This window comes from Lactuca virosa, chromosome 9, assembly GCF_052849685.1.
Source record: "Lactuca virosa cultivar CGN04683 chromosome 9, Lactuca_virosa_CGN04683_v6, whole genome shotgun sequence".
Taxonomy (NCBI): Eukaryota; Viridiplantae; Streptophyta; class Magnoliopsida; order Asterales; family Asteraceae; genus Lactuca; species Lactuca virosa.
The window spans coordinates 159723072-159795160 of record NC_136434.1 but is presented as its reverse complement, the minus strand read 5'-3'; the positions used below and the strand labels follow the sequence as shown (position 1 = coordinate 159795160).

At 38.2% G+C, this 72089-nt stretch overlaps 2 protein-coding genes across 3 annotated transcripts; one reads left to right on the top strand and one right to left on the bottom strand.

Annotated features, from left to right (window-relative positions):
• Positions 1 to 28607: 28607 nt before the first annotated feature.
• QWRF2 (QWRF motif protein (DUF566)) lies at positions 28608 to 32325 on the top strand. The gene is made up of 6 exons (XM_079072654.1): positions 28608 to 30366; positions 30455 to 30574; positions 30685 to 30798; positions 30862 to 30951; positions 31077 to 31184; positions 31868 to 32325. The coding sequence occupies exons 1-6, from the start codon at positions 29032 to 29034 to the stop codon at positions 31931 to 31933; spliced, it is 1833 nt and encodes a 610-aa protein (XP_078928780.1). The 5' UTR covers positions 28608 to 29031; the 3' UTR covers positions 31934 to 32325.
• Positions 32326 to 32417: 92 nt separating this feature from the next.
• Positions 32418 to 37240, bottom strand: LOC145138597 (phototropic-responsive NPH3 family protein NPY2-like). Of its 2 annotated transcripts, XM_079072652.1 has the most exons (6): positions 37140 to 37240; positions 36566 to 36901; positions 36281 to 36416; positions 36042 to 36111; positions 33670 to 34824; positions 32418 to 33249 (listed from the first exon to the last, which is right to left on the bottom strand). In XM_079072652.1, the coding sequence occupies exons 3-6, from the start codon at positions 36340 to 36342 to the stop codon at positions 32713 to 32715; spliced, it is 1824 nt and encodes a 607-aa protein (XP_078928778.1). In that variant the 5' UTR covers positions 36343 to 36416; positions 36566 to 36901; positions 37140 to 37240; the 3' UTR covers positions 32418 to 32712. The 2 variants fall into 2 exon arrangements, with proteins under 2 accessions (XP_078928778.1, XP_078928779.1); XM_079072653.1 differs by having other exon boundaries at positions 36281 to 36901.
• Positions 37241 to 72089: the final 34849 nt, after the last annotated feature.

The following is a 72089-nucleotide window of genomic DNA, read 5'->3' as shown; positions in this document are numbered from 1 at the left end:
CAGTCTGTTTCCACTGCAATCAGACCGGCCATCGGAAGGCCGAGTGCCCTCAGCTTGTTAAGGGATCAACCCAGGTTTCCACTCCTGCTGCATTGCGTGTTACTGATGTTAGGCCGGTGAAGGCCGAGGTTCCGAAGGCTCGTGGGAGAGCTTTCCAGCTGACAGCGGAGGAGGTCCGCGCAGCACCGGATGTTGTGGCTGGTATGTATTTCTCTATTTATGCATTTATTTACTCTGCGCTTCTTTTTATGATTATCCTGTGCTATATTTAGGTACATTTCTTGTGACTTCTGTACCTGCTTTAGTGTTATTTGATTCGGGTGCGATTCGATCCTTCGGGTCCATAGCCTTTAGTCGTCACATTGGCAACTATCGTGAGGCATTGAGTCGACCTCTGGGGGTTTCTATAGCGGATGAGCATGCAGTTTTTGCTACCGAGGTGTTCCGAGGATGCGTGTTGGAGATTTTTGGCGTCAAGTTTCCGATCGACATGGTACCGATCGTGATGGGTGATGTCTGTGTCCTCGTAGGCATGTATTGGTTGAGCCGTTTTGGAGCAGTGATCGACTGCGAGCGCCAGTTGGTGACTATACGAGACCCTAGTGGGGGAGTGCTTACAGTATATGGCGAGGGTACCAGATCTGGGTCAGCTTTCTGCTCTGCCGCCAAGGCAAGGCAGAGTTTACAGCAGGGTTGTATGGGATTCCTGGCGTATGTGATGGATTCGCGGACCGTATCAGAGAGGCCGAGATCTGTATCCGAGGTTCCGATAGTATGCGAGTTCCCTGATGTTTTCCCCGAGGAGTTACCGGGTGTGCCTCCCGAGAGGCAAGTGGAGTTTCGGATTGATTTGATTCTGGGGGATTTTTCAATCTTGTATACTCTATTGGGGTATTTGGCATCCACAAAACCTTATGGCTGACACATGTAAACATCTTCAGCCAGTTTCCCTATAACGCCTGGTTCCTGGTATGCATTTAACTTATTTATTTATTCATTTTAAGAGAGGAACTCGACGAGCTGGTGCCCTAACTCGTCGAGTAGAAGGCAGATTATGCGCGGGGTGTGAGCCATCTACTCGACGAGTCAAGAGCCCTCGACTCGACGAGTACCTCGGCCAGGATGAAACCCTAATTTCGGGGTTTTGCACCCTATTTAAGCTCCTTAACCCCCACCCCTTGGCCTCATTTACAGCCTCCTTGTCCCAAACCCTAATATACAAAACCCTAGAGCTTTCTTTGAGTGTGTGAGCCATTTTGAGTGATCTTGTGTGCTTTTAAAGCTTGTGGAAGAAGTAGAAGATCAAGGGCTCAAGAAGGAAAGAGTAGATCCAGAAGCTACACTCCAGTTGCTACATTTTCTGGTAATCAAGTTTCTATCTTGGCCATTAGTTCATTAGATCTATTTATGTCCTCTTTATGTGGGTTTTTGGTCCAAGATTGGTAGCTTTTGGGAAATGGTCGAACCAAGAGGGTATTCTTCCAGATCTAGTGCTTAGAGAGGCTGTTATGACATAAAGGTGCAAACTTTACGCCATTGGAGCCCCCATGCAATCTTTAGATATTCATATTGGCCTTTTTAGCCCCAAAAGGCCATGCATGTGGGAAAAGTGTGAACTTTACGTGTCCAAGTAGTGTTAGGGGTTTAGATCTGAGGTTGTAAGCTTGAGTTTGGTGTAAGGAAGGCTTAAGGACCAAGTTCTAGGTCCCACGGAATTAGGGTTTGAGCTAAACCCTTTAAGAAGTGGTATTAATGGGTAAAGTCAGAAACTTTACCCTTAAAAGAACATTTTCAGGTTTTATGTGAAGTATGAAGCTTGGATCTGAAGTGTAGGGGCTTAATCCATTAAGATAGCCAAACAGACAGGGGAACTCGGCGAGTCCAGTAAGGGACTCGACGAGTTGAATCCGGGATGTCCCGATTGTATGCCAGGAAGAACTCGACGAGTCTGTGAAGGGACTCAACGAGTTGACTCGGTTGACCATGAGTCTGAGTAGTACAGGAACTCGCCGAGTTGGGAGATAACTCGACGAGTTGGGTTGAGTTGGAGTTGACCTTGACCAGGATGTTGACTTTGACCAGGGGTAAAATGGTCATTTTACCCTAAGAAGGATTATCAGATTTTGATTAAGTGTTATTGTGAAATTGATAGCCGGGGAGTCGTTGGAGCAGCCGTCAGAGATTCCTCACACGAAATTTCACAGCTAGCATTCGAGGTGAGTTTCCTCTAGTAGGAACGGGTCTAAGGCACCAAGGTCGGCCCGTTTAGTTAGTAGTAGTTCCCGACTACGATTTGATGTCGGGCGGGGCCCGCTCTAGGTTTATATGCTTTTCCGTATTTTGATCAGATGCTTGGGCGGTCCCGAGGAATGCTTGTATTCTTGATGTCTTTGTGATTCTTTTATGAATTTGTATTATATGTTTCCGGACTTCGGTTCGATGCCGGGGCGGTCCCGAGGAATGTTAGTATGCTACCGGATTACGGTCTGATGTCGGGCGAGGCCCGAGGAATGTTTAAGTGTTAATATTATGTGCTAGGGTTTATGTGTATTACTGATTATACTCTTATGTATTCCGAGATTTGCACAATGTCGAGCGAGGCTCGATGTCGGGCGGGACCCGATGTCGAATAGGGTTTGATGCCAGGCGGGGCCCGATGTCGGGCGGGGTCCGATGCTGGGAAAGCCGATGACGAGTTTGACTCGATGTAGCAGGGGCGGAGCCCAATATATGTTTATGTGCTATGTGTATGGTATGTGGTAGTTGGGGAGACTCACTAAGCTTCGTGCTTACAGTTTTCCGTTTTGGTTTCAGGTACTTCCGCTAGTAAAGGGAAGAGCTCGGGATGACTGCATGGCACACACCACTGCTTTTAGCCTTGGAGGATTCACTATGATTTATGATATATTATTTTGATACATTGACAGATTTGATGATGTTTTTGAGATACATGACTTTGATTTTATGTGATTGGTGATATTGATGGTTTTTATTACTGAATTAAAACGAAATTTTTGGTCTATATTTTTGGGATGCTTCAAGTGGGTATCATAGCCTTGGTTTGAGGGATTCGGGCACACTCTCGGGTGTGTTTGAACTCAAACTAAGGACTTAGTATGAAAATTTTTCAAAAGAAAATCATTTTTACAAAAAGAATTTTGAAAAGAGAAAAAGAACTTTGAAAAGAGAAAAAGGGTGTGGTGCATGCAATCAGCCGAGCTCAAGTAAGTACTCCCAAATTACCCATACAAGTTTATGTTATGATATGTTTATGAGAACTGCATGCTAGATTAGGACTAAGGATCTAGGAAAGATGCCTTATGTGCCTATTATATGTGTATCAACTTTATGAGAATTACATGCTAGTTTAGGACTAAGGATCTAGGGAGGATACCTTATGTGTCTGTTATATGTATCTTAACTTTATGAAATGCATGCTAGTAAATATTAGTCAATGATGGCCTGAATGTGATATGTTTGATTATGTTTACTCGATGCTCGAATGCTGCTTGCTTTGTGCTTTTAGGAGTTCTAGTTATCTTTTACTAACTAGTAAATGAATTTGTTAAGTACATATTGCAAGGATTAAATAATTTCAGAAGGTTAGGTCTAGCTTTATTGTGCAGCTCTCGTTTGAGTCCAACCGTTGTAGGGTACGATCTGTCATTCGAAGAATTATCTAGTCTTAGTGATATGTAATAGTATTCACGAGCTAGTTTGGGGGAGATAGCAGGGACATCTTATGCAGCTGATGGCAGAGAGTGGGATGGAGAGTACCCTAGGGCAAGCCTAGGATGAGATTAACATGAGATCAACAGTAGTAGTAGAAGGGACTTAGTGGAGTCGAGGCAGTTTTTGAGGAATGTACGGATAGATGTGGAAGGTAGTATGGGCCCGTACTACTAAAAGCAGAGGATCCGTACTCTAATCAAGGAAGGCTGAGATGAACCTAGGAAACTTGTAGTATGTGAGATCCCTCGAGATATGATGAGTATACTGATGTTTATTATGGTGTATTTTCAGTATGGTGACGCTACGCACTAGGTCGGTTGGCACTTCAGGCACTGGTGAGGGATCAGGCTCGGGCTCTGGAGCCGAGCAGATGGATAAGCAAACGAGGGAGTTTATCTCGTCTGAGATCACGCGTAACATTTTAGATCAGGCTCCTATGATCTTTGGTTCGGTCAAGGAGGGTATTTTGGAGCTTCTGGATGAGAAGTTGAGCGCTTTCCGCACTGAGGTGGCGGCCATGATGGGGTCGCGCACACTGACTTTCTGGGAGTTCAGGGCTTGTGGAGCTCCCGACTATCATGGGGCTCGGGACCCCATTGCTAGCAGCAGATGGTTGGCTGATGTCGCCAACACGTTCCATACGAGCAGATGTCCTGAGGGGGACATGGTCTGACTGGCATCCTGTCTTCTGAAGGACAGGGTACAAGATTGGTGGGAGGAGGTCGGACTAGCCATTGGGGATGATACAGTTTTAGATGCTATGACCTGGAGTGATTTTTCGGCCAGGTTCAGGGCCGAGTTTGCACATGTGATTGAGGTGCAACAGCTAGAGAGGGAGTTCCAATATCTTGAGCAGACGACATAGACTGTGGCGGAGATCACCGCCAAGTTTAGGGGCCCTTCTCGTTCCACAGTACGTGGCGGACGAGGAGATGAAGAAGGCCCGATATCATGAGATGTTGCGGAGTTATATCCACCAGTTTGTGAGCCGCTCCAGCTGCAATACATTGGAGGATATGATTGTTAGGGCACGAGAGAGGGAGTTGGATTTAGAGATAGAGAGGAAGAGGAAACCAGATGGGGTTCAGACAGGCAGTTCAGGCAAGAAGCCCAAGGTATCAGATCACAGATCAAGGAGCCAGCAGGGCCGCAGCCGGTGTGTCAAGTGCGGCAAGATGCACGAGGGGGCGTGCATGGCAGGGAGTTCGGGCTGCTTAAAGTGCGGCCAAACTGGTCATATGAGCAGGGATTGCACAACTACTACCACCACCACAGCAGTTTTAGATTTGATTTGCTTTTAGTGCAATCAGAGGGGACACAAGAAGGCCCAATGTCCGCGTTTGGCAGCAGCAGGACAGGAGGCGGCACCCGCTCCTGCCACGTTGAGGATTACAGATGGCCGTCAGGGCCGGGCAGAGGCGCCTACGGCGAGGAGCAGGGCTTTCCAGCTTACTGCAGAGGAGGCATGTGCGGCTCCCGATGTTGTGACGGATATGTATTATCTCCTTATATCTTTATTCGTTATGATTATTGCTTATGTTTATGTGTTTATTATAAGATCGTTCTTAGTGAACGACATATCAGCCTTGGTACTGTTTTATTCGGGTGCAACCCGATCTTTTGCGTCCCTCGCGCTCAGCAAGCAATTTGTAGGAGCTCCGGGGGAGCTGGATTGCCCACTAGATGTGGAGATAGCAGATGACAGGACCGTTAGGGTTGCGAGGGTTCACAGAGGTTGCACACTACAACTATTTGATGAGCAGTTTTCAGTGGACCTGGTTCCTATTCCCCTGCGAGGGAATAAGGTTATAGTGGGTATGGATTGGTTGAGCCCCAATGGGATAGTGATCTACTGTGAGCAGCAACTAGTGAGGGTTCGGACCCTTAGTGGGTGAGGGTTAGTGATCCAGGGTGAGAGGCCGCAGCGCAGACCGGTTTTATGTTCAACAGCGAGGGCGAGGTGTTACCTTCAGCAGGGTTGCGCAGGTTATGTCGCTTATGTGATGGATACCCGGGATAAGGGTAAGGCGACAGTGGATGATGTACCGGTCGTGCGAGAGTACTCAGACGAATTACCGAAGGATTTACCTGGGATACCTCCAAAAAGACAGGTCGAGTTCAAGATTGACCTAGTCCCTGGTGCGGCTCTGATAGCCAAGGCACCATATCGGTTGGCTCCTGTGGAGACGCATGAGTTGTCTACGTAGCTGCAGGAGCTGCTAGACAAGGGATTTATCAGGCCGAGTAGTTCACCATGGGGAACCTCGATCCTATTTGTGAAGAAGAAGGATGGGTCGCATCGGATGTGCATAGACTACCGGGAGCTGAACAAGGTAACAGTGAAGAACCGTTATCCCATCCCAAGGATTGATGATTTGTTTGATCAGCTACAAGGTGCATCTTGGTTTTCCAAGATTGATCTGCGATCGGGTTATCACCAGATGTGAGTCAGAGAGGAGGATGTGCAGAAGAAGACTTTTAGGACTCGCTATGGTCATTATGAGTTTGTGGTGATGCCGTTTGGGGTCACCAATGCTCCGGCCGCGTTCATGGATCTCATGAACCGAGTGTGCAGACCGATATTGGATCGGTCTGTGATCGTTTTCATTGATGACATCTTGGTTTACTCCAAGACTCAGGAGCAGCATGAGGAGCACCTGAAGGAGGTGCTGGAGACATTGAGGAGGGATAGACGTTTTGCGAAGTTCTCTAAGTGTGAGTTCTGTTTGCGCGAGGAGCAGTTTGTTGGGCATCTCGTCAACTAGAAGGGTATTTTGGTCGATCCGGAAAAGATAGAGGCTGTGATGCAGTGGGAGGTTCCGAGGTATCCAACTGAGATTCAGACTTTTCTTGGTCTAGCGGGTTACTACCGGAGATTTATCCAAGATTTCTCCAAGATCGTTGTACCCCTCACCCGACTGACCAAGAAGTCGGTGACATTCCGTTGGGGGCCTGAGCAGCAGGCCGCCTTCGAGACTCTTAGATAGCGATTATGCAAGGCACCGATTTTGATTCTGTCCGAGGGAGGTGATGACTTCGTAGTTTACTGTGACGCATCAATTACGGGCATGGGTGCGGTTTTGATGTAGAGGGGTCATGTGATAGCTTACGCGTCGACGCAGCTGAAGCCTCACGAGGCTAACTATCCGACACATGATTTAGAGCTGGGGGTTGTTGTTTCGCCCTCAAGATTTCACGAAATTACCTCTACGGAGTCCGTTGTACCATTCACACGGACCACAAGAGTTTGAGGTACCTCATGGATCAGTCGAATCTGAACATGAGGCAGCATCGGTGGTTAGATGTGGTGAATGATTGTGATTGTGAGATCCTCTACCACCCAGGCAAGGCCAATGTGGTGGTCGATGCCCTGAGCCGCAAGGCGGTGTCGGATCCGATTAGAGATAAATGTTTGAGGTTGACAGTGACTACTCCATTGCTGGAGCAGATGGGAGAGGCGCAGGTTGAGGGCCTGAAGGAAGAGCGCCAGAAGTGCGAGCGGATTGTAGTCCGGGTGGCCTTCTTTGATTATGACAGTCGAGGGTTATTGGCCCTGCATGGGAGGGTCTGGGTTCCGTACTGGGGCGGAGTACGACAAGTTCTGATGGATGAGGCCCATAAGTCAAGGTTTTCCATCGATCATGGGGCAAAGAAGATGTATCGGGATCTTCGTCCTGATTACTGGTGGCCGTGCATGAAGCGGGACGTAGCGTGGTATGTGGAGAGGTGATTGACCTGCAGAAAGGTCAAGGCGGAGCACCAGAGGCCACACGACAAGATATAGTAGTTGGATATTCTCGTGTGGAAATGGGAAGATATCACTATGCATTTCATTACCAAGCTTCCCAGGACCGCACGTGGGGTAGATTCAATATGGGTCATCATGGATCGGTTGACCAAGAGCGCTCATTTTATCCCGATCCAGGAGAGCATATCAGCCGAGAAGCTATCCTTGATATATGTACGTGAGGTAGTGGCACGACATGGAGTGCATGTCTCGGTGGTGTCACACCGAGATGTCCGTTTCGCTTCCAGATTTCGGAAGCGGTTTCATAAGGAGATGGGTACTCGTCTCCACTTCAGCACCGCTTTCCACCCTCAGACAGATGGACAGAGCGAGATGACGATACAGACTCTTGAGGACATGCTACGAGTATGTGTTTTGGATTCCGGTGGCAGTTGGGATACGTATCTTTCGTTAGCGGAATTTTCGTATAACAACAGTTACCACGCCAGCATAGACCGACCTCCCTTCGAGATGCTCTACGGGAGGAAATATAGGACCCCAATCTGTTGGGGCGAGGTCGGTCAGAGAGTCATGGGGAGTACTGAGGTAGTACTCAAGACTACAGAGCGGATCAGGCAGGTTCGGAGCAGGCTCCAGACTGCTCAGAGTCGGCAGAAGAGCTACGCCGACAAGCGGCGATCAGATTTAGAGTTTCAGGTGGGCGATATGGTCCTCCTGAAGGTGTCACCTTGGAAAGGTGTCATCCGGTTCTAAAAACGGGGAAAGCTGGGCCCCAGGTACATTGGTCTTTCAGGGTTACAGCGCGGGTGGGCAATGTTGTTGGATTAGGTGTCTAAGCCCATAACTATATTTGGTATGTACTTGACCCGGTTGTAGCATGGTCCTTTTGGGTTGCCTTCACCAGAGCAACTTGACTGGATGAATAATGGAGAAAGAGGTTATTATGGTTTATTAATATATTATTTGAATAATATATTAAAGGAGAACTCATATTTGTTTAATATTGGTCAAGAATTAATTTAGAATTAATTTTGTGATCAAAAGATATTAATTAAACCTAGGGGACTGATATTGTAATTATTGGATAGTTACAAAGTAGGCTGAGGAAACCCTAAAGATAGGGTGGACGAAATCTTGTGGATAAGGCCTTAAGATTTCGTCCAAGGAAGGATTCCAGAAGGATCTTATGGGCTGCTTAGAGCCTAAGCAACCGGATAAGTGTTTGACTGAAACCCTAACTCCTCACCTATAAAAGGAACCCCTAGGCATGTAATTTTCGGCTACCACAACCCTAAGAAGAGTTCAAGAGCCGACAATTACCTCTCCCATCTCTCTAATATTCTCCAATTGCTTTTGGTGTTTGTGGTCTATTAGAGGCACACCATTTGAGGTGCTAAGGTTCTCAAAAGCTTAAGATCTTCAAGCAACAATCAAAGGTAACATTCTTACTAGTTTATTTATGTTGATTTAGTTTTTGTTGTATGCTAGATTAGGGTTTGCAAGTCTTGGACAAATATTGCATGTACAATTAGAAAAACTAGATCCAAGCATTAGGGTTTGCATGAACACCATAGGAATGTTGTTTTGCTCATAACCCAACAGTGGTATCAGAGCCTAGATCGTTTCTCTTTTGTATTTGATGCATAGCTAATTTGTTCAAGCTCAAAATTCGAAAAATCCAGCCTCTGACCGATGGACTCGTCGAGTCAACAGATGAACTCGACGAGCCAGGGCTACTCGACGAGTCCAGTTCTGTGACTCGGCGAGTCGGCTCGTCTGGTGGCTGATTTTTCGGGATTTTGACTAAAGTTGAATTGGGATAATTACCAAAAACGATTTTGACTGATAAAACTCGATTTTTTCAATATGGTATTGATTATCCTAATTCAATTGAAGGATAATTGTCATAAATAAGATAACTACTTGTTTTATATGATAAAATTAATTATTTGTATTTTTGATTTGAATTATCTTGTGAGGAAAATAGATTAGGTCAAATTATGTGAAAAATATTAATAATATGATTAATTAATTACTTTTCAAATTTGATCTAAAAGATGTTTTGAAAAGTTTCAAAACTTGCCCTCAAGTTTTTGGAATTTAAAATTTTGATTAATAGTTTTAATTATGAAATATTTAAATTCTAAACCCTAGAGTTTTAAAAGTTAAAATTCAACCCTTATACTATTATAATATTAAAAGATTAATATATATATATATATATATATATATATATATATATATATATATATATGTATATATGTATGTATAAGATAAATCTAGTCTTGTCGTTAGTAGGCTTCATTCATGAAGCCGATCTATAAGGGGGGTATAATGTTGCTGCCTATAAAACGGCAGTTTAATGGGTGTCCACTCTCACCCACCGATTCCTTGATTGGTGGAGGTCGTTAGCCGAACGGGTAGGATAGGGCAATCAATTCCTCATTAATAAGTATAATGATTATAATAAAGTAACTAAATGTTTTTATAAAATCCCAATCTTAGTTACTTTAGGAAAAATGTGAAAATGTATCCTATTCCATGAAATTACACTTTGTACCTTGCCAAGTCGTTAGTGGAGCGCGTGTGGTTAACCGGCACACTAATTTGGAACTAGAAAAGGTAGCAAAGGGTAGCTCGATGTTTATCATAGATTGATGGAGCGTGTGTGGCTAACCGGCCAAGTATATTTGCATGGTTATTCACACCTTGTTTGTGATCCTCGGTATCCCAGTCACAAACTTGAAGGGCATCATCGAGATTTAAACATGCCATTGAAAAGTTCAATGAATCTCAAAAGAATCTAGGAATTTCAATTCATTTAAAACTTAAAGTCCTTTTTCCGTTTTTCATGGTGGAAATTGGTAAATCGTCATTTACCTACCTTCATATTATTTGCAATTAGATTACGACATCCCTCTTCTGAATTGTAAATAATTATGTTGGGTCCTAGCCCTAATTTCTCATTTGGGTGTTTAGTTGGGGATTATTATCTAATCTAAACTTTGCTCCTTTTCTATTTCAGATGTCTACTCAAAACAACGCTTCTGGCTCGACCCCTTCTGGCTCATTCTCACTCATGAACTTGTGTGGGAGGGTGATCTTTGATGGAACCAACTTCAATGATTGGATCCGCAACATACACATGGTCACCCACTACAAGGACAAAGAGTATGTTCTCGACAAGGAGCTAAAAGAGGTTAACCCAAACACTGCTACTCCTGAAGAAATTGTTGCGTTCGAGACTCATGAAAGGGATGCAACAAAGGTACATTGAATCATGCTCGCAACAATGACTGTTGAACTCCAAAATTCCTACGAGGACTACTATCCCTACGATATGCATCAAGATTTGATGGATAGGTATCATGAAAGTGCTAGGCAGGAAAGGTACGAGATCATCGTCTCGATGATCACTACCAAAATGAAGGACGGAGAGTCCCTCACGGGCCACTTGTAGAAAATGCAAAGGTTTGTGGACCGTCTGTTGAAGTTAAATGTGAAATTTGACGAGGAGCTGGCCATATATATCATTCTTCATTCATTGCCTCCTTGTTACGACCAGTTTCGTATGACCTATCATATGAACAAGGAGGAAGTCACTCTGAGCAAGCTTCAAGGCCTGCTAAGGACTGCTGAGAGTAGTCCTAAAGGCAAATCTACTGCATCAACTCCTACTGTTGCTGCCCCTGTCTTGGCAATTGGGCAAGGAAAAAGAAAGAAGAGGAAGGCTCCTTCTAAGAGCCACAAGGGTAAACCCCGTGATGGATCCTCTTCTAGTGGGACCAAAGCTGGTTCTGTTACCCCCTCTTCCAACCCAAAAGAATCAGAGTGCTTCTACTGTCACGACAGAGGGCATTGGAAACGAAGCTGCCCGAAGTATCTGCAGGACATCAAGGATGGGAAGATAAAACCATCCTTCACAGGTATTTATAATATTCAATATAACAACTCATCACATGCTATTTCTTGGGTCCTTGATACAAGATGTGGTTTTCACATTTGTTATGATTTGCAGGGTCTAAGAAGAAGTAGGGATGTGGAGCATGGGAAGATGAACCTGATCATGGGGAATAAGAAAGCGTCGCCTGTCACCAAGATTGGAGTTTACTCTTTAGTGCTTAGTAGTGGGTTAGGATTAGATTTAAATGATTGTTGCTACTCGTCAGAAATGGCGAGAAACATTATTTCTTTTCATGGTTTGTACAGAAAAGGTTTTAGATTTTCGTTTAATAATGAAATTGGTTCTATTAATGCTTTCTTGAATGATACTTTCTATTTTGAAGCATTGCCTTGTAATGGAGTATATGAAACTGTGAATATTGTTGATAACCTAGGAAATAATGTGTTGCATATTGATTTGTCCAATGGTTTGGACAAAGCATGCTTGTGGCATTGTCGTCTTAGACATGTCAACAAGAAACGCATAGCCCAACTCCAAAAGGATGGAGTGTTGGAGTCATTCGACCTTAGGGACGATGACACGTGCGAGTCTTGTTTGCTTGGAAAGATGAACAGGTCACCATTCACTGGTACTTGTGAAAGGGGTGAGGGGACCTTTTAGATCCACTACAAGGGATGCGACCCGCTTCTATGTGACTTTTACTGATGATTATAGCAGATATGGGTATATCTACTTAATCAAGCACAAGTCAGAAACTTTTGAAAAGTTCAAAGAGTTTAAGCAAGAAGTGGAAAATCAAATGGGCAGGAAAATTAAGATACTCCGATCCGATCGAGGTGATGAGTACCTTAGTGTTGAATTCCACGACTACCTCAAGGAATGTGGAATCGTTTCGCAATTGACGCCGCCTAGGACACCGCAGTTGAATGGTGTGGCTGAGAGGCACAATCAAACCTTGTTGGACATGGTGCGTTCCATGATGAGTTGAGCTTTGTTACCTATCTCATTCTAAGGGTATGCCTTAGAGACTGCCACCCATATCCTTAATCTGGTCCCAACTAAGAAGGTTGCCAAAACACCTCACGAGATGTGGACAGGGAAAGCTCCCTCGTTGGTACATATCAAGGTTTGGGGTTGCGAGACTTTCGTAATATGAGAGACTCACGACAAACTCGAGCCTCATAGTGAGCGGTGTATTTTCATCGGCTATCCGCAGAAGTCCTTTGGATATCTCTTCTATAGACCGAGTGACAATGTTATCTTCATTGCGAGGAGAGGGGTTTTCCGAGAGCGAGAACTCATATGCCAAAAGGATAGTGGGAGGCAAATTGATCTTGAAGAGCTTCAAGAATCAAGCGATGAAGGAACCTCTAACACTGGCGCTCAACCTGAGGAGGAAACTCCTGTTGAACCGATTGACGCGTCCCTACCTCTTAGACGTTCCAGTAGAGTTAGTGTTCCACCTGTTTTGTATGGTTTCCATATAACTGTTGAGGGTGATACGTTTATTAGTGATAGTACACTAGTAAATTTGGATGAACCTAACACCTACAAGGAAGCCATAGCAGGCCTGGAGTCTGCAAAATGGAAAGAGGCTATGAACAGCGAGATTCAGTCCATGTATGATAATCAAGTTTGGAACTTGGTTGACAATGTTCCAGGTCGTAAGACGGTCGGGTGCAAATGGATCTTCAAGAAGAAGACCAACATGGATGGGAAAGTACACATGTATAAGGCGCGATTGGTTGCAAAGGGCTTTACTCAAACTCCTGGAGTTGACTATGATGAGACCTTCTCACCAGTGGCGAAGATTAAGTCTATAAGGGTTATGCTAGCCATAGTTGCGTTTCATGATTATGAAATATCGCAGATGGATGTCAAAACCGCTTTCCTCAATGGGAAGTTGGCTGAAGATGTTTACATGAGTCAGCCAAAGGGTTTTGTCAATGCAAAGCCCCCTAATAGAGTGTGTAAGCTTGAGAAATCCATCTATGGATTGAAACAAGCATCTCGTAGATGGAATCTTTGTTTCGATGAGAAAGTCAAAGAGTTTGGTTTTTCGAGAAGCGAGGATGAGTCCTGTGTATATGTCAAATCCAGTAGGAGTATATTTAGCTTTCTCGTACTGTATGTGGATGACATACTACTCATAGGAAACGACGTCCCAACCTTGCAGGAGGTTAAGTCCTGGCTTGGGAAGTGCTTCGCTATGAAGGACCTCGGAGAAGCTGCCTATATTCTAGGGATAAGGATATTGAGAAATAGGAGTAAGAGGCTAATAGGACTTAGTCAAAGTACTTACTTGGACAAAGTGTTGAAACGTTTCAGCATGGAGAATTCCAAAAAAGGGGAGTTACCAATCCAAAGCAATACCAAGTTGAGTAAGACTCAGAGCCCGAGTACTGATGTCGAGATAGCAGAGATGAGCCGAGTACCTTATGCTTCAGCAGTTGGCTCAATCATGTATGATATGACATGTACTCGCCCTGATGTGGCCTTCGCTTTGAGCATGGTCAACAGATATCAAGGGAACCCTGGTAGAGCACATTGGATCGCAGTAAAGAATATTCTTAAGTACCTTCGGAGAACTAAGGAATGGTTTCTTATCCTCGGTGGGAGCAATAACTTAAGAGTGCGAGGGTATAGTGACGCTAGTTTTCAGACTGACCGGGATAATTTCCGCTCGCAGTCTGGCTGGGTCTTTACCCTAAATGGAGGAGCAGTGACATGAAAAAGTTCCAAGCAGGAGACCGTAGCTGATTCAACGTGCAAATCAGAGTACATAGCAGTGAGCGAAGCGGCGAAGGAGGCAATATGGCTAAAGAACTTTATCGGAGACCTTGGAGTTGTCCCGGCCATAAAGGAGCCTATGGAGATTTTCTGCGATAACGAAGGCGCGGTTGCCTTGACCAAGGAACCGAGGGATCATGGCAGATCCAGGCATATCAACATGAAATATCATTTTATTAGACATCGGGTAGAAGAGGGACTCCTCGTAGTAAAGAGGGTATCGTCAGAGGATAACCTAGCGGATCCCCTTACAAAGGGACTGAGTAGGGTTAAGCACTTGCAGCACGCTAGGAGCATTGGGCTGAAGGACGATATTAGTTTTAGTGATTAGATAGCTTTTAGAAACTTGTAATAGATAAATTGTAGTTGACATTTTGATGATTAAATAAATGTGTTTTATTTATAAGTAATGTTACTGTCTTGTGTCAATTATTTACTATTGTTTCGCTTTGCATGTTTTGACTTCCTAAATAATAAGATTATTTAAACTATCCACATTCGATCATACGTTGGAAGTAAGTATGAATCAATACTGTCATGAATTGGCTTGTAGATTGTCTAAGCATTTAGACATAGCAAAAGTTTGTTGCAACGTTTATGAGTGCTTATGAAATATGATTTGAGTATTGGATTAGACTCGCACTCACATGAATCACTTCATGGAATTTAATCATGAGTGATTGTGAGATGATAATATCATATAGTATTTAAACCTAGATATATGAGTTGTTGTTTACAAGTCGGTTGTGCATTGATAATGCGTAAACGCATCAGTAACTTGATGTTATAAAACGCATTGTTGTGTATGATTTGATGAGTAAATAGTACAAGCATATAAGTCAAAGTTTATCTGTTCCTTTTATCCTACGAGGTTAAAATCGATATTTGGTCCCCTCGATGATTTTGTTTTGACTTATGTGTCGGGCCCGGTCAGGACTAAATTGATGTGTTCAATTAAGTTCTATGTCAGACAAATCAGAGATAGAGAAACAAACTGCTGGACAATAAGTATGACTATGTTCCATGTGATTGTCCACACGATATCTTGATAACGGAGGACTATATGATCCCTTATCTAAAGGACGTGTCAGTGTTCGACAGCAGCTTTTGAGAGCTACGATTGCTAATCGGATTTTGAAGTCGTACTTGCATCTATAGTTATTTGACTTATCCAAGTGGGAGACTGTTGGATTAGGTGTCTAAGCCGATAACTATATTTGATATGTACTTGACCCGGTTGTAGCATGGTCCTTTTGGGTTGCCTTCACCAGAGCAACTTGACTGGATGAATAATGGAGAAAGAGGTTATTATGGTTTATTAATATATTATTTGAATAATATATTAAAGGAGAAATCATATTTGTTTAATATTGGTCAAGAATTAATTTTGTGATCAAAAGATATTAATTAAACCTAGGGGACTGATATTGTAATTATTGGATAGTTGCAAAGTAGGCTGAGGAAACCCTAAAGATAGGGTGGACGAAATCTTGTGGATAAGGCCTTAAGATTTCGTCCAAGGAAGGATTCCAGAAGGATCTTATGGGCTGCTTAGAGCCTAAGCAACCGGATAAGTGTTTGACTGAAACCCTAACTCCTCACCTATAAAAGGAACCCCTAGGCATGTAACTTTCGGCTACCACAACCCTAAGAAGAGTTCAAGAGCCGAAAATTACCTCTCCCATCTCTCTAATATTCTCCAATTGCTTTTGGTGTTTGTGGTCTATTAGAGGCACACCATTTGAGGTGCTAAGGTTCTCAAAAGCTTAAGATCTTCAAGCAACAATCAAAGGTAACATTCTTACTAGTTTATTTATGTTGATTTAGTTTTTGTTGTATGCTAAATTAGGGTTTGCAAGTCTTGGACAAATATTGCATGTGCAATTAGAAAAACTAGATCCAAGCATTAGGGTTTGCATGAGCACCATAGGAATGTTGTTTTGCTCTTAACCCAACAAATGTGGCTTATCAGTTGGATCTACCGGCAGAGCTCAGTCAGATCCACAACACTTTCCATGTTTCTTAGTTGCGGAAGTGCTTAGTGGATGATTCAGCGATTGTGCCCTTGAAGGATATTCAGGTTGACGACAGCCTAAACTACATCGAGAGACCGGTGGCGATTCTGGATCGCAAGACGAAAACCTTGAGGAACAAGGTTGTTTAGTTAGTGAAGGTGCAGTGGCAACACCGCAAGGGTTCATAGTGGACATGGGAGCCCAAGGAGGACATGAAGGAGCACTACCCAGAGTTGTTTTCAGATGCAGCAGACTTCGAGGACGAAGTCTAAGACAAGTGGGGGAGAATTGTAACGCCTGGTTCCTGGTATGCATTTAACTTATTTATTTATTCATTTTAAGAGAGGAACTCGACGAGTTGGTGGCCCTAACTCGTCAAGTAGAAGGCAGATTATGCGCGGGGTTTGAGCCATCTACTCGACGAGTACCTCGGCTAGGATGAAACCCTAATTTCAGGGTTTTGCACCCTATTTAAGCTCCTTAACCCCCACCCATTGGCTTCATTTACAGCCTCTTTGTCCCAAACCCTAATCCACGAAACCCTAGAGCTTTCTTTGAGTGTGTGAGCCATTTTGAGGATCTTGTGTGCTTTTGAAGCTTGTGGAAGAAGAAGAAGATAAAGGGCTCAAGAGGGAAAGAGTAGATCCAGAAGCTACACTCCAGTTTCTACATTTTCTGGTAATCAAGTTTCTATCTTGGCCATTAGTTCATTAGATCTATTTATGTCCTCTTTATGTGGGTTTTTGGTCCAAGATTTGTAGCTTTTGGGAAATGGTCGACCCAAGAGGGTATTCTTCTAGATCTAGTGCTTAGAGGGGCTGTTATTACATAAAGGTGCAAACTTTATGCCATTGGAGCCCCCATGCAAGCTTTAGAGAGTCATATTGGCCTTTTTAGCCCCAAAAGGCCATGCATGTGGGAAAGGTGGGAACTTTACGTGTCCAAGTAGTGTTAGGGGTTTAAATCTGAGGTTGTAAGCTTGAGTTTGGTGTAATGAAGGATTAAGGACCAAGTTCTATGTCCCAAGGAATTAGGGTTTGAGCTAAACCCTTTAAGAAGTGGTATTAATGGGTAAAGTCAGAAACTTTACCCTTCAAAGGACATTTTCAGGGTTTATGTGAAGTATGAAGCTTGGATCTGAAGTGTAGGGGCTTAATCCATTAAGATAGCCAAACAGACATGGGAACTCGGCAAGTCCAGTAAGGGAGTCGACGAGTTGAAGCCGGGATGTCCCGATTGTATGCCAGGAAGAACTCGACGAATATGTGAAGGGACTCGACGAGTTAACTCGGTTGACCACGAGTCTGAGTAGTACAAGAACTCGTCGAGTTGGGTTGAGTTGGAGTTGACCTTGAATTTGACCTTGACCAGGATGTTGACTTTGACCAGGGGTGAAATGATCATTTTACCCTAAGAAGGATTATCAGATTTTGATGAAGTGTTATTGTGAAATTGATAGTCGGGGATTCGTTGGAGCAGCCGTCAGAGATTCCTCACACGAGATTTCACAGCTATCATTCGAGGCGAGTTTCCTCTAGTAGGAACGGGTCTAAGGCACCAAGGCCGGCTCGTTTACTTAGTAGTAGTTCCGGACTACGGTTCGATGTCGGGCGGGGCCCGATGTAGTTTTATATGCTTTTCTGGATTTTGATCCGATGTCGGGCGGGGCCCGAGGAATGTTTAAGTGTTAATGTTATGTGCTAGGGTTTATGTGTATTACTAATTATACTCTTATGTATTCCGATATCTGCTCGATGCTGGGCGGGGCCCGATGCTGAATAGGGTTCGATGCCGGGCGGGGTCCGATGCCGGGAAAGCCGATGCTGAGCTTGACTCGATGTAGCAGGGGCGGGGCCCAAGATATGTTTATGTGTTATGTGTATGGTATGTGGTAGTTGAGGAGACTCACTAAGCTTCGTGCTTACAGTTTTCAGTTTTGGTTTAGGTACTTCCGCTAGTAAGGGGAAGAGCTCGGGATGATTGCATGACACACACCACTGTTTTTAGCCTGGGAGGATTCACTATGATTTATGATATATGATTTTGATACATTGACAGATTTGATGATGTTTTTGAGATACATGACTATGATTTTATGTGATTGGTGATATTGATGGTTTTTATTACTGAATTAAAACGAAATTTTTGGTCTATATTTTTGCGATGTTTCATTCCCGTTAATGAAAGCAGTTTTGACATCCATCTGCCAAATTTCATAATCATAAAATGCAGCGATGGCCAACATAACCCTAATAGACTTGATCTTGGCCACTGATGAGAAGGTCTCATCATAGTCAACCCTAGGGGTTTGAGTAAAGCCCTTCGCAACCAATCGTGCCTTGAACGTATGCACTTTCCCATCCATGTCGGTCTTCTTCTTGAAGATCCACTTGCACCCGATTGTGTTGCGACCCGGTACATTGTCAACCAAGTTCCAAACTTGATTGTCATACATGGACTGAATCTCGCTGTCCATATCCTTTTTCCATTTTGCAGACTCGGGACCTGTCATGGCTTCCTTGTAGTTGTTAGGTTCATCCAAATTTATCAATGTACTATCGCTGATTAACGTATCACCTTCAACTGTTATATGGAAACCATACAACACAGGTGGAACACTAACTCTATTGGAACGTCTTAGAGGTAAGGACTCGTCACCTGGTTCAACATGAATCTCTTCCTCATGTTGAGCGCTAGTGTTAGAGGTTCCTTCATCGCTTGACTCTTGAAGCTCTTCAAGATCAATTTGTCTCCCACTGTCCTCTTGGCATATGAGTTCTCTCTCGTGGAAAAACCCTATCCTCGCAATGAAGACAACATTGCCACTCGGTCTGTAGAAGAGATATCTAAAAGATTTATGTGGATATCCGATGAAAATACACCGCTCACTACGAGGTTCAAGCTTGTCGTGAGTCTCTCGTCTTACGAAAGTCTCGCAACCCCAAACCTTGATATGTGCCAACGAGGGAACCTTCCATGTCCACATCTCGTGAGGTGTTTTGGCAACCTTCTTATTTGGGACTAGATTAAGGATATGGGCAGCAATATCTAAGGCATACTCCCAGAATGAGATAGGTAACGAAGCTCGACTCATCATGGAACGAACCATGTACAACAAGGTTCGATTGCGCCTCTCAACTACACCATTGAGCTGTGGTGTCCTAGGTGGCGTCAATTGTGAAACAATTCCAAATTCCTTAAGATAATCGTGGAACTCGATACTAAGATACTCACCACCCATATTGGATCTGAGCATCTTTATCTTCCTGCCCAATTGATTCTCCACTTCTTGTTTAAATTCTTTGAACTTTTCAAAGGTTTCCGACTTATGCTTGATTAAGTAGACATACCCATATCTGCTATAATCGTCGGTGAATGTAACATAGAAGCAGTTAGCATCCCTTGTGGTGGATCTGAAGGGCCCACACACACCGGTGTGTATGAGATCCAACAATCCCTCACCTATTTCACAAGTACCAGTGAAATGTGACTTAGTCATCTTTCCAAGCAAACAAGATTCGCACGTGTCATCCGACTTTAGGTCAAATGACTCCAACACTCCATCCTTTTGGAGTTGGGCTATGCAGTTCTTGTTGACATGTCCAAGACGACAATGCCACAAGCATGCTTTGTCCAAACCATTGGACGAATCAATATGCAACACATTATTTCGTAAGTTGTCTACAACCATCACAGTTTCATATATACCATTACAAGGCAATGCTTCAAAATAAAAAGTACCATTATAGAAAGCATTAATAGAACCAATTTCATTATTGAATGAAAATCTAAAACCTTGTCTATACAAACCATGAGAGGAAATAATATTCCTCGTCATTTCTGACGAGTAGCAACAATCGTTCAAATCGAATCCTAACCCTCTACTAAGCACTAAAGAATAAACTTCAATCTTAGTGACAGGTGACGCTCTCGTATTCCCCATGATCAAGTTCATCTTCCCATGATCCACATCCTTACTTCTTTTTAGCCCTTGCAAATCAGAACAAATGTGAAAACCACATCCTGTATCAAGGCCCCCAGAACTAGCATGCGATGAGTTATTAGATTGAATAGTATAAATACCTGCGAAGGTGAGCTTTATTTTCCTATCCTTGATATCTTGAAGATACTTCGGGAAGCTTCATTTCCAATGTATTTTGTCGTGACAGTGAAAGCACTCTGCATCTTTTGGATCGGATGAAGGAGCAGCAGAACCACATTTTCCTTTGGTCCCATTAGAAGAGGATCCATCCTGAGACTTTCCCTTGTGATTCTTAGAGGGAGCTTTCCTCTTCTTCCTCTTCCCATGTCCAATAGCCAAGACTGGGGCAACAACAGTAGGAGTGGTTGCGACAACTTTGCCTTTCAACCCACTTTCAACAGTTCTTAACAACCCTTGAAGCTTGCTCAAGGTGACTTCCCCCTTGTTCATATGATAAGTCATCTTGAAGTGATCATAACAAGGAGGCAAAGAGTGGAGAATGATATCAATCGCCAACTCTTCGTCAAAGTTGACATTCAACTTGAGCAAACGATCCACATACCTTTGCATTCTTTGCAAGTGGCTCGTGATGGACTTTCCATCTTTCATCTTGGTCGTTATTAACGAGGCGACAATCCTGTACCTTTCTTGACGCGCACTTTGATGGTACTTTTCCATCAAGTCTTGGCACATCTCGTAAGGCCAATAGTCCTCGTAGAACCACTGCAGCTCAGGAGTCATAGTGGTTACCATTATACACGACACCTTTGTCGCGTCCTTTTCGTGAGCTCTATACTCAGCAATTTCTTCAGCGGAAGCTTTAGTTTCGTCTATCTCTTTCAGCTTTTCATCGAGGACGTACTATTTTTCCTCGTATCGGAGGGCCATGCAGATGTTGCGGATCCAATCATTGAAGTTGGACCCATCGAAGGTGACCCTCCCACAGATGTTCAAAAGAGAAAGAAGCTTGAGGGGTTCGAGCTTGAAGCGTTGTTTGAGCCAGACATCTGAAAAAGAAAAGGAACAAAGTTTAGATTTGATAAGCAATCCTTAATATAACACCCAAATGAAATATTAAGGCTATGACCCAACACTATAATTCACAATTCGGAAGAGGGATGCCGTAATCCAATTGCAAATTACATGAAGGCAGGTAAATGGCGATTTACCAATTTCCACCATGAAAAACGAAATGAACACTTAGGTTTTAAATGAATTAAAATTCCTAGATTCTTTTGAGATTCATTGAACTCTTCAATGGCATGTTTAATCTTGATTATGCCCTTCAAGTTTGCGATTGGGATACCGATGATCACAAACAATGTGTGAATAACCATGCAAATTAGCTTGGTACTCTCGAGTCATTTACCACCTAATCAATGTGCCAGTTAACCATACACGCTCCATTGATCTATGATAATTCTCGAGCTACCCTTTGCCACCCTTGTTAGTCCAAGTTAGTGTGCCGGTTAACCACACGCGCTCCACTAACGACTTTGACAAGGTGCAAAGTGCAATTTCATGGAATAGCATCATTTTCACATTTTTCTCAAAGTAACTAAGATTGAGAATTTATAAAAACATTTAGTTACTTTATAATAATCATTATACTTATTAATGAGGAATTAATGTCATATCCTACCCGTTCGACTAACGATCCTCCACTAGTCAAGAGTACGGTGGGTAAGAGTGGATACCCAATGACAATCATTTTATAGGCTGATTCCTTAAACACCCCTTATAGACCAGCTTCGTGAATGAGGCCTACTAACGGTAAGACTGACTCATCTTATACATATATATAATCATTAAGCTCTTAATATTATAATAGTATAAGGGTTGTATTTTAAACTTTTAAAACACTAAGGTTTTAGAATTTAATATTTCAAAATTAAAACTTTTTAATAAAATTTAAATTCCAAAACTTAAGAGAAAGTATTGAAAGTTTTCAAAACTTCTAGATCAAATTTAAAACAATTAAATTATTCAAATAATTTTATCTTTATCTAAATTTGGCCTAATCCAATTTTATTTGGTAAGATAAATGCAAATCAAATTTTACAAATAATTAATTTATCACATTATCTAATAATTATCTTAAAATTTGACCATTATCTTTTAATTAGATGAGGATATCCATTACCATATCAGAAAAATCGATTTTAATCAGTTAAAAACAACTTATGGTAATTATCCTTATCTAATTTAGGCTTAAAATCCGAAAATTATGCAGTCAGACAAGTCAACTTGTCGAGTCAGGCTTTGAACTCGTCGAGTTGCCTCAACTCGTCGGGTCCCATAATGGATTCGTCGAGTTCATCTAGCAGAGTCCAGATTTCGACTTCTTTAAGCTTTGGACAATTAACCATGGCATCAAATATAACAAAAAAAACACCCTAAGTTCTGATACCACTGATGGGTTTTGAGCACTACATCAATCCTATGGTGCACATGCAACCCTAATGCTTTGGATCTAGGTTTTTCTCAAGTTATACATGCAATTCTAATCATCCAAAGCATGAACCCTAACTAGCATACAATTTTCGAGATTGATGACATAAAACAAAGTTAGATGAATACATTTTCCTTGTAGCTTGTAGATCTTGACCTTCAAGAGCTTAGTGCCTCAATTGTTGCACCTATAGTGAGTCACAAACACCTAGTAGCAATTGGAAGAATATGAGAGAGGTTAGGAGGCTCTAAAAATCGGCTAGGGTTCTTTGCTTGGAAGCATTGGCCGATTTCAGGGATCCAAGGGGTTCCTTATATAGCTGATGTCACACCCCCAAACCAAGGATGGCGGAAACGTCCGGGGGTGGAGGACTTCATGTATAGTATCATAACAACAATTTCAATAGTGATCAAAGTAAACACAACCAACATAAATATAATTGAAAAAGTTACACCATAGTATATGTTTACATGTTTCCAAATCAATTACATTATGTTGACAAAAATGAAATGTTTGACGCCTTAACGTCCCATCCTCAAAAGCGCTTGTTTACCTGTTTATTTATTCCCTGAGAATACAAGTAGTTTGAAAGAGTGTCAACAATTAAGTTGGTGAGTTCATAAGCTTTTGAATGTAGTGATGAAAACCTTTTCCTTTGTAAAAGTAATGTTTATTCCAGAAAAATCCAATATTTTCTTTAGAGTGTGAATTGCAGCCTTAAATCCAAAGACCAAAATGTACAAGTAATTTCCATACTTATAGTAAAACAATGCATGTTTAAATTGACATAAACTCGTTTGATTTAATGAAATTCTCGTAATTCCTATGAGTTGTTAATACTTTATGTGAGTTATTATAACCATACTATGACTTAGATGGCCTGAAACAACGTTCTTCAGGCGTCGGAAATGTTATGACATTTGTCACCCGTAGACCTCGAGGTCCTACTGTAGCTAGCAGCAAGGTGTGGGGTGTCAATCCCAATATAGATCTATACACAACTATCACGCTCTCCCTCAAAGAGACTCTGGTTACAATACAGGACTTATAGTGCATTACTTGAAAAGTAACATGAAGCGAATGTCTCACAATTTAGTCATTAACGGATTTACGTGAAGTGAATGAAAAACCTTTTTCGTGTAAATGAAACCTTTAGTAGTGAACTTGTTGTGTAGTGCATCATAAACTATACCTATTATAGTTTATCAAATGATAGTAGTAGTAGTGAACATAAACTATACTTACAATGGTTTATCAAAATGTTTGAGTGCAATGGATATAAACTTTGTTTATTTTAAATAAATTACCATCTTTGTGAAGGTAAAAATCTATTTGTTTTATGTTGTATGTCTATTTACCAAGACAAAATGACATATAATATAACACATATATGCACATAATGATACACACCTTGCTCAACAAGTTACAAGGTGTGAATGAATAGATAACATTTTTCTAGTGTTAACATTTCTATTCCTGTTCTTAGAAGATTTATAGAAAAATCATCAAGAGTCCAAATCAGAATCTGTAAATTCTGAGAGTTTGGAAAATGTGTCTAGTTTGTTCAGAAATTTTATTATGATTTTTAATGACTTCACACTTGTGTGAAAAAACCCATATTCACAGACTGGTCCGAATTTGTTCTTGAAATGATAGACAGTTTTGTAAAAATCACCATAAATTGTAGAAAAACCTGAACTATTTGCACCTAATACAGTTTTGAAAACAAAAATGTTTAAGTTGACCAAAACAGTTCGTGAATGGAGTTAAACTTTTCTGATGAAAGCTGTTGGGTGAGTTTAGTTGTGTTCTTGGTGTTTTAACTTGTATTCCCCCACCCCTTAAAACTTAAGAAAAACATGAAAAGATAAGGGTATGAACTCACCTTGTGTGATTTCAGTGGGTGGATGTTGAAGAAATGTAGTGTTCAACTCAAGAACACTTAGAAGGTTGCTTGAAGATTCGAAGAACTAACACAAATATGATGAAGTTTGTGTAAGCAACCTATGATTTGAGTAGAAAGAGGTGGAATAATCATATGAAGGATAATATTACTTACCAAAAGTAGATGGAGAACTTGAAAATCAGCCTTGAAATCTCGAAATTTAGAGAGAGAAGTGAGAGAGAATGGAGTTTGTTCTTTGGTGGAGAATAAGAGAAATGAGAGAAATGTGAGGAGGGGTAAGGGTTTCTAGCCTTTGACCAAGAGTGTGGCTGGAAAAATGGTGGGAAAGGACAATGAAATGACCAGGTATGGTGGAAGGACAAGGGCTGGTCATTAAGTGGGCATAGGTGGTTGCTTGTGTCATACACTAAGACAAAGTCAACACTCCACCACAAGTATCTCACCCACTATATTTTTAATCTTAGACAATGATTATCCTCAAAATGTGATTAGATTATGGAAATATGGGGTCTTATATGTCAAAATATAAGTTTGGGTGAAAATCCCCTGTTAAAATCACGAAAAACGGGCTCAAAACGCTAAAAATATTGAAAACCGGGCAAAAATTGCCAATTTCCGAAATTCTGGGCCGGAGGTTCGGTCCCAGCCCTTAGAACCGAATGTTGATGGGGGAACCGAGAGTAGGGTTCGTCTCCTTAAGCTGCGCATCTCGGACCGAAGGTGAAGGCTTGGACCGAAGGTAGTCCTCTCGGACCGAAGGTGGCCTCTCAGACCGTAGGTTACTTTCGGTTCCTTAGTAGTTTCGGTTCAGGAGGTGGTTTCGGTTCTCAGGAGGTTCGGTTCCTAAGAAGGTTCGGTTCCTAAGAAGGTTCGGCTCCTTAAGAGGATTTTTCGCGTAAACTTCCGTTTTCGAGCGGTTTTCGATTAAATTAAGGGTCGGGATGCCCCGAGTGATTATAAGAAGTTGAGAGACATTTTGAGAGAGATTTGACATATTTGGAGAGATTTGACATACTTAGAGAGATTTGGGAGAGATTTGACATACTTTGAGAGATTTGGCATACTTAGAGAGATTTGGGAGAGATTTGACATACTTGGAGAGATTTGGCATACTTAGAGAGATTTGGGAGAGATTTCACATATTTGAAGAGATTTGGGAGAGATTTCACATGCTTGGAGAGATTTGGGAGAGACTTCTTTTGTGACCTTTTTTAGTGTTTGGCTTTGAAACGCAAGGTCCGCAAACCCCGTTTAGCCATGTTTAAGAGTCTTACACACCCCCGAAGGGTATGTAATAGTGTTTTATCGCTTTGCTACCTCACTTACCCCGATTAGGGTTCAAGAAATCTAAAAATACAAAATTTTCAAGTGATGATTTCTTATTAAAATAGTGAGTTGTACGGTAATTACATAAAGTGAACCCTAGTATACAAGAGTTAGTAGAGTTGATCAGTTTGACTTGTTGACTTTATTTGACTTTGACTTGACCAGAATTTGACGGTTGTCACAGCTGAGCTGCTATGGTTTCAGGTAAAACCCTAATCTGATTGCTTAAGCCTTAAGCAGTCCAGTAGATCCTTCCAGAAGGCCCCCTTGGACGAAATCTATGTGGGCTACACATAGAATTTCGTCCACCCCTTCTTAGGGATCCATAAGCCCAACTTGCAACTATCATATAATTGCAATATCAGTCCTCGTAATTTAATCAGTCTCTTTTGATCACCAAATTAATTCCAAATTAATTTATGATCAATACTAATTAAATAATATGATTTCTCCATTAATATATTAATCTTATAATATATTAATAAATCACAATTAACCTCTTTCTTCATAATTCATCCTATCAAATTGCTATGGTGAAGGCAACCCAAAAGGACCATGCTACTATCGGGTCAAGTACATACCAATTATAGTTATGGGCTTAGACACCTAATCCAACATAAACACACTAGGCGATGTACCTAATCGTGCAATAGTATAGTTGTAGTAAGACCAGGTGTCGAACACAAGGGGAACGGTGATGAATTAATTTTGAGTTTTTGATTATAGGTTACACTAAACACACAAAAACAGTAAAGAGGGGTTTTATGGAATTAAATCTCAAATAAACAGCTAAACAACAAATCTCGATAAACTGACTGAAGACAAATCTCTTTAGGTACTTTGGTTTAGACTGGATTTCATCTCAAAATACTGGCTAACTACTAAGTACAAAGGATATCTATTCATTATTCACTGATTCCTAATATGACTAGGATCATGATAATACTATTAATCTTTTGATTTTAACACAACTATTAATTCAACGACCAAGTAAACAAACAATCATGTAAATCAGTGTTTAGTTCGTATTAAGAAAGATTTGATCTTTATTAATCCTAATGATCATAGGAATTAAATCATCCATAGAATGATCATCTACTTATGCACATACATTAAAGTTCATCACTTTATTTCCTAACCTTAGGTTATGATCTAACTCTAGTCATAATTACCAATGATCATGGGCAATTATGATTCAAATTAACACAATCAGAATGATCATCTAAACTCTATTAATTCAACAATTAGGAATAAAGTAACAATCTTTAACACTGGATCTTGCAATCAAACTTGACAAAATAATTTAAACAAGAATAAACAATCCAAATAGCAATCCATAATCTTAAAGATTCATCTAATTATAAACACAAAGAAAAAGGTTTTAACACCCAAATTAGAAAATAAACGTATATGGAATCACATTGGAATGCTAATCATGATTAGAACAGAAAACCAAATGATTTCAGACATGAATCCACTCTCTATCCTTCAGCTATTTGCTCCTATCAGTTTAACAGCCATCCGACCGCCTTTTAGACCCTCAAAACGGTAGAAGAACTGTTTCTTGTCGACCAAGGATGGATAAAAATCGTAATCTCCCTTTAGGTTAACTAAAAAACACAATATATAATATTTTCTGCCGACTAAGTACTTTGGGTGTACATGGACTTACTCTGGGCGTTAGGTGTAAAATTCACGTCAGGACCCAACCCAGTATGTTGGGCGTACTCCCATTACGTTGGGCGTAATGGGCTTCTTCAACCATTTCTTCACTTTTGCAATCCAACTCCAATTTACAGCCTTTTCGCTTCCTTTCCATTCTAGCAACAACTTATACCTGTAAAATATAAATTAAAGCATTATATGTACCTTTTAGTTCTAAATGGAATAAAAACATTATATAAAATAATAAGAAAACGCTATAAATATATGTATAAAATTGACGTTATCAAACTACCCCACACTAGTCTTTTGCTTGCCCCCAAGCAAAACTGATTTAATTATCATATTATCACATCAAAACCCTAGTCACCATAATCATACAAGACAATCCATTTTGAACCCATCAATACATCATGACCGCAATGCATGTATTTGTATCTAAATTTCCTAAGAACTTCCCAGTCCTAAATATTTACAATCCTCATAAACATTCCCCCACTTATTTTGAACAACATTCATTTTATGCATTCCTCCAAATCCATCCCCATAAAACTTTCTTAACCTCAAGTTATTTTTGGTTAAACTCTCAAATATACATATGGAAAAATAACCTAGAAAGAAAAATTACAATAAATAACTTGACAAATTGTCTTATTCTTGAGTCTTCAATTTTTGGATTTCTTGAGCTTTTCTTCACATTTCTTGATCTTCATAACTTTGTAGACTCTTAGTCTCTCAAACTTTTTTTTTCCGGACTTGTTGTTATTTTATAATTTTTTTTTTCACTTAAACTAATTTGGTTAGTTTAGTTAATAAACCAACATAAAATGTTGTAATTTGAATGGAAAAATAGATAAATTAAAACTTCACTTAAAAATGTTAAACTTGTTGAACAAGTTAAAGTACAAACATTATGAATGTTTGATTTCTAAGAAACATTATAAAGTATAAACTATAAAGAATAAATTAAATCATCAAAATTTTATTTGTGTAAATACAAATAAAATTTAATAATTTAAAGGGTAAACGGACAGAGTAGACTCCCATAGTTTTTGTTTTGTTGCAACATTTAAAAGATAAATTTAATTTGTTTAGCGTAAGGTTTCTCCAAGATTCACAGATACCAAAACACCCCCTTCCCCCACCCCACTCACCATATCAACTGTTCTTCTTTCTATCCCCACTTTTTTTTTTCCAAATCTCACCACCACTCCCTCTTCCCTCTCCCTCACTGTAACACAGCCAAAAAGCTTCTGCCTTCCTTCTGAATCTTCAATTCCATCACTGTACTATCAATACTACTGTGTGTCTGGTGTTGCAGAACCATCGCCATTGTTGGAAATTTCAAAGAACCATTCGCGGATTTCATGAGTTTATGGTAGTTGTTGATCTTTGTCTTTGCAGGGGTTTGGATTTCTTAAGGATAAATGGGAGTTTGGTGATCTTTTGTTTGGTGTAAATCGACAATGTGAGGTGAGTTTTGAAGATTTTCCATTTGGGTTTTTCATTTTGTGATGATGGTGGCTGCGATTTCTGAAACAACAAACCAATCAAGACCACCGTTGTTACCTTCCGAGAAAGATAATGGAATCATCGGCCCTAATAAACCAACAAGACCTAAATCGAGACAAGTTTCTTCAAGATACTTATCTCCTTCCCCTTCACCTTCCCCTTCAACTTCTTCGAATTCCTCGTCGTTACCGACACCAACGCCTTCACGACGCTTCCCATCTCCTCTCGTTTCGAGAAATTCGACTACTCCGGCAGCAAAACGGTCTGTTTCCGCCGACCGGAGACGATCCACTCGACCGGATCTTAACTTGAAATCCAACAATGCCGGCGGTGCCGGCGAGGTGTCGGCGGCCACTAAACTTTTAGTAACATCCACACGAAGTTTATCCGTTTCCTTTCAAGGCGAAGCGTTTTCATTACCGATTAGCAAAACTAAAGCAACCCCCACTTCCCCTAACTCAACTACTTTCCGAAAGGGTACCCCTGAAAGAAAAAGAACCGGTACCCCTTTAAGAGTCGGAGATCACGCCGAGAATACAAAACCCGGAGATCAACACCGGTGGCCGGCGAGAACTCGTCAATCAAATCAAACCGTTTTATCAAAAAGTCTAAGTTTAGATTGTGGGGTTGAAAAGAGTAACATAATCGGATCTGGGAATGTAATCAGAGCTTTACATCAATCCATGAACATGGATTCCAGAAGGGCATCAGTCGATGGTGTTCATGGTGGGAGATTATCACTGGATTTGGGTAATTCCATACTTTCAAACCCAATTCAACAAAACCCAAATGGGAATTCTTCCGATACCGATAGTGTCTCATCTGGTAGCACATCTGGAATCCAAGAAACGAACCGGAATGGAACCAGAGGGGTAGTTATGTCCGCTAAATTTTGGCAAGAAACAAGTAGTCGAATGAGAAGATTACAAGATTCAAGTAGTGGAACTAGTCCAGGATCAAAACTAGTGACACCATCAAAATTAGCAAAGAAATTTTCAAATGATGGGCCATTATTATCACCAAGAACAATGGCTTCTTCACCAAATAGAATGAGACCTTCATCACCGAGTAAGTTGATGACATCATCAGTGTCATCATCGCCATGTAGGGGTATGACTAGTCCAAGAAGGAATTCGGTTTCTGGGATTGTTAGTAGTGGATTTGGTGAAACCCCTTCTGTTCTAAGTTTTGCAGTTGATGTTAGAAGAGGGAAAGTTGGTGAAAATCGGATTGTGGATGCACATTTGTTGAGGCTTTTTTATAATCGACAGCTACAATGGAGGTTTGTTAATGCTAGGAATGAAGATACATTATTAAAACAAAGATGTGGATCAGAGGTAAATGATTAAATCTTTGTATTTAATTTTTGTTTATGTTAATTGTTAAGATTCAAAGCAAATATTTGAATCTTTGCTTTGTGTTCAGAAAAATCTATGGAATGCATGGATTACAATCTCTGATTTACGTGATTCAGTCACTAAAAAAAGACATAGATTGCAGTTACTGAAGCAAAAACTTAAGTTAGCCTCCATTCTCAAGGAACAAGTAAGTTATTTATTTATTTTTTATTTCAATTTCATGGATACGAATGAAAAATAATATGGTTTATTTGATTTAAAAAAAAAAACTGAAAGTCTTGTTATTTGAAAACATAGATAGCTTTTTTGGAAGATTGGGCTTCTTTAGATAAAGATCATTCGATATCATTACTTGGAGCAATTGAAGCTTTAAAGGCCAGCACTCTTCGCCTCCCTGTTGGTGGAGCAATAGTACGTGATTTTACCATTTTACCCTTCTCATTTCAAAGTTGACATTGGTGTTGATTTTTTCAGGCTGATCTTCAGAGCATGAAAGATGTTATAAGTTCAGCACTTGAAGTGATGCAGACATTGTGTTTGTCGATATGCTCACTTTGTGTGAAGGTGATTAAATCTATCTCACTTATTATGTTTTATACCTTTTCTGTAAATAGGTCGAAAATATAAGGGCTTTTATGTCAATTTAAAAAATAAAAGATTTCTAAAAAAAGGTATTTGAAAATTGTTAGGTGGAGGAAGCGAATTCAATGGTCACTGAGCTTGCAAATGTGTGTGCAAAAGAGCAAGCTTTGCTTAGGATTTGCAAAGGCTTATTGTCAATGTTAGCAGCCCTCAAGGTAAATTTTGGTTTCTTTTTAGAGTAAATTACATTTCTGGTCCCTCAGTATAGTTGATTTTTGCAATTTTGGTCCTTATTTTGACGTTTTGTAGTTATTGTGGTTCGTATCATGTCTAACTTTACAGCCTAGAGATTAAAATTGAAAAAATCAGCATACCACATGGACCAAAGTTGTTCTTTTCGTTTATTTTGGTCCAAGGGCAAAATGGTCTTTTGTAAAAGTTTTAAGAGCTAAGCTGAGGAAACTTGAAAATAATGAACAAATTTGCAAGAGAACTTTTTGTAATAAAAAATTGCAAAAATCAGCTTATACTTGAGGACTAAAAATGTAATGTACTCTTCTTATTACATTATTGTATCTTCTCTTTTTTCTTTTTAAGAAAATATACTTCTATAACTCTACCAATTATAGCATTGTTCTATTTTTTTTATTATTAAGACAGTATACTTATAAATATACTTATTTTAGCATTGTACGTTTTATTGCATTATTGTATTTCCACTTTTTTTCTTCTTAAAACAATCTACTTTGATAACTCTCCCAATTATGCAATTGTGGAAAATTAAACTTCTAATCTTTTTTCTTATTATATAATTGGGTAGATTTTTCAAAGTACAATTATAAATTATAACCCTCTTTTTCTTTTATAATAATAATAAATTTGTTAACGAATCCAACAGGTGAAAGATTGTAGTTTGAGAACGCATATGTTACAAACAAAGTGTGTGAAGAAATCACATTTGTAGAATTGATCTTTTAATTCAAGAAATTGCTAACATTACATCAAGTGAAGAATGGAGTTTCCGAAGGTAATAAAGTAAAGTAGATGACTTTTTGGCTTGTGGCTTTCGGGTTTTCTTTTTTTCTTTTTTGTTTGGGGAATTTGCTGTGTATTTTCTTGAGATTTGCAAGTGAAAGAAAATGTAGTTTGATTCTAACTAATGTAGTTTTTTTTTTTACACTCTTATGTATATATATAGGGATATGTAATTTCACTTATTTAATTCTCATGTAATTTGGTAAAGTTTGAACATTGAGCATTAAGAGCCTTTAGTGCTTTTTGGGTTGTGCTTTGCTGCAATTTAATGGTACCATTTTTGAAGCTACCACCATTAATGAAACACAGACTACTTGCACATTTGCAATCTAAGAGAATTTTGATTTCAGTCGAATTCATCAATTTCTAGGGTTCTTATCCAATTCGTCTAAATTGATTACATAATTTGATAATACACCAAAAGACTATTACATGCTTTGTATCATTCTTTTTGCTCACAAATGTAAAGATGTCTGCTAAGTGTCTGATGAAATGCTTAATCCTCCTAAGACACAGAATATCCCCACCAGGGGTCTTAACCCCATTTGTCTAAATTGATTACATAATTTGATAATAAACCCCCCAAAGCCCAAAAGACTACTACATTTTGCTTTTCCTGTATTTAATACTACATACATGCTTAAAGTTCTTGTTGCTCAAAAGTATAAAAGATGCCCACCAAGTGTTCGATAAAATGCCAAAGCCATCTTAAGACACTGAATATCTCCCTTTTCTTGAAGGGGTTGACTTAGATTCATCAGGATTAGCAGAACCAAGACTCTCAGATGAATCAGACCCACTATTCTCCTTAATTCCACTTTTACTTGACCAAATCTTTGACAGTATTTTCTTAGTTGAAAGCAGCCCTTTGACTCTAGGAACCGAAGCTTTATCAGATACACTACTCTTATGGCCATGGTGGCTCATTCTTAAGGCTGCAAGTTCCTCTTTCAAAGCTTTGAGTTCTTCAGCTGTTGCAACACCATCCCAATCATCTTCTTGATTTGTTGCAGATCTTCCATGGGAGGAAACATTGAGAGCTTTTATTGATTTGGGAAGATCCGGAGTGCTGCTGCCTGATGAGGTGGCGGCTCGAGCTTGCTCGAAGAAAAGGACTTGAACTGTGACACGTAACGGAAGCCTCTCGTTTTGAACCGCGTGCATACATGCATCTACCGAAAGCTTCTTGCAGTCCATTAGTCTGCATATTCTCTTTCTTTCACTCTTAGTGATCCCTTGATGTGTCTGCATAACATGACACTATTAGTACCGAGTAGCATCGTGTGAGACGTAAATCAAGTATACTTCTGGCATAAAGGCCAGATGCCCAAAAAGAAGCTTAATCCACATTAGAATTAGAATTCTAACGGATTAAGCTCCTTTTATAGCCAATGGGCCCTTATGTCGGCCACCTGCTGACATAATGGCCCACTGGCCACGAGGAGCCTAATTCATAGTGGAATTAGATCTCCAACATTAAGATGTAAATCAAGTATACAACTAGGTGGCTGAGGCCTAATCCACAGTGGAATTAGAATTCCAACATTGAGGTGCTAAGACTCGAACCCTAGACCTTTTGTGCAAATAAAATATATCCTAGAACAAATTGTACAAATTCTAATGCATAGATTACAAGTTGAAAGAAGAGGGATCAATTTTTTTTACCTTGAGATACATATCAATGGCGCGATACAACCCATCATGAGAAGGTCTAGAGAAACCATTCACCATCTCTGCAAGATCAACAAACATCCCTAAAGGCAAATTCGGATCTTTTGCTATTTCAGTCAAATAAGAGTCAACCAATTTAACCACCATCAACTTTGAAGCTTCCGATAAAATCCCTCCCATTTCTCGACCTCCATCTTCAAATTCACCATTATGATCTTGAACAATAAACTCTTTAACTATTTCTTGAACTATATTCACATCATAAATCATACTTTCGGATTCGTCTTCTTTCATTTTAATCAAAAGATCTTCAACACTCGCCTCCTCCAATTGTTGACCGATCCGTTTGACCAATTCCCTTTTCGCCATTTCACCCGAATCAACCACAATCCCCATTTTCAACAATTTTACCAAAAAACCACACGAAACACTCCCTTTTTCGGATGGCAATAACCAAGAAATAATCTCAATAACAGACCGAGCTTTTATAACATCATTATCATGTACAACACCATGATTAAAACCCGGTAATCTTCTTAAAGCAAACGCTTTTAACCCTTCACCAATCACTTCATTACATATCAAACCCTTACTTTTTATACTCACAAGAACCCGTTTATATAAACCGATTTCCAACTCAGCCAAATCCTCAACCCACCAATCTTTTGGAACCATTCGTGTTCTAACCCCGAATTCGTTCGCGTTTTCTTCCGGAAGCTTCTTACGGTTATAAGTATATGACCAGTCAACCTTTGACAGATCAACCGAAGCCTTGGAGGCTATGGAGTTGATGCAAAGGTTGACTAGTTTTGGTTCTTCTGACAATGAGGTCATGTTTTTTGTGGTTTGAAGTACTATGATTGAATCTTTCCAACTTCTAAAGATACTTGTGTTGAGGAAAACACTTAGTTTGTATACGAGGTTTCCTTTTTCAACTGTTTCGTGCATTTCGAGGTAATCGGCTGCACAATATGTGGAGATAACATTGTACGCGTTTAAGGTAACCGTCATACCATAACAGAATTTGGCGCATATTTCGAATGCAGTGGGCCCACCCGGGATTTCGTTAATGTCGATTTCGCCCCCTTCACTTTCGGTTGTGCCTCTGATTAGTTTTTGTAAGCGACCACTTTTTGATAAAAGGGGGAACTGAAAATGAAAATGGAAATCAATGTTATGGAATGTACAAAAAAAAAATGTGATTTTGTAATCTTTTTCTTGATAGCAATGGAATTTTATTCTGTTGCTAAAAGATTTATGGTTGCAAGATATGTTGATAAAAGATTTGTTATATGGTATTTTGTTTGTGTACAAGTATTTTGCCAAAGTAGTTGTACTTTTGAAAAATGTAAAATTGCATAAACGGACATAAAACTTAAAACTGAAGCATTAAAGCTAAAAGCTGAAACTCTTAAAACTTGCTTGAAATAACAACTTTTGGATTATGATATTTTTGTTTTAAAGTTAAAAGTTAAGATCTTCTAAAAGCTCTTAAAAACCAAACACAAGTACCAATTTCTTGTACCAAAAAATTAATACGTTGATAGAAGATTGTTATATGATATTAAATGTAAAACCATCACCAACTAATTACCCAATTTCCAGCACCAAAATTAGTGTGATTTTTTGTGCAAAACAATTGAAACCGTTATATACTATTTTTAGCATAAAAAATAGTAATATTTTTTTCTGACTAAAATAGATTTAAAAAAAGCCCTTATGTTTATTGGATTTTTACAAATTTGAATATTTTTTTATTATAAAATCTCACATCTTGTTAGTTGCGTTTTATCATTAGATTACAAGTATTATAATACGGGAAAATGTCATGAATAGCCACCAATAACATTATATATGCTTTTAAGTTACTAAAAAGCAAATAAAATGTTATTGATAGTCATCTTATGACCTTTTCCTATAATATATGTTTTATTAAGATAAGCTTTGTTTTTTTTTTAAATGTTAGAAAGCATTAAAATTTTAATGAGTTTGATACATGAAAATAAAATTTAATATATATCATAAATTAATAGCATTTAACATTATTATATAATTTTATAAATAATAAATATTACATATAAACTATAATTACATATATAATAAAATCTGAATATATAAAACTAAAATTCAAAGTTATAACATAAAATTTGATATAACAATATAATATAACATCATACTTAGGATTTACAGTTCCCAACAAAACGGCGTCGTATTGAAGATGCCCAGAGCCCCAGAGGACTAGCTACGGATTCATGTTCTAAGCTATAAAGATAGATTCACTACCTCTAGATAAAAGTTGATATTAATTTCGTGCATTAAAATATTTTTATTTAATATTAATATCTTTGTAGATCAGCATAGCATACCTTATGTAGATAGAACTTTGAATCTCCTACGTTGATGATGACGTCAGTTTCCAACTCCGAAGTCACATACCTAACAAACCATAGGTATTCAATTCGTTACTCATAAGTCATAATCAATCACATAAACATAAAGAAAAGGGCCCATTTGTACTTTGTAGTTTGAATCAATTATCAAACAATTACATGAAGAAATAATCAAAATAAAATGAAATACATCTGAAATGTAATGAAAATTTTACCAGACATTATCGCCATCTTTCTGAAACAAATCAGGTTTTGATCCAAGTTTCATGAACTTCATCTTCAACACCTTCTATAATCCACTTGTGTTCATCTAGCTTGTGAGTAAGTTGTTTTGATGAATATATTTTGTGGCTTTTGTTCAAAGAGAAAGAAATGAGATCTCAGAAATGGGTATTGAATATATACTTCTTGAAATAAGAATCTTTGACACTGTGTCAAAAATAAAAGATCTAGAGAGAGAAAATGTAGAGAGAGAGAGAGAGAAAAGAAAATGGTGATACCTTTTAAATTGTTGTTAATAAGTTGAAAATGAAGAAGAAGAAGAAGAGAGAGATATAATGTGTCGTAGTTTAGCGGCAAACCCCACGGAGTCCGGGCAACCCGGTCAGCAAAGGAGACATGCCCAACAGTAACACACACTCTTCCACACTAAATTATTCTTTCTCTCTCTAGAAATACCAGTAGAGAGAGAAACAAGGACACCCAACAAGCACAAATCTGACTCAACCTCTATTTTTTCTTTGATTAATTAAAATATGATGAAATAAAAATAAAATCTTGAAGGTTCGGTTTGAGATTAAAGAAATAAAATATTTTCAAGTGAAGATGGGGAAAACCTGCAAAATGGAAAGAACAGATATCAAATAACGATCAAAACTGTAGACAAACAGCATCTTTTCCTCTGTTTTTTTCTTGCAAAAAGATAACATAAAATAAGAGAAAAACATATTTAGTTAACAAGAAAATCCATTGGAAATCTTGAAACTTCGTAAACAGAATCAAATTCTAAATCTTGCATGTAACCCACTTGAAATTGCGACTCGAGAAACAAAACCCATCATTTTTTTTTTTTACCTTTTTTAGTTGCATGAATTTGTATTGAGACATAATCTATGCATATGGTGTGTTTAGAGAGAGAGATAGATGTGTATATATAATCGCACACAGAAACACATGTAAATAGGTGTGGATATCGGTGAAAAAGGGTAAAAATGACAAAACTGATACGAAAATGGACCCATCAAGAAATGAAACCAGATAACACAGGGAACAACAAAAGGATGCAAAAAAGACTAACCCACCAAAGGAAAAGACGAAAACACCCCTTGAAAAAAGACAAGCTATTTTCGAATATTAAGAACATAAATCCAATATTACACCGATAACCAATTTCTCTACCTGCTTTAGTGTTTGTCCAATTTCGTAAAGATCACCCCAAACACACAAGATCACAAGAACCATCTTTCAAGTAGGTAAAAAAGATAGAATCTTTCCCTTTTAAATGGGTGTTTACATCAATTAAAGATTAATTATTTTTTATATATAAAGCTTAAAAAGAAATGGAAATGAAAGCTTTTACCTTTGAGTTGTTCATTGAATGAAGTTTGGTGGTATTTTTGCAGAGTTCGAGAAGAGGGAAATGTAGTTATTTAGATGAAGATTGCACGCCAGTGCTGACAATCAGCTTTTTTGCTCATTCTTTAAGGTTAAACATCATAACTTGTAAAATGAAAGTAACAGTACTATATCGTATGGTTAGAATTGTAGTTTAATTCGTGGAAATGAACTTAATAAGGTAATTAACTTTTCGGTTTGTTCACATCTGGATAACTAATTTTTTTTTGTACACATCTAGGTAACAAATTTTTTGGAAGTGTTCACATATGACCAGATTTGAACACACCAAAAAGGTAAGAGTAAATTAAACGAATGGTCCCTGTAGTTTGGGTAATTTGTGTGTTTGATCCCTAACTTATTTTTTCAACTCGGATTATCCTTACTGTTTATTTTTGTTGTGTGTTTTGTCCCTGTCTTACCTCAAAAGACTATTGTGCCCCTTTTAATTTAATTTATTTTTTTTCTTATTTATGTATTTATTTTTTATATATTTAAAAAAAAAAATAGACCCCACATATTTGTATCTCCTCACCCTAAACCTGAAACCACATTTGAGAAATTTAAGTTGGGTCTCACTAGTCACCACCCCATCTCTCATCATCCTCAACTTTTATTTCCTTTCCATTTTTAGTGATATTGACGTCTTCATTATCCATTATTTTTTCGGTCCTTTAACTCCGACGAACCAACCCCACAACCCACTGTCTCTTCATTGAATTTTCCACCACCACGACCCAATAAAAGGGATGTGGTGTTGGTTCGCCGAAGTTGAAGGTCCGAAAAAGAAGGGATAGTGAAGACGTTGATGTCATTAAAGATGGAAAGGAAAGAGAAGTTGAGAATGATGACTGGTGGGACCGAGCTTAAATTTCTCGAATGTGGTTTTAGGTTTAAGGTGAGGAGATACAAATATGTGAGGTCTATTAATTTTATAAAATATATAAAAAATAAATACATAAATAAGAAATTAATTAAAAAATAAATTAAAAATGGCACAATAGTCTTTTGAGGTAAGACATGGACCAAACACAAAACAAAAATAAACAGTTGGGGTCATCCAAGTTAAAAAAAAGAAGTTAGGGACCAAATGCACAAATTACCCAAACTACAGGACCATTCGTGTAATTTACTCTTACCTTTTCGGTGTGTTCAAATCTGGGTAACAATCTTTTTTTGTACACATCTAGGTAACAAACTTTTTGGAAGTGTTCACATATGACCATTATGACCGGATGTAACCTGCTACAGCCGGTCATAATGGTCATATGTGAACATTTCCAAAAAGTTCGTTACCTAGATGAGTACAAAAAAAAGTTAGTTACCCAGATGTGAACAAACCGAAAAGTTAATTACCTTATTAAGTCCATTTGCCTTTAATTCAGAATATAAATGTGAAGAAGCAAAACCTTGTGGTAAAACCTTAATTTAATTGCTTGAACTTTGAAGTTGATATAGGGTCCTCAATACCATAAGGAAATTTCATTTTTCATGTTTAATTGCTTTTCTTTAACATTATTTACCGGTGAACTTTTTTTTTATGTTCAAACAATATGATTATGACCGATTATTAGGCTAAGAGGAGTGGTAACACTCCTAACACCTTGTCATGTCATATTTTTGAATGCCACATCATGTTTTACAATTTAACACCTAATCTTAGCATTTAATAGGGAGTGGTAACACTCCTAGCATTCCAATTTTTATTTTCTTTTTCTAATTTAATTTAATTACTTTATTTTAAAATACAAACTTTTTTGTTCACAAATATTAAACACATTTTATTTTTTTTAAACCAAAAACAATTAATATAAATATAAATTATATTTTTAAAAACAAAAAAACGTGTTAATACCAGACAAACACTTAATATTTAAATAAATGAAAAAATTAAATTGGAGTAAAAAATCAGATTTATTAATAAAAAGGGTAAAAAGTTGAATTTTTAATTAAAGTGAGGTAAAAATCGGATTTAATAAAAAGAGGGGGGATAGGAATTGAATTTTGTTTGAATTGTAAATTCTCTGAAACGGGTCTCCACCAATCACCAACAAACACTCCCTCTCTCTCTTCTCTCTCTCTCTCCTCTCGTTAAATTTTTGACAAACCCATCTTTACAACCCCCTAGCGAGTGCTAGGGGGTGGTGTGCCTTTGGGCTTAGCGACTTTAGCGACGGATCTTAACACTCCCACTTCTCTTAGTCTTAAGCTAGCATGAACAATACTACACTTGGTGCACAACCACCTTAGCATTTTGTCTCACATCACTTCCACATAAGTTTTGCCATACACCATCTTCAATGTTATTTAGGTGGGGTGGGTTGACCTACCATCTTCTGCTTGATGAAAACTACGAAACCATTATTATTTGACCGATTAGTGAATTAAGTTACCGATATAAGTGAAGGATAAGCCACGTATAAGAACATTTCGTTAATGATTGTCCTACATATAATGTCATATGCAAAACCTAAAGAAACTAATAATAAGGACAAAATGTGTACAAAAATATTAAAGATTAAATTTATACAAACTGGAAATTATATTACTCTGTTAAGTTATATTACTCTACGTAGAACGTTGTAAGCAAAACCTATAGAAACCGGTCATAAAGACAAAATGTGTACAAAATATTAATCACTAAATGTATACAAAATAATTTGACGGATTCGTGAATTAAGTTACTGATATAAGTGAATGACGAACTACGTATGAAGACGCCTCGTTAATGATTATCGTACGTAGGATGTCGTGAGCAAAACCTGAATAAACCGATCATCATGACAAAATGTGTACAAAAATACTAAGGACTAAATGTATACAAACTGAAAATTATATTATTCTATTAAGTCATTTTTCTGACTTAAACTAGAATAGCCGGTTATAAGGACTAAATATATATAAAATAACAAGTTAAATTGTCAAATGTGGACCAAAAAAAAAATTCAATGACTAAATATGTACAAAATGAAAAATACATTACCATATTAAGTCATTTTCCCTTTTTTGTTTACTTAAACAACTAAATTTTATAAAAATCAATATTTCATTAATTGAACGGAAAATTACACCGCTTAAAACATAGGAAAAAATAATGAAAATATTTTAAACATAACTTAAAGCCCACATATCTTAGAGATTATATTTCTTTGTAATATTCGACTTCACATTCTCTGCAATTCAACGTTCATTCTTGGGAAAATAAGAAACATCTTTCATTAAGAGTTATAATGACAAGTCATTTCTTTTTCTTGTGCAATCTTCAACAATTTTTTTAATATTTCTATTTAACCTGTCGAACCCCGATTTCATATCATCACTTTGCTTGAACCACCTTCGACGCCTTTTTCTTGATATATTCCCATGGGACGTATAGTGTAACACCTGTTTTTCAAAACAAGTATTACTATGTAAAAATAGGCAGATATTAATGGAAGAAAGTGATAGTTCACTCGGATACGATTCTGTGGATATAAAATTTATCGAAATCGGAGTCTGTATAAGAAAATTATGGCCGTTTAAATTTGAGATAATAGTGCGTTGCTATTCTAAAGAAGTCAACAAAAGTCAAAGTCAAACAGTCAATAGCGTCTCTTCGCAGCACAGCCCAGTCATCATTGCAACGAGGATATGAAGTGAGTCATCAAGGTATGTGGTGATCATACGAGACATGTGGTAATATTTAAGACACGCATCAAACTCGCAAAGTAATGCGTAATCATGGCACGACCACATGCTTGTCATGACATGGCGGCCAGACATATATATAGTTTTTTATGTGTGTGTGTGTCGTTTGTTTTTTTAGCACATGCAGTCGGGGGGGGGGGGGGGGGGGCTCCAGAGGTGTTTCTAGAGACTTATAACTGAAGAGTTATACTAGTGTACGAAGGTATGATGGTTAAGCCACGAGATTAGCCAGTGTACTTTTATCTTGTTATTACATAATTATATTTGCATAGTATTTTGTAATAGCTTATTAGACCCCGAGTGTGCTACGTGATCTCTTAATATTGTGCTATTATGAACCCAATGATTAGTTAAATGTTAATCTGAATGATAAGGGTTATATACCCTAGTTTATCGAGATTGTTGATTGGGTTAACGACTTACGGGGGTTAAGTCGTTAAATAATTGTATTTGGAAACTTAACTAGTTTGGTGACAAATGGTTACCGATCCTAGATAGTGATCATGTAATTGATCACGGTGGTTGATATATTGATGAGTTTAGACAAGTTCTAATGAACTTGATATATTGTCCAAATAGGTCTGAACAAGTGATGAAATAGGAAAGCAGCGCAAGGCTGGAGGCCATAATGATAGTTAGTCTTCACTAACTAACCAGGTGGGTAAACACATTTATTTTCAAAATATATGTTTATTATTGTATTGCGTTAATCTCGTGATAAATACAATAACCTATAAGGTTGGGAATGGTTGAGAGTTGTGGCGAATTGGTATGATTAACATTATAATAGGTTATTGTTATGTGAAATAATGAGATGGTTGAGTTGCAATATAAATAAGTTATATAGATTAAATATTTGATCTAGTTGTGTTTGTTGGATTAGGTGTCTAAGCCAATAACTAAATAATCTTGAATTATTAGAAAAGTCCTTTTGAGTTGCCCTCAAACCTAGTAATAGACCGTAATGCTTTTTGGAGAGAGAGACTAATTTATTAATTTATTATATGATTAATAAATTAATTAGAAATCAAATAAATAATTTATTAATATATTATGAGAATAATATATTAATTAGAAATAATATTATTTAATTAAGAATTAATAAAAAATTAATTGAAATTAGTTTTGAGATTAATTGGATTAATTAAAAATGGAAGGACTAAAGATGATAATGTTTAAAAGTTGAACATTGACAAATTCTATAACCTCCCTAGGAGGGGGGACAAAATTCTAGATGGTTATATGGTTTCTAGAGCTTTTTTTTAGGCTCTAAGGAAACTTGGATGCCTTAGGGGGAAAGCAAAAGGGATAAAGTTTATCCAAGGAAACTTGCCTAAAACAACATAAAACTTATTCTAAAAATTTCACCCTGTCAAAGTGATTGTTATCAAGTCGATTGCAAAATAAGATCAACATATAGATGAGAAATATCTAAATCATTATGGTCTAAAATTTAAATATTCTCATAAACATAGAGAAAAGCTTAAACTATCTACATATTTGGAAAATTTCCAAATTCTGTTGGAAGATAACCATATAAATTATTGTTGTCCAGAAGCCTAAAAATAAATAGAGCATAGAAAAGTTAGAAAGAAAAATATAGAGAGAAATGAAGTGATCAAGGTCCCTTTTGTTAGGAAGGACACATAATCACTGCACTACCTAGATTTTGAACCCCCACACTCCACCCGCCCTTATACCTGGCTACTAAAGCATGAGCTCCCATGTGATGCACACCAAAAATAGGCAACTGGTAAATAACAACAATTTTGTGAGCTTTTTAAGTACCAATTACAATTAAATCATGAAAATGCATTATAACGGATAAATATGGATTGACAGCTCAAGAAAGTTTTAAAAGATGGAAGAATTACCTTATAAGTGCATTGCTAATTTTACTAATTTTCACATAGTGCATCACATAAGCAGTAAGCTCATAATTAACTATATATATATATATATATATATATATATATATATATATATATATATATATATATATAATAGCTCATTTAAGCCTACAATTGGATTCCAAGACACATACCACATACCTATAAAATGTATTAAACTATATGAGATCATTAACTATATACTTATAAATGTTGATGAAACAAAAACAAACTCATATTAACTTAATGAAGGTACCTTGTTATTTTAAGGTATATATGGAATAAAATTAAACTGAGACTACCATTAACATAAATATTGTGATAATAGGAAGTACATCCAACAACAATGTTATAAATGTAGCAATGTCTATGGCCTGATAAAAAATGGTGGAAAACATTGTAACGACCCAAAATTTCAAATAAAAATTTCACTTTTAATTTACCAAAACATTTCCATAAAATATGAAGTCTTAATGACAATTGTATCTGTCACAACTAGCAATTTAGGGCTAGGATTTCTATTTCGGTACAAGATAATTTCTTTGTGTAATCTTGTAACCCTACTCTTGGTGTGAACCAAACTTCAATACTATACAAGTTTATACATCCAACATTGTGTTTCAAGTCGAAACTTTCTCGTGTAAGCCCAAAATCAACCCAATAAGCTATGTTCACTCAATATTGGGGCTTAACTCAAGCCTTCTCACCCCAAACCTTTTAATGGACCAAGACCTTCTTATTGGGCCCTTTTTGGGCCAAAAGCCCTAGTTAACCTTCTTATGGGCCGAGAACCCATATTTGGGCCGAAAAATTCTTAATTAACATAGTTTTGGGCCGTAAGACCCTTATTGGGCCTTATTGGGCCGTGAAGAATTATTTAAAAGCTTAACGGGCCAAATACCTCCATTAGGAATAATTTTAGGCCGAAAACTCTTTCACCAAATCTCTTTGGGCTGAAAACCTATATATGGGCCTTAATAGGTCAAAAATTCTTATTGGACCCATGTATTCTCGAAATTGCCTTCAAGCCCAAGAACTTTTTTTCCCTCCTTAGGGCTGATCGGATTTTTAATAAAAAAAAGAAAGCAAATGAGAGGAGGTTTGACTTTGGTGTGCCACCTCAAATTTGCAAACCATACATCTATGCTATTATCTAGCATGTAACTAGGAATGGAAATGTATCCAACATATATCAAGGAAGGATCTCCCCTCTCCTCCCCTCTCATCGGCCGCAACTCCCCTCCCCCCCATTATCCCTCTTCACTCTTCATTTCAAACACACATAATCCTCTCATATCTCTATCTCTAAAACTCAAAGAAATCCTTTCCTTCCTTCTCTAAAAATCATGTGAAGTATGTGTGCTTCAAAGGTTTTCTCTTCCAAAGATCATAAACTTGGTAAGTTTATATAACATTCAAGTGGTTTTATTTCCAAATTTCTCTAAGATCAATTCTCAAACAACATCATTTTCGTGTTTATGCTCCTAGAACTACCTCAACTTCGAAAACCTATTCAAGGGAGCACTCTAGGCCGAAAACCACCTTCACTTTCCTCCTCAAACCGAAAAATCCCCCAAGGTGAGCTTCATACCCCTTGTTTTTGATTTTTTCCTTCTTGGGAGGGGGGGGGGGGAAATACAAGTCAAAGTCTTGTGTAAATCTTTGTATATTTGTTTGTATGTGCATGTGCTGTATGATATGTGTGTTAAATGTTGTGAAATCCATGATAAGAGTCCAAGAACTCGAGATTTTTGGTTAAATCTCAAGATGTTGGACTTTGTCAACATAATATGTTGTTAAACATGAAAACTAGCTCCTAAATGAAACTTGTTTCACTTGATACATGGTAAATATAACAAAGATTCGTCCAAGAATATGTTTTAAACAAATTTTTGGCATGAAAACATGAAGAATGATAAAATGTGGAAGTCTCACTAAAAATTAGACTATTTTCGGCCATAAAGGCAAGAATGGGCCATTTTTGAACATTTTGATAAACTTGAGCCTTTATTGAACATTTTAGTATAAAAGAGCCGAAAATGGGCTTTTTAATAAACTTGGGCCAATTTTGAGCATCTTAGTAAAAATGGGCCGAAAATGGGCTTTTTAGTAAATATGGGCTATTTTTGAACACTTTTGTAAAAATGGGCTATTTTTGACAACTCTAGTAAAAATGGGTCATTTTCGACATTTTTGGTATTAATGGGCCATTATTGATATTTTGGATAATATTGGGCCATTTATGAACATTTTAGTATAAATGGGCCTCTTATAACAATTTGGGTAAAAATTGGGCTTTATGTGACAATTATATTTTAATTGGGCCTTTAGTGACAATTTTAGTAAAAATTGGACCTTTCATGACAATATGGGTAACAATGGGTCATATTTGACAACAATAATAAGAATTTGATATTTTGACACTTTCGGTAAAAACGATTATATTTTTATCACCTATGGCTTGTAGTCGAAAATATACACTCGTAACATTATTTATAACGTTAAATAATGAAACTCAATATTCGCGTAAATTTCGTTAAGGCTCTTGTGAGGCACTCCTTCACTCGTACCTACCTAGTGTACATAGTAAGCCCTATAGTTATAACCATAGTCTAATGTAGGGAGAGCGGGATATTGTGTATAGATCTATACGGGGTTGACACCCCCACACCTGAGCTGCTCGCTACAGCTAGACATGCCAGTCTAGTGTGATAATTATCTTTTGAAACCGACGCCTGAAGAATGTCATGACATGCACTCTCGTCATATTAGTATGGTTGTAACCTTACATAGAGAATAACAATATTATATTAAAAATTTACGCAATACATATACTCTACTCATGCTACGAAGTACGAAACCGTGCATCAACTATTTTACATCTAATTTCACCACTAGGGTCTTAGGGTCTAAGACCACACTTTTTCATATAAAAGAAAATACAAAATTTTCTGGGAATCACTCTCTATACATTTTCAAACAAGATAAACAAAGGATACTCATGCATTTATACATGATTTGAAACGAGACTTACAAACTATTTTTACAAGAAAATATTGGATTTTCTCGAAGTCTACAAACTATTACAAAGTTTTTCTCACAAACATGCTTATGAACTCACCAACATTCTATATTGACGCTTTTCAAAATGACTTGTATTCTCAGGAACACAATAAGCAGGTGGACAGCTAAGGAAATTTGGATATTTGTTGTATTTTTGAATTATCATACATTATGTTATTTTGGGATGTATCTCGTAAACAAATACAATGTTGTAAACCATGTATGTAGATATCGTAATGTATAATGATGATGTTTGCTCTGTTTCATTTATATACAATTGTTATGATATTACAAGATGAAGTCACCCGCCCCCAGACGTTTCCGCCGTCCTGGTTCAGGGGTGTGACAGTTTCAAAATCCATGACAACAAACATTTTATTCAACATATCAGAGTGTCCCCTAATATAATGTCGGAGATTGCAGGTCGCGCCATCAAGCCTTGCTCTTGCCCTTGGGCTCAGAAGTACTTGAAACAATCAACAAACTGTAAGCTGATGGTTAGTGAGTTGCCTAAAGCATACCCCACACAATCCACATAATCACATAATCCATATTAGCTATATACGCTACATAAACCATATAAGCCATGCATACAACATATAAGTATGTCGTGGAAACCCTCCCGGGTCTTACTCCGGGTGCCTTGGGAACCCCCGAGGTCTTAGCCCAAGGATGCCCTGGAAACCCTCCAGGGTCTTACTCCGGGTGCCTCAGGAACCCCCGAGGTCTTAGCCTAAAGATGACTTGGAAACCCTCCAAGGTCTTACACCCAAGTGCCTCGGGAACCCCCAGAGGTCTTTACTAAGGAGGCCTTGGAAACCCTCCAAGGTCTTACACCTAAGTGTCTCGGGAACCCCCCGAGGTCTTTCATGCAAGTATGACAAATAACTAGCATACCACGTATCACATAACCAACTAGCATATCTCATAACAAATAATGGGTCGACCTTGATGCCTTAGACCCATTGGTATGGTGAGGAGACTCACCTCTCAAGAAATGATGAACTGATAAGATAAGTCCCGACCCGCATCTCCAACTCAACTGCCTACAACCATCATGTGACTAACTTTGTCAAAATCCCGAAATACCAAAAATACCCTCAAGGTCAAACTTGGTCGACCACGGTCAATGTCAAGGTCAACATTCCATGTTGACCCAACTCGTCGAGTGCATCTAGCAACTCGTCGAGTTCCTTCAGTGTTCAGAAAACCATGGAAAAACCCTAACCAACTCGCCGAGTTATCTTATCAACTCGCCGAGTTCACTCTGCATACGGAAAACGGGAAAACCCGACCCAACTCGTCGAGTTTCTAGGGCAACTCGTCGATTTTTCCATGTCTTAACGTTTTCAGCCCCTTCCAGCCGAATCCAAAGCCCCAAACTACAGATCCAGTCCCTTAGGACTGAAATACCACATAAAGTTGCAAACTTTACATGCATGCAAGGCCCCAAGAGGCTAAAACACTAAAACTAAGTTTAATACAAGGTTTAGGGCATGGAGAAGGGCCAAGACTAGATAAAGTGGACAACTTTATGTTCATGGGGGCCTAGAGGTGTCCAGATCTGAAACCATATCCTCATGACAGGTTCAAATCCGAGAATGACACCATTATGCACCAAAAATGATCAAATACTTTCATAAGAGGAGATCTAAGCAAATAAAGGTCAAGGTTGCAACTTTATACCTCAAGATGGTTGCCAAGACAGAGTAGATGTCGGATCTACTGCTTCTCTCTTTACTCCAACCTCCTCAAGCTCCAAATTCCTTCACAACCACACCAAAATCACTCTCCAAAGCTCTGACACACACTCAAGAAGGTATAAGGCTCGAACTAGGGTTTCTCTGGGCTATAAGGACGATGAAGGAGGCCACAAATGAGCCATAAGTTCTTTATATAGGGTACAAACCCTGAAAATTTGGGTTTTCCTTGCCAGCGTCTACTCGTCGAGTTGGGGCCTTCCAACTCGTTGAGTAGACCCTAAGTCCCGTGTCCAAAAAGATCTCTACTCGACGAGTTGGATCTCCCCAACTTGTCGAGTCCCAGTGCAAAACCTTAAAATTTTGGGGAAAAAATGGTACCTAGCACAAGCGTTACAAATCTCCCCCACTTGAACTAGACTTCTTCCTCGAAGTCTGCTGATGTAAACAAATATGGGTAGTGGTCTCACATCTCATCTTCCGGCTCCCACATCCATTCAGAGCCTCTTCGGTGTTGCCATTGCACATTCACTAACTTCACTTCCTTATTACGAAGGACCTTAGTCTTCCTATCCATAACCACAACGGGCCTCTCAATGTAGTTCAAGCTCTCATCCACCTGAATGACATGCAAAGAAATAACCGCAGCCTCGTATGTGACACACTTCCGAAGCTGAGACACGTGGAAGGTGTTGTGTATTTGGCTAAGCTCGTCCTACAAATCCAAATGATAAGCCACCTTCCCCACTCGGGAAGAAATCCTAAACGGTCCAATATATCGGGGCCCTAGGTTGCCCCTCTTCCGAAACCTAATGACACCCTTCCATGGTGACACTTTCAACAAGACGAAATCCCCCACCTGAAATTCAAGGTCCGATCGGCGCCGGTCAACATAGCTTTCCTGACGGATTTGCACAACTCACAGCCTATCATGCACCTGCTGAATCAACTAAGTAGTCTTGAGCACCACCTCAGTGCTCCCCATGACTCGATGCGCTAACTCACCCCAACAAACAGGGGTTCTACACCTCCGACCATACAACATCTCAAACGGTGGTCGATCGATACTATCATGATAACTATTGTTATATGAAAACTATGCTAGTGGGAGGTATGTATCCCAACTCCCTTCAAAATCCAGCACGCATGCCCGAAGCATATCCTTGAGCGTCTGGAGTATCCTCTCACTCTGGCCATTGGTCTGGGGGTGGTAAGTCGTGCTGAAATGTAACTGAGTGCCCAGTTCCTCGTGGAACATTCTCCAGAATCTGGATGTAAATCGGACATCCCGGTCAGAGACCACCGACACTGGCACCTCACGCCTAACCACCACCTCTCGCACATAAATATCCGCTAATTTCTCAGCGGAGATGCTCTCGAAGATCGGAATAAAGTGGGCACTTCTCGTTAATCTATCCACAATAACTCATATGTAATCCACACCCCTCGCCATCCTTAGTAACTTCGTGATGAAGTCCATGGTAATCTCTTCCCATTTCCACATAGGAATAGGTAACGGTTGAACCTTGTCATGAGGTCTCTGATGTTCAGCCTTGACCTTCCTACATGTCAAGCACCGCTCCACGAACCATGCAATCTACTGCTTCATGCAGGGCCATCAGTAACTCAACCTCAGATCCCTATACATCTTTGTGGCCCCCGGGTGAATAGAGAACTTGGATCTATGTCCCTCCTCCAAGATCTCCTGCCTCACGCCCTCGGTTACCGGTACCCACACCCAGCCACACTATGTCAGAAGACCTCGACTATCCCGAAAAAACAAGGGAAACTGACCTCGAATCTGCTCTATCTTCCAGTTCTCTTTCTTCAAACCCTCCACCTGATCTCCCTTGATCATATCAACAATAGAGAGATCACTGTCATCCTCAGACAGACATCCCTAATCGGAGCACTTGCCGCCTTGCAGCTCAAAGCATCAGCCTCCACATTGGCCTTCCCTGGGTGATACTATATCTCGCAATCATAATCCTTCAGTACATCCAACCACCTCCTCTGCCATATGTTCAGGTTCTATTGATCCATCAAATACTTCAAACTTTTGTGGTCAGTAAAGATGGTGCACCGAACTCCGTACAAGTAATGCCTCCAGATTTTGAGGGCAAACACCACAGCCCCCAATTCCAGGTCGTGAGTGGGGTAGTTCGCCTCATGAGGCTTCAGCTGCCTCGAGGCGTACGCGATTACATGCCCCTTCTACATCAGAACAACGCCTGGCCCGGTGATAGATGCATCACAATACACCACAAAATCATCCAACCCATCAGGTAGTGCTAAGATCGGGGCCTCACATAACCTCTGTCTCAAGGTCTCGAAAGCCAACTGCTGGTCCGGACCCCACCGAAATATCACATTCTTCTTGGTCAGACGAGTCAAAGGTACGATGATCTTGGAGAAATCCTGGATGAATCTCCGATAGTACCCCGCTAGACCCAAGAAGCTACGAATCTCATATGCATTCTTCGGTACTTCCCACCGCATCACTTCTTCAATCTTGGATGGATCAACCAAAATACCCTTTTGGTTGATGATGTGCCCCAACAACTGCACCTCTCTTAAACAGAAATCACACTTTGAGAACTTGGTATAAAGCCTTTCTGTCCTCAGTGTCTCTAATACCTCCCTCAGATGCTGCTCCTTGGTCTTAGAATAGACCAATATATCATCGATAAACACGATCACTGACCGATCCAACATCGGCCTACACACCCTGTTCATGAGATCCATGAACGCTGTCGGGGCATTGGTGAGCCCGAATGGCATCACCACAAACTCATAATGACCGTACCACGTCCTAAAAGCTATCTTCGATATATCCGCATCCCTAATCCTCATCTGATGGTACCCCAACCAAAGGTCAATCTTGGAAAACCAAGATGCACCCTGCAGCTGATCGAAAAAATCATCGATCCTCGGGAGCGGATAACGATTCTTTACCGTTAGCTTGTTCAGCTCCCAATAATCGATGCACATCCTGTGTGATCCATCCTTCTTTTTCACATACAGAATCGACGCTCCCCATGGGGGAACTGCTCAGATGAATAAACTCTCGGTCTAGCAGCTCCTTAAGCTGCATGGACAGCTCCTGCATCTCGGGCGGAGCTAGCCGGTATGGTACCTTGGCTATCGGAGCAGCACCCGACACCAAATCAATGCGAAATTCTACTTACCTCTCCGAAGCCACTCCAGGCAACTCCTCCGGAAAGAAATCCCGAAAATCTCGTACAACCGGTACACTACCCAAATCTGTCGTGGGCTCAACCCTCGTATCCGAGACGTATGCTAAAAATCCCGAATAACCCTGATGGAGAAGTCTCCTATCCCTCGCAGTTGAACAGAGGGTTGGCCCCTGTGAGGCCTTCTCCCCATGAATAGCTAGTTCTCCCCCACTTGGGGTTCGAACCCTCACCAGCTGGCGCTTGCAGTCTATCATGGCCCCATTGGCCCCCAACCAGTCCATCCCAACGATCACCTTCAACCCTCGTAACAGTATCGGAACTAGATCCACATGAAACCTCTCCCCAAGCACATTCAGGACACAGTCCCGATACACCATCGCAACACTCACGGTGCGGTCATCCGCAATCTTAACCTCAAGCGGGGAATCCAAAATCCCCGGAGCGTCCCGAAACTTCTTGCTAAGCGCAAGAGATATGAACGATCGAGTAGCACCCGAATCGAAAAGAACATGAGTCGACATACCATTGACCAAAAAGGTCCCTATACAAGAGCACATATATACATAAGCAATACAAATCAATATCAAGCAGGAAAATAAAATATGTACCAACCACGACATCTGGCGCTACCCGAACCTCCTCGGTAGTCAACTGAAATGCACGACTCTTCACCACAGGAGCATCCGCCTTGACAGGGCGGCCGTTAGTGATCCTCATCGTGGCGGGCGCAGGCACCGCCACTGCTCCGCCTTCTCCCTAGAACCTCGGACAATCGGCCCTTTTATGGTCGGTCTGGTTGCAGTGGAAACAAATCAAGCCCTTCTTGGGGCAGTCCCTGCTCACATGGCCTGGCTGACCACAGGTATAATATACTGTGCCCGTCACCCGGCAAACTCAACCATGCGATCTCCCACACTTGGCACACCGGCCACGACCCTGTTGTCCTCTACCAGAAGAATCCAAGGTCTTAGGCTTTTTAGCCTGACCTACAGCTATCTGAGCCTGCTCTAGTTTCCGCTTATTGCAGAACTCCAACTCTATCTCCCATTCACAGGCATTCTCCACCATCTCATTCAGGGTTTTGCACCCTGTAAAGCTCACAAAATCACGAATATCATCCCTCAGCATGGAATGATACCCCGTCCTCCTCATGTCCTCATTTGTAGCATACTGTGGGATCAAGAGTGCTCGTTCCCGAAACTTGGCGGTGATCTCCACCGCAGTCTTAGTGGTCTGCTGGAGCTCCTGGAACTCCCTCACTAACCGTTTCACCTCAATAGATGGTGCAAACTCCAGATCAAAGTGTTTAACAAATTCCGCCCATGTCATCTCAGCCAAACCGACTGCTCCCACTTGGCTAGTCACCTCCTTCCACCAGTCCCTGGCTCGGTCCCTCAAAATGCATGAAGCAAACCCCACCTTTTCCGCATTAGGGCAAGAGCTCGTGCGCTGGGCGTTCTCCATGTCTACCACCCAACGTCGACTGACTATGGGGTCCCTGTCCCTAAATAACTCAGGCGCTCCGCACGCCTTGAACTCCTGGAACGAGGGAGTTTGGGCTCCAACCTGGCCCGCAGCAATCTCGTCTCGGAAAGACCTGAGCCGCTATTCCATAATCTCCATCATCCCTTCCTTGACTGTCCCAAAAATCACTGGGGTAGTGTCAAGGATGCCTCTCGTAACCTCGACTGCAATAATCTCGCGTAGCCTCTGATCAATGGGAGCTGTACCGTCGCCCGACCCAGATTCATATCCTAATCCTGATCCTGATCCTCCTGCTCTAAATCGTGTCACCACCATCCTGATAAGACAGAATAATCAAGATAATCAAAAAGGGGATCCTCCCACACTAGTTCTCCTTAGAGCTTCCAGATCTAACATTAGTTCGGGTACACGTCCTATGCTTTCAGTAGTACGGGCCCAATACTACCTTCCACACCTACCTGTACCTTCCCCAAAGCTCTACCTGAGAACTCTAATTCGTCCAGAACAAAACATATCTCACGGGCTACTGCATAACTCAGATCATAGGTTATCCTAAGATTTTCTCAATCCCATCAAACCAAAACTCATATCAATCATAACAGTTTGCACTATGCATGCAAATTATAAACATAACAGGATCAAATAGACTTTCGAATAACATGACTCTACCCTAGGACCACAACCACACAAGGAACAGGAAATAAGGCCAAATCAATCATTCTAAGGCTATAAGATCCTAACCGTATACAATTTTTAAAGCATACACATAGCAAAATCCATCCGACTATCATAATCCAAATATCAGTATAACATGGCAAACATATTGGGGAACCACTTACTTGAGCTCGGCCGATCACGCGCATTGCACTCTCCCTTTTTTCCATTCTAAGAATTTTTAACTTTTGATTTTTGAAAACAATTTTACCATTTCCTTAGTTTGAGTCCTAACACACCCGAGAGTGAGCCGAATCCCTCAAACCAAGGCTCTGATACCAACTTGTAACGACCCAAATTTTCAAATAAAATTTTCACTTTTAATTTACCAAAACATTTCCATAAAATATGAAGTCTTAATGACAATTGTTTCAAAATCCATGACAACAAACATTTTATTCAACATATCAGAGCGTCCCCTAATAAAATGCCGGAGAGTGCACACCGCGCCATCAAGCCTTGCCCTTGCCCTTGGGCTCAGAAGTACCTGAAACAATCAAAAAATTGTAAGTTGATGCTTAGTGAGTTCCCCAGAGCATACACCACACAATCCACATAGTCACATAATCCATATTAGCTATATAAGCTACATAAACCACATAAGCCATGCATACAACATATAAGTATGCCCTGGAAACCCTCCCGGGTCTTACTACGGGTGCCTCTGGAACCCCCGAGGTCTTAGCCCAAGGATGCCCTGGAAACCCTCCAGGGTCTTACTCCGGGTGCCTCGGGAACCCCCTGAGGTCTTAGCCCAAAGTTTCCTTGGAAACCCTCCAAGGTCTTACACCCAAGTGCCTCGGGAACCCCCTGAGGTCTTTACTAAGGAGGTCTTGAAAAACCCTCCAAGGTCTTACACCTAAGTGGCTCGGGAACCCCCCCGAGGTCTTTCATCCAAGTATCACAAATAACTAGCATACCATGTGTCACATAACCAACTAGCATACCTCATAATAAATAATGGGTCGGCCTTGTTGCCTTAGACCCATTGGTATGGTGAGGAGACTCACCTCTCAAGAAATGCTAAACTGATAAGATAAGTCCCGATCCGCAGCTCCAACTCAACTGCCTACAACCATTATGCGACTAACTTTTTCAAAATCCCGAAATACCAAAAATACCCTCAAGGTCAAACTTGGTCAACGACGGTCAATGTCAAGGTCAACTGTCCATGTTGACCCAACTCGTCGAATGCATCTAGCAACTCGTCGAGTTCCTTCGGTGTTTAGAAAACCAGGGAAAAACCCTAACCAACTCGCCGAGTTATCTTATCAACTCGCTGAGTTCACTCTGCACACCAAAAACGGGAAAACCTGATCCAACTCGTCTAGTTTTCCATGTATTAACGTGTTCAACCCCTTCCAGTCGAATCCAAAGCCCCAAACTACAGATCCAGTCCCTTAGGACTGAAACACCACGTAAAGTTGCAAACTTTACGTGCATGCAAGGCCTCAAGAGGTTAGAACACTAAAACTAAGTTTCATATAAGGTTTAGGGCATGGAGAAGGGCCAAGACTAGATAAAGTGGGCAACTTTATGTTCATGGGGGCCTAGAGGTGTCCAGATCTGAAACCATATCCTCATGATAGGTTCAAATATGAGAATGACACCATTATGCACCAAAAATGACCAAATACTTTCATAAGAGGAGATCTAAGCAAATAAAGGTCAAGGTAGCAACTTTATACCTCAAGATGGTTGCCAAGACAGAGTAGATGTCGGATCTACTACTTCTCTTTTTACTCCAACCTCCTCAAGCTCCAAATTCCTTCACAACCACACCAAAATCACTCTCCAAAGCTCTCACACACACTCAAGAAGGTATAAGGCTCGAACTAGGGTTTCTATGGGCTGTAAGGACGATGAAGGAGGCCACAATGAGCCATAAGTTCTTTATATAGGGTACAAACCCTGAAAATTAGGGTTTTCCTTCCCAGTGTCTACTCGTTGAGTTGGGGCCTTCCAACTCGTCAAGTAGACCCTAAGTCCCGCGTCTAAAAAGATCTCTACTCGACGAGTTTGAGCTCCCCAACTCGTCGAGTCCCAGTGCAAAACCCTAAAATTATGGGAAACAAACAATGATACCTGGCGCAAGCGTTACAAACATTATAAATAAAAAATTAGTTAAAATGTAATAAAGAAAAATAGATAATTTACCAAATCATAAGAAATATAAATAACCAAGATAAGTATTTTATGGGTGTGCACACTTTCAATGCAAGAAGTTAGTTCTTTAAACTCAGAAGGAGGTAAATTGATGAAATAAAATTATGTTGGTAAACATGATAAAACACCATTGAGTAGTAGGACAGTGAAACCTTCAAAACAAATACATAGAAAGATTAACGATAGTAAACTAGATCAAGTGTGTTATGATTGCTTGAATTATTTCAAAATGAACATGGAAATTAATAGTTTGTTTATTGTGGAAGTGTGTGAAATGTTGCTATAGTACCGAGAACACATATATAAGATATTGTGATAGAGATCATACCATCAATTTTGCGGACATGGTTATACTGAAATCAAAGTCGAATGTCCCAAACTTATTTCAATTTTAGGGCATAAGAGATAAAACACATAAGCCAAACATGAATGGAAGCAACACACATAAGATAGATAAAATTCAATTTCCAACTTTATAAACTCCAATGCCAAACATTTAAATATTTAAGCCCTAGAAAATCTATTAATTTGAAATTGAGAAGTAAAACAAAGAAAAATCAAAACCGAAATCACCTTACCTGATTGACCACTCCAACTCTAACTAGTTCTTGATCCATGAGTCTATATTCAAGCATCACCCAAGTGGTATGCTTTCCAAATGTAGATATCAAAGAACAACCATATCATTGGTTACTAATTGAGAAAAATATAATTATATAAGTGAATCAAATAGAAAATGTTGAAGAACAAGAATAAAATTGACGAATCCGAAATGAAAACATCAAAGGGGAAAAACAATTTAAGTGTATTTACCAACAAGTAGCCATGGATCGAATTTGTAGACGTCGATTTTGGATACAACTTTGAACTGAAACGACTTACAACAAACATTACGCCTCAAATAATACCACACAAGTTCCTCATCGGTTCGGTGAAAGCAAAATCTAGGTGCAAAAGACGTCGGAAATGGCGATGATGGATCTGTTGCTGCTAAAGTTGGTCATGTCGACAACAACACTAGTTATGAATCCGTAACTAAATACATGTACCCTGACATCAAAAAGTGGTTATTTTGAGCCCTACAAATTCAATGTCTTCTATTTGATCTGCTACTATACTACATAACCCTTGAAGCGATGATAGATGCGACAAACGATGAGGGAGACATAGAAGACGAAAAGCGAATTGTTAATGTTGTGTACATGCTTGGATTGAAATGAAAAAAAGGTTTAGAGGGAAAATGAAAATTTGTTTGGGGGAACACGGAGGGAAACCAAAATAAATAGAGGGAAAAGGAAAATGTATTTTATTGACTAATTCAAAAACACGATTTTATTTAGGTATGTAAATCGGTCCGGAACTGAAAAACCAAATAACCCTCAAAATAAGAACCAAAAACCGGACCGAAATCCAGTATTTGGTTCCAACCGCTTCTAGTTCCGTTTCGATTTGATTCTATTAAGAAAGTGTTCGGAACCGGAACCCGACCGAACCAGACCAAAACTGAAAAAACCAAAAACCAAATAAGTCTTAAACTAAGAACCAAAAACCGGACTAAATACCACTATTCAGTTCCAATCGGTTCTGGTTTCGTTTTAGTTTAGTTTTTCGATATCTCATGAGTAGATGTGACTCTTTTACACCCTTTGAGGTGAGAGATGGCAATACCTCTAGACTTTTGATTTTGTCAACTAAAATGCTGGAAATACCTCTAGACTTTTGATTTGTCAACTAAAATGCTCTTGCATTTAGGAAATTTGTCAGATGCATAGAGTTCCCATATAAAGTTCACTTATATGAAATAATTTCAAACTTAAGTTACTAACAACAATAAATTATTTCAAACATACTACTGAGCATAATCATGTGTACCAATTATTTTAACGACTTATATATATATATATATATATATATATATATATATATATATATATATATATATATATAAGTTAATGAGTTTGTTGTTATGTCAATATCTGATGCTAACATCAAAATTGTATCTGAACTTTTTCGGATACCTAAAATCTACAATCCAAATTTTTGGATATCCGGTATGAACACCCTTAGTAATGAGTACAAGAGTTGTTTTCTAATGATTGACTCTCTGTAGAAGGAATTGTTGCAAGAGAAAATCCTCGATCAACTTCAATTCCGCTTTCACATTAGTTAACACAAGTAACATTTAAGTAATTTACTATCATGTAGCATATAATTTCTATAATCTACTTCTACAAAAAGACCAATTTTATAATTTACGAATACACAAGGTATCATTTCTGTAACTTAATATAAGACAGTGCCATTTATGTAATTTACATGTGTCAATAGTAAATTACATAAATGGTACTTGTCTTATATTAAGTTACAGAAATGATATCTTATGTAATCGTAAATTATAAAATTGGTCTTTTTGTAAAAGTAAATTATAGAAATTATATGCTACATGATAGTAAATTACTTAAATGGTACTTGTGTTAACTAACGTGAAAATAGAAACAAGACAACGTGGTTCACATGAGATACTCAACCAACTTCATTACCGTTAGTTGGTGAAGATAATGTCTCTAACACGGTTGATAGCATGGAATCTCAAAATAAGCACTCTCATGCTCCAAGTAACTACTATGTATTTTATCATTTTAGTTATAATATTACAAGTTAAGAACAACTTTTATCGCGTAGATCAACAACAGAGGCGAGACCATAATATAAATAAAAAGGCTTCACATATTTTGGACAAGATTTTGAACAATCAACCTTGTGCTCGAATTACATTGAGAAGAGATACTTATACAAAGAAATTCGTTGGGAATTCAAAAGGCAATATATTTTGCAACAGAGGTTGCAATTGTGATGCGAAAGTTGTCCAATTGAATTCCACAGATAGGAGAAAGTACCAAAAGAAAATAAAGAAAAAATGATCAATAGATTACGTGTACATTATATATCACTTTCGCCTATCTACTCATTTGTAGTGAGTATATATGACTAAATAGGATGTCTCAAAGACTAAAATTTAGTCTCTAATGATTTCTCTCCAACTCAAAAGTGTCGAGTTTATCAAAAAATAAATTTAATTCCCTAATAAGTTTCCTTCCAAATAGTATTTGTGATTGATTCATCGGTCTCTAATGTATGGTATCTATAACTATATAATCAGTCTAGGATATTAAAATCCAGCTAGTATTCGTGATTGATTCATATTTAACTATTTTTCTTTAATAAAATCATGTAATGCACAGATATCACAACTAGTATATGACTAAATAACATGTCCTAAAGACTAAAATGCAGCCCCTAATGATTCTATCTAAGGTCAAAAGTGGCTAGTATATCCAAGACTGGACTTTAGTCTCTAATAAGTTTTATTCAAATAGTATTCGTGACTGATTCAATCAGTATATATATATATATATATATATATATATATATATATATATATATATATGGCATATATGACTAAATAATCAGTCTTAGATAATAAAACTCAGTCAGTTATAAGTATTCATTCGAATGTCAAATAGCTCATGTCTATTAGGGACTGAAATTCAGTCTTAAGAAAGTTTCTCATCTATAGGACAAATTGGTGCAGTTGTATCAATGACTGAACTTTAGTCCCTAAAAAGTTCCATACACAATGAAAACTAACACATATCGATTAGGGACTGAAATTCAGTCCCACATAAGTTTCCCTCCAAAGTCAAAGTTGGCACTAGACTATTTGAGACTAAAATTTAGTCCCCAACGTGTTTCCACCCAAATCTAAACTGGTGCAAACATATTAGGTACTAAATTTTAGTCCCAAATAAGTTGTGTCGGTCTTTAATGATTCACATCAATCCTAGATGGTATCTGAGACTAATTCATCAGTCCTAGATACATGGTATCAAAGACTAATTAATTAGTTTATGATACTTTAGTCACAGAAGCCCCTTTTTCTTATAGTTAATGAATTATCAACCATAATTATAATAAGTAAAAAGTATTTTGGTTAGCATTTAAACGTCATCTTCACCTAAAACTTCAATATTTTTTAAGCTTTCATAAGCGAAAATATTAAGTAGATGAGACATCAAACACTTGCATTAATATCTGCCACACACACATAGTTATAAGATAGAAAAAGATTAGTTCTTAAACTTTTGAGATTTTGGACAAATGGTTAGCATCCGGTTCGAGTTTTTGTAGCATCCATAAAAATAACAAGAAATTTAAACTTTTAAAATCAACTCAAATTTATAAATTGTTTACAAATCATAGTTTTCGAAATATTTTTCCAAACATCAAAGTCTCCCAAAATCATAAGTCATAAACAAGAGGATGTATACGGTCACACCTTTGCCTTTCTGTGATCATCCGAAGTACCTGAAACCACGACCCAAAAATTGTAAGCCAACGCTTGGTGAGTTCCCCCAAAGTACCACCACATAAACACAATAACAAACAACATGCATACAAAGCCTTCAGCCTGACTGGAACGTCGCACTGGCCTATAAACTATCTAGACCACTCACAAAACCTTCAGTATGACTAGAACGCCTCACCGGGCCCTCAGCCTATCTAGACCTTCTTCTGGGACTTCGGCCTGACTGGTACGCCTCTCAAGCCTTCAGTCTATCCGAGCCGCCTTGGGTTTCTTCGCCTTCAGTCTACCCTGGTCCGCCTCAACCCAAGCACACATAACATATCGACATATACATAACTAGATAAACATACATATCACCAATCAACAGAAAAGCAGGCAGATCTACAGATTACTAAGCATAACATCATCCTATATACGAGGATACCGATCTAACAGATCACTACAGTATGATAACATACTATCATATAATAGGATATCTAATCCAATGGGCCGACCTTGGTGCCTTCGACCTGTAAGTACAGTGAGGAAAACTCACCTCACAGTCTGAACAAAATCCGATGAGGTCTCGACTCCGAACCTCAACTCTAACCGCCCATATCCAACCAAATGACCAATCTCAATCAAAATCAAATACCCAAAATACCCTTAATTCAAACTTGGTCAAAGTCAAAGTCAAACTGGTCAAATCAACAGAGTCAACTTAGCCGAATCAACACTGAGTGAGTACGCGGGGCGTACTCCAAATGTAAGTTGGGCGTACTTGAGCGTTGACCACCATCGTGGTGGTTGACCTCGTACGCGATGCGTACTCCGGGTATGCGGGGCGTACTCCCAGATCCCCAAAATCTCATTAAGAGCTTAATGGCTTAAGCTCTCACGTCCATCTTTCAGATCCATGGCTAAAATACTCTCAAGAGTCATAAAGTTTCCAATTTTATGACTTTGCATGTCCATTAAGTGCTTAACTCAACTTCTTAATCCATTAAGACCTTCTAAATGATGCATGGAGCAAAACCAACCATTTGGAACCCATTTTTATGACTCAAGACCCTTCCAAAGGTCTGAAAGGAAAACTTAATGGGTCAAGAACATGCTATGTTCATGAATCTCCACATTTTGGACAAAAAGGACCAAAAATCATTCCAACACAAGATCTAAATGAAACTTCATCATATTCAGAACTTTATACCTCCAAATGGTGCCAAAAGGTTGTGTGATCCTGGATATGAAGAGCTTCACTCTTCCAAGGTGGTCTCTTCTTCATTCCTTCTTCTTCAAAAGCACAAAACACACACACACACACTCAAGCTTAGAAATGCCTCAAAAGATGGATTAGGGTTGCAAAAACGTGCTAAGAGGATGGAGGTTTATGAAGTGAGGGGAAATGAGGCTATAATGGGGTTTTATTATGAGCAAAACTCTAAAAATTAGGGTTTGCATGCCTGGCACGTACGCCCAACGTACACATGTATGCATGGCGTATTCCCTCAACTTCCAAATTACGAAAATGCCACTAGGGCCTTCATTGCACTCTTTCTTATACTTAGGGTCCAAATTGCAATATAATAAAATTATAGGGTCAAAATTAGAAGTACATTATAATCCCGATGTTATAGTCTTGTTAATGTGTAGACCGATAATGATTGGTAATTATATTTAATACTTAATTATTTTTTATCAAGATAAAAAAAAGACTTAAATTGGTTACGAAATACAACTTCATAAATAAGAATATTTTATAAATTAGTAAAGGTTTTTTTAATAAGAATAAAACAAACGCATTTTATATAATAAAATAGATAATGAATTAGGAGGATAACACATTTTAAAATTTTAAACTTCTGTTTACATTAAGGTACTTTTCTTTTTTACATTAAAAGAAATTCATTTATGATCGATGATAATTGGTCATAATGATATTTTTTAAATACAAAAACAAACTTATGGGTAAATAATATATGAAAAAATAGTAACGAAATATGGGCAAAAGTGAAAATTCGTTATGCTGTTAAAATATTATCCTAAAAATAAACCAACAAAACCTAGATGGTAGGATAAGTCGGGTCGAATTCATATGTAGTTCGTGATTAATTATATTTAAATATTTATCATATCGTTAGTTATAATTGAATTTAAAATATTTGCTATTTATTTTTTATTTATTTATTTTCTTTAAAAATTAATATATTCTTATTTATGAAGTATATTCTTAGTTCGTGATTAATTATATTAAATATTTATCGTATCCTTTGTTATTTTTAGATTAAAAATATTTTCTATTTAGTTAATTGATTTATTTTATTTAAAAATTAATATATTCTTATTTATGAAGTATTAGATTTATGTCGAGTGTATAATATTTCAAATCATTTTTTGTAATAATAAACTTTTTATCATATTGTTTATATTTAAAATAAATATTCAGCATAGTTGTTTTAAATATTAATGTCTAGTAATACTTTTTATTAAAATATGATGTAACAATAGTTGTAGCACGCCGTTCCAAAAAAAAAAAAACAAAAAAAACAACAGTTGTTGTGGCTCAGCATATATCATCCATTATGGATGATTTAAAAAGTAATTTTTGCATGACGAACTAATTGGTAGTTAATACATTATTATTTATGTTTGGAAAAACTAGTTAATAAACTAAATAACAATTGCAAAATAATATTTAGATATATAATAGTATAAATGTACATTTTATTACAAGTACTCTTTGTGATTGACTACAAGATTCAAGTTTATTCTGACATATATTAATTTGACAAAACTATTAGTTATAACATATTGATATGTGATATGCCACATAATCCATAACATATCAACTAATAAATCGAATTTATGATTGCACTTTATAAGATGCTAAATGACTTAATGATTATTGTTGAGTCAACTCTTATGATCCGTTTGTAGAAATAACAGTCAAAGAAATTAAATTATAAACATGATATTAATATTTAAATAAGATCCTTATAACATCCCTGTAAAAGTGCATCCCATACTATCTTTTTCCAAAGGAATCAAGAGCTTAAAATTAAATTCACATGGTGCTGACTGTGCCACAATCACTACACTCACATACCCTACACAACTTGATTATGACTAACTCCATTTCTTTAATCACTTTGCTTTGCTTTGATTCCAACTCTAAATATATTATTATTTTATTATCAATTAGATCTCGACATTTTTCCCAATTATCTATAGATGCTTTGATGGATTTTGACTTTTCATAGTCAAAGTCAAAGGGCTCTTTTCCTCCCATTTGTGCCAGATCAACATATATTGTAGCTTATAGAGTTCAATTAAGGGACCCAAACCCTAACCCCAATCCAACCCAATCTTTGACTTTGACTAAGTCAATGTTGAAATTATTTGTACATACATATGATCATAGCCTTATGAATAATTATTTAATATATTACATATATTCATATACATGCATTTATGCATACTAATACCCAGAAATCATATATACTTCACATCCACATGCAAATACAATGCTAAGTTTGTCTCACAAGAGCTAGCTATAACTTTGTCATTTCTAAGAACTTTTTACGCAGAAAAAGTTTGTACAAACTTGCTTTATACCAACTTGTCAAATAAACGAATAAAGGGAAATGGACTTAATAAGGTAATTAACTTTTCAGTTTGTTCACATCTGAGTAACTATCTTTTTTTTGTACACATCTAGGTAACGAACTTTTTGGAAGTGTTCACATATGACCATTATGACCGGCTATAGCAGGTTACATCTGGTCATAACCGGTCATATGTGAACATTTCCAAAAAATTCGTTACCTAGATGTGTACAAAAAAAGATAGTTACCCAGATGTGAACAAACCGAAAAGGTAAGAGTAAATTACACGAATGGTCCCTGTAGTTTGGGTAATTTGTGCGTCTGGTCCCTAACTTATTTTTTAACTCGGATGATCCCTACTGTTTATTTTTGTTGTGCGTTTGGTCCTTGTCTTACCTCAAAAGACTATTGTGCCATTTTTTAATTTATTTTTTAATTAATTTTCTTATTTATGTATTTATTTTTTATATATTTTAAAAAAATTAGTAGACCCCACATATTTGTATCTCCTCACGCTAAACCTGAAACCACATTCGAGAAATTTAAGCTTGGTCCCACCGGTCACCATTCTATCTGTCATCCTTCTCAACTTCTCTTTCATTTCCATCTTTAATGATATCAACGTCTTCACTATCCCTTCTTTTTTCGGTCCTTCAACTCCGACGAACCAACACAATAACCCTTCTATTGGGTTGTGGTGGTGGAAAATTCAATGAAGAGACAGTGGGTTGTGGGGTTGGTTCGTCGAAGTTGAAGGACCGAAAAAATAAGGGATGATGAAGACGTCAATATCACTAAAGATGGAAAGGAAATATAAGTTGAGGATGATGAGAGATGGGATGGTAACTAGTGGGACCCAACTTAAATTTCTCAAATGTGGTTTCAGGTTTAGGGTGAGGAGATGCATATATGTGGGGTCTATTAATTTTGTTTAATATATAAAAAATAAATACATAAATAAGAAAAAATTTTAAAAAATAAATTAAAAAGGGCACAATAGTCTTTTGAGGTAGGACATGGACCAAACGCACAACAAAAATAAATAGTAGGGATCATCCAAGTTAAAAAATAAGTTAGGGACTAAACGCACAAATTACCCAAACTACAGGGACCATTCGTGTATTTTACTCTTACATTTTCGGTTTGTTCACATCTGGGTAAATTCATGGGAAATGGACTTAATAAGGTAATTAACTTTTCTATTTGTTCAGATCTGGGCAACTATCTTTTTTTTGTACACATCTAGGTAACGAACTTTTTGGAAGTGTTCACATATGACCATTATGACTGGTTATCACCGGATGTAACCTGCTACAGCCGGTCATAATGGTCATATGTGAACACTTCCAAAAAGTTCGTTACCTAGATGTGTACAAAAAAAGATAGTTGCCCAGATCTGAACAAACCGAAAAGTTAATTACCTTATTAAGTCCATTTTCCATGAATAAATTCCGTTCAGAATTTCAAAATGCCAAGATGTCGGCAATATTAGGAGAATTATATCGAGCGCCTAACGATATTGATGCGTCCACACATTGCCATACATGTGTTGGGTGGATTGCACAAAAGAATTGGTAATGGTCTTTATCGAATTTGTCTTGAAAAGAATTATTTCATATGAAATGAAACAATATATATATGCTCATGAACATTATATCGTGTTATTTATTCTTAGTGATTGTGCTTCTTGTTCTTTATCGTTTATCATCCAACAAGATCAATCGAATTAATGATTAATTATAAATGTATTCTTAACTCTCAACGAATTAGTCATGTTGTATCTCTTTCAACTTTGATTAAAGTTTCTTTTGCAAATACATATAAATACATAAAGAGGAGAAGAAGATTAAAACTTAATTAAAAGAGTGATTATATAATAGGCAAAAAGTACCAAATTACTAAATGCCATTTAATGGTGCAATACAACCCAATCACATGGCTACACTTATTAAGGAAATTATTATAATACAAAACAACACCAAATAAATGGTTTCAAACAATAGTGTTTAAAAGTCAAAATTTCAAATTTGATCCCATGGTTTGTCAAAAACTATAACTTTTGTCAAAAATGTTTTGGAGTGGTATTACTAGTCCAAAATAAGAATTTTACTATGGGTTTGATCTAAAACTTTTTGAATATATTTCAAATGGTGGATTTGTCCTTTTAATTTTTTTTTTCAATTTTTTTTATTACAACAAAAAAAAAACATAAATAAAATACAACCTCCACCTCCACCCATTCTCCATCCAGTCCCCATTTCTTCACTACAATATCTGTATTCTATATGATTTTCACAAAAATAAATACCACCATCACCACCACCACCACCACCGTTGACCGGTGATATGAACGTCATCACCACACTAGTCAATACCACTAGATCTTCAACTCTGACCAGAGATTGAACATCCTAGAAAACCCTTGATTTTTTCGGCAAAGAAGACAAAGCAAGATCTGTTGATTCGATGGTGTTGAAAACTAGATCTTGAACTCTGATGAAAGTGACGCTTAAACCCCTTGGTTTTTTATGCCTTCGGCGACAAACATAAGGTCTAGTCGATTAGGGTTTTATGGTGGTGGATTAGGGTTTTCTGGCGACGGATTTGTAAGTCGACCACAGAGGGCTGGTCGATTAGGGGATTCCAGATCTAGACATGAAACTGATCTTACCAGAGAAGACGAATCGAGAAAGAGGGTGACAACAAATCTTAAACCCTACCTCCATCTGACGAACATTGTGGTGGCACCGACGATAGGACTCCAACGGTCATCTGACGAAAAGGGCGGCATCGGCGGCCGATCAACTTTCCGATGTACATTGAAGAGGGATAGAGATGGAGTCTATTAAAGAGGGATGTGGGTGTGATGGGGTTTGGGTGGGTTATTAGGGTTAGGTTTATATTTTGTTTTTTGTTTTATTTTAATAAGATAAAGTAAAAAACAAATAAAAATGGCAAAAAAGTCATTTTAAGTACTTTCAACTTTGATTTGGACCAAACCCATAATAAAATTATGATTTTGGACCAGTGGTGCAACTTCAAAATATTTTGGGCCAAAGTTATAATTTTTGACAAACCTCGGGACCAAATTTTCAAATTTATCTTTTTCAAACACTAAAGTTTGATTAAAGTGACTAAATAATATATTTAGGAGTAAATTACACAAAGTGTCTATGTGGTTTGGGGTAATTTTCACGTTTGGTCCCTAACTGTTTTTTTACTCGGACGAACCTTAAAAGTTTAATTTGTTGTGTATATAATCACTACCGTTAGTACCGGTTAGATTCTGATGTTAACTTGTGGTGAAATGACAAAGTTACCCTCACTTTTATATTATTATACATATCAATTTAGGATATGCCTTATGAACAGTCCTAGTATTGAGCCAACTTCAATATCAGGTGGTTTGGAGCTTCGGCTTCATTCACCTTGACCATTTTGTTCTGTTTGCCACCTCTTTCTTCACCATTTCTCCAACTGATAATGCCATATTTATACATATATGTATGCATTATTTTAATATCTTTGAGCTATACTTTGGTAAAATGTAAAGATATTTGGAACTTATAATGTTTGAATTCTATTTTGCAGCCAAAATGGACATTTTCAAGGAAAAAGGACTGAAATCGAAGAGAGCTGGATACTTTGAGGATTGGAGCTGAAATTAGGAGAAGAAGAAAGAAGAAATTGAGCATATTGGAGTTCCCACGACATGGATAACCACATTCCATGGCGTGGCTTTCAAAATCTTCTCGACTCCTTGCAAGAATCTTTCTCACAACGTGAGAGTATAGTGGTCACGACGTGACCACGTGTCAAGTCTAGAATTTTCTACGACAATGCACGAAAGCCTTGGCGCATACGGGATAACTATGACTCCCACGACGTGGCATCTATTTTCCATGTTGTGGCGACCAAAATTTGGAAAGTATATATTTCAGTCTTTTAATCGAAATCAGAAGACGTGGGGAGCAGAGAGCTACGATTGAAAAGCGGAAAAATATCTTTTAAGAAACCTTGGAAGGAAGAAGAAGATTAGAGATTAAGAGATTAAGAGATTAGAGCAAGATTTTCACATAAATCATCCGAATTTCCTATACTTAATCATGTTTAACCTAGCTTTCTATTTGATTGTGTGTTTTTATTTTGTAATTATAATCTAAAACCTTATACTTTTGTTTAGTGATGATGAACCCTAATATTATGTGTTAGTTTCTTTTTTTCATGGATTTATTGAAGTTGGTTTAGCTTGTGTTTGATAGATCAATACCTACTATGTTAAAAGTTTCAATCTTTGTTGCTTAGATTTCAAGCTTTGTGTAGTTAAATGATCACTTTGATTGCATGAAATTGTTTACCTAGTTGTTTATACATCTTAAATTGCTAGAGCTAGTGATTGACCAAATCCTAGATTAGGTAATAAAGATGGTTGCTTTAACTGTGCTAGAGAGCATAATTAGATCATAATTTGTGTTTTGGTTGTTTGTCTAGATAATAGATAATTAATCTTATATTTATCATTCATAGCCCAATAATCTTAATAATCAATTAAGTGTCCCACTTGTGCAAGACCATTGCATAGTAGTTCATAAATTGGTGAAAACGTTAAGAGATCAGACCAAGACTTCTAATAACATTTATATTGGTAACCAATGAAAATCAATCCATGTCTTGAAACTAACTATAGGAAAAAGGGTGATTCAAAGCTAAACGGAAGTGTCTTTATTCCCATGATTTACAATCGTATTTAATTGTTTGCTTTAGTTTTAGTTGTTTGAGTAGTTAATTTATGAACTTGCAAAATCAGATAAAATAACCCCCCAAAATTAGTTGTTTTTCTTAGTTTAACTTATAGTAGTTATTTATTAAATAAAGTTATGTTACACGTGATGCACACCCGACTTACTTTACTGTTCTATAATTCGATTAGGTACACTGTCTAAGTGCATTTTAGCTAGCTAAGTTTTGTTAATTTTATAAATTAAAAACTAGTAGGTATAATAAATGCACATCAAGTCTTTGGCGCCGTTGTCGGGGAGTTGGAGAAATTGATGGAAAAGGAGTTACAAACTAGGGAGAAGCCTAAACCGCAAAAAGATGTTCAACTCACAAAGCCTTGAGCCTCAACTCCCAAGATATTTGAAGTTTTCACATTCACTACCCCTAAGGTGAATTTTGAGGAGACAAATAAAGATGAGCTTAGTGAAGAAGCATAGGAGGAGCAAGGTAGCGAAAAGTCCAAACTTGACAAGATGGATGTGTACATGAAGGAACCTGATAAAAACAAAATAAAGAACAAAGTACTTGTACAAGTTCAAGGAGTCAAGCAAAAACATGATCCAAATGACAATCAGAAGAAGAAAGAGAATTCAAATAAAGCATACAAGAGAAGGGTTGCAGCTTACAATGGAAAAAGACTCAAGTTGAAGGAGAACAAGGAGAGTCTGCTCCCAACTGGCACAACGTAACGTGGGAAGGAGTCCGACTCACGACTCCTACAAAAGAAGCGCTTCCGGGAGGGAACCCGAGTTTGGTTTTCATTTTCTTTCCTTTTTACTTTTAGTTTAATTGTTTCGTTTTCATTTTTAATTCTTACGAATAGTCACTTGCTCGTTCTCTATTTTAATCAAGTATGGGGTCATAAGAGTAAAGTGGTGCAAGTTTTTATCAATTTTGAAAGATTTTGTTTGGGATTTTGGTATTAAAACTGGACCCACGGTGTGAGAAATTAATGGACACTACGTGAGATTCGACTAAATACCGATTATGAGACACGGGGCATCATGACGTGACATATTATATGTCACGTCGTCACAAAGCGGGGACCAAAAAAAAGGACAGTAACACCTAAGAGTTTCATTTTTCTAATCTTAAAATCTTCATCACGACGTGCGCTCTCAACTTTTTGTCCCCCATACTTTGATTTTTGGCAATACTCGCTTGTATCTTTCCATTTTCGTGATTAATCAACTTTAAAGGTATGATTCTTCAAGCTAATGCACTTAATTTTTCTGTTTTGTTTGTTTTGAACCATATATGGGATTTTAGGGTTTGATTTATCAAAAATTTTGAATTTTAACTATGAAATCGGGATTGCATGTTTGATTAATAGGTTTAAATTTTCATTTACACAAAACCCTTTGCATATTATTGGATTAATTTGATCAAGACAGGTCCCGATTCCAAAGCAACCTATCGAGCCACTCTCACGACATGAGGACTGGGATTACAGATTATAATTTTACTGTTTTGCTTAACTGTTGGGTATTTGTGTGGTTTGTTTGTTCATTGTTTTGCAAAACTATAACACCAAGAAGAGCTCAACAACCTCAAGAAGATTTGTCAAATCTCCACCCGTTTTATCAATTTTCGACCAACATTTTACGCAATGTTTTGAAGAATTACAACAACCTGTTAGGATGGCTTCACAATCGAGATTTTTCTATATTGCCAACAATTGATTGGGCAAGGTTGCATAACATCAGAATCTTGGAAAGGCTAAATCGATACTTGACAAAGTTGTATGTTAGGAATGGAGTCACTATCACTTGTAGTGGTTGGAGAAACCTATTGTCCATTGAAGAACCGGTTTACAAGGAGATTTGTGTTGAGTTCTTTGGTGAGATTTGGGGAAAATACAGAGGATCCACAATATGAAAAAGCGCTTGTATTTTGGCTTGGAGGTGAATACCGAGAGTGTAGCTTGGTTGAATTGGCTTGGAGAATGGGATTATATGAACAACATGAAGCTATGTCACCATAATTCGATATATTCTTACGAGCCGGGGATAGATATTATTCTCAAGAGGTCAGTGGCAGAGTCAGGGTCAAAGTAAAGGGGTATCCCAAACCAATGGGTTCGGTTTCTTGGTTTTTCAAATTTCCAAACTCGGTTTCGGGTTTAAACCCAAACCCATTCGAAGGTTTAAGTTGCTGAGAATTGACAAGCTTGTGTTGCTTATATATAACAGATGTATAGGATCTATGTTTCATGTTATGGCCAATGTGGAACAATTTTAGAATTTTAAGAAATAAGAAACAAGTTGAAGGTATATAGTGTAACACTTGGATTTTGTTATGTTCCTTATTTTCCCTTTATGTTTCATTTGTTGCAATAATGGTCTACGTGGGGCGTACTAGCTGAGAAGCTAGTATGCGGGGCATACCACATGGTACGCTTAGCGTACTAAGGTGATGTTGGTTGTGGATGCGAGGCCTCGTACGCTCGGGGTACAAGGGTTGCGCTTGGCATACGAACAGATTAAGAAACCCTAATTTTAGGGTGTTGCACCCTATATAGAGACCTTAAGTCCCTAGGACTGGCCTCTTTTCCAGCCTCCATTGCCCTAAAACGATAAATCTCGACCCTTAGCCTCCATTGTTGTGTCTTTGAGCTTTTGAGAAGAAGTTGGTGCTTATTTTGCTAATTTTGAAGGGATTGAAGAAGATTGAAGGTGCTTTTCTTGGTGTGAAGCTTAGATATTCAGAATCATCACTCATTTTGCAAGTCTTTTGAGGTATCAAGTTCATACCTTGTCTTCTCCGTGCTTAGATCTCTTCATGTCTTGGGTTTTTATGCTTTTGGTCCTTTTTGGGTTAGTTTGATGGTTAAGCCGTTTGTGGGGCTTATTCATTTAGAATTGGACATATTGTGAGTTTCTTAAGCTTAAAGGTGCAACCTTTATGGTGTTTTTGGCCTCATGCATGCATTAAGTCATCTATTAAGTCCTTTTGAGCTTTAAGAGCTTCATTAAGACATGCATGCACGTAAAGTTAGCAACTTTACATGATAAATCAGCCCAATGAAGTTAGATCTAAGTTTTGGAATAAAGTCTTAAGGGATTAATAACTGGAAATGAGAGATAGCTGAATGGAGGAGTACACTGGGCGTACAAGCAGGTACGCTTAGCGTACAAGCCCTAAAGTGAGTATGTTGCGCGTACGTGATGAGTACGCCCCGTGTACTCAGTCAGTTGGGCTTCAGACATTTTGGGCTTCGGTTTGGGCCATTCTTTTGGTCTTAGATGTTTAGGGCTTTTTTGGGCTATCTGAATTCAAGTGTTTTGGTCTAGGAATATTTTTGGACCTTGGGGTAAGGCCCATGAAAGGGTTTGGGCCCAATTTGGAAAATTGGGCCATGTTTGGGCCTTGGATGATTATTTGGTTATTGGGCCTTTTGGATTGTAGATTTGGGCCTTAGTCTTGGACTAAAGTAGGTAAGGGGTAAAATGGTATTTTTACCCTAACTTTGGATTGATGGTTATGGATTGGAATCCAATTATTAATTAGATGTTATTTGGTATTGATAGCTCGGGGATTTGTCGGAACATCAGCCACAAATTTATTCGTGTGATTCAGCAGTTCGAGGTGACTTTCCTCACTGTGTTTACCGGTTAAAGGCACCAATGTAGGCCCATGATTATGTTATGTTAGGGTGCTAGATGTCTGCGTGACTCTTGCATGTATTGTGTACTTGTATGCTTACCGAACAGGGCCCGATGATTATTTTGTATGCTATGTATCTTTGTGATTATTGCATGTGTATGTGTTTATATGATA

Coding starts and splice junctions, on each gene's coding strand:
- QWRF2 (XM_079072654.1), top strand. CDS start 29,032: ATGATGGTGGCTGCGATTTCTGAAACAACAAACCAATCAAGACCACCG. Junction 30,952..31,076: donor TATGCTCACTTTGTGTGAAG/GTGATTAAATCT, acceptor GAAAATTGTTAG/GTGGAGGAAGCGAATTCAAT. Junction 31,185..31,867: donor CAATGTTAGCAGCCCTCAAG/GTAAATTTTGGT, acceptor CGAATCCAACAG/GTGAAAGATTGTAGTTTGAG.
- LOC145138597 (XM_079072653.1), bottom strand. CDS start 36,342: ATGAAGTTCATGAAACTTGGATCAAAACCTGATTTGTTTCAGAAAGAT. Junction 36,112..36,280: donor AAAGATGGCGATAATGTCTG/GTAAAATTTTCA, acceptor ATGGTTTGTTAG/GTATGTGACTTCGGAGTTGG. Junction 33,250..33,669: donor CCATTGATATGTATCTCAAG/GTAAAAAAAATT, acceptor CATGTTATGCAG/ACACATCAAGGGATCACTAA.